The sequence below is a fragment of the Microtus pennsylvanicus genome, chromosome 5 (assembly GCF_037038515.1).
Source record: "Microtus pennsylvanicus isolate mMicPen1 chromosome 5, mMicPen1.hap1, whole genome shotgun sequence".
Taxonomy (NCBI): domain Eukaryota; kingdom Metazoa; phylum Chordata; class Mammalia; order Rodentia; family Cricetidae; genus Microtus; species Microtus pennsylvanicus.
In genome coordinates, this window is record NC_134583.1 from 69,937,861 (window position 1) to 70,009,949 (window position 72,089).

Consider the following 72,089-nt stretch of genomic DNA (forward strand, 5'->3'; position numbering starts at 1 on the left):
GAGGGAACCTCACCCGAGGAATTGCCTCCTTCAAATTGGCCTATGGCTGTGTGTGTGTGTGTGTGTGTGTGTGTGTGTGTGTGTGTGCGTGCGTGTGTGTGTGATTACACTTTGTTCTAATTCATCCCTCTTTTTAACTGCCCTTCTTTCTGATGCCCATCCTTCATACCCATACCCGCCTTACTGGTCTGCTTCCTCCTCCCTGGATCATCTCCCCACCTCCTGCCTGCTTTCAGGCCACATTTTAATCTCTGTTTTGTTTTATGCATTTGGATCCCTTTTATCATTTCAAGCTCCTGCAGCGATCCCTTTACTTCCTTAGACATCTCTTTTTTTAGTACTCTGCAGGCTTTGTCTTCATTACTTTCCTATTGCTGTGCTGAAACACCACAGTCAAGGCAACTTGTGAAGGAAAATATCTAATTCAGGGCTCACAGTTCCAGAGGGTTAGAGTCCACGACTATCACAGTAGGGAACATGGCGGGAGGAAGGCATGATGCTGGAGCAGTAGATGAGACCTTACATCCCGAGACACAATCATCTCTCTCTCTCTCTCTCTCTCTCTCTCTCTCTCTCTCTCTCTCTCTCACACACACACACACACACACACACACACACACAGACTGAGACTCTTAGGTGAGTCTTTTGAAACCTCACTGCCTGCCCCCCAATGACGCATCTTCTCCAACGAGGCCACACCTCCAAATAGTCCCACGATGTGGGGACCAAGAATTCAAACATCTGGGCCTATAGAGGCTATTCTCGTTCTACTTCTCACAGGCTTCAAACAACAACGACGACGACAACAACAACAACAACAACAACAACAACACAGCAGCAACAGCCGCAGCAGCAACGAAACAAACACTGGAGCTGTTTCCGCAAGTCCAGTCCTGCGGGAGAACCTTTGAGCGGGGATGTGGCGTAGTGACGGGAACCCTCAGGGTTGCCGCTCGACATTCATGCCTCTCATTTCCTTCCTGGAAGGCCGAGCTGACTCTGGGGTTCACTCTAAATTCCCAGGGTAGAAGATTTTGTGGTCAGATTGGTGATGAGGAGTGGGAGGAGTGGGGTCATTCTGCTTAAACAAGGCTGTTGCCCCTGGAAGTCTTAGGTTGGCCGGGAGGAGTGAGTCTTCAGGAATGGTACCAGGCTGAAGCCAATTAGGCATTGGATTTAATCATATGAAATTACAGACTGGATGTAATAGATAGAGGCTGGGATTTTTTCCCCTCTTGGCTGATGTTTGAAGGAAAAACCATATTTTTTTTCTGGCTTCTTAAAAGTCCTTGAATTAGTCAGTGTTCTCTAGAGAAACAGAATTAATAGAATAAATCTATTTCTATCTATCTATCTATCTATCTATCTATCTATCTATCTATCTATCTATCTATCTATCTATCGATCGATCTATCATCTATCTATCTATCTATCTATCTATCTATCTATCTATCTATCTATCTATCATATAACTATCCTATCTATCTATCATCTATCTATCTATCTATCTATCTATCTATCTATCTATCTATCTATCATCTGTCTGTCTGTCTGTAAACGGAATTTATTCGAGTCTTTAACAGGTTATGGTCTGATTCCTCCAACAATGGCTGTCATCCCCCAGTGGAAGGTCTAACTTTGGTAGTTGTTCACCCACAGGCTGGATGTCCCAGCTGCTCTTTAGTATAAACCAGAGGAAGCAGACAGTGGAGGAATGAACTTGACAGCCAGAGCTAGGGCAGCAGGCAAAGAGCAGGGCTTCCTTCTTCTACGCCCTTTATACAGGCTGCCACAAGCTGTGGCCCAGATTAAAGGAGGATCTTCCTACCTCAGAAGATCTGGATTTAGGACGGATCTTACCATATCAAATAATTTAATCAAGAAAAATCCCATACAGCTGTACCTAGCCTCTTGGGTTTTAGTTAATTCTAGATGTAGTCAAGTTGATAACCAAGAAGAGCGATCTCAGCCTTGTTATGATGATCTTCTCATTTTCTTTTTATGAGTCTCCTTCCTCTTTTTAAATTAAATTTTCTAGTTTTTGAGAATTTTGTAATGAGTATTGTACTTACCTCATTTCCACCCCTCCTTATCCAGCTCTTTCTGGGCCTCCACCTCACTCCCTTATTATCAACACCTTCTTCTTGGATTATCATTATTATAGGTATACTTGTACACAAGCATATAACCCGCTAACTCCATTTAGTGTTGCTCGTACGTGTGTTTAGGGCTTATTACCGCTTTGGAGTCTCCTTGCTGTTGACCCTCCTGATAACAGCATTTCACAGTCCTCTCCTCTGGTTATTTCTCTACCTCGCACTTAGAAGCACACGCAAATGTGGGTGTGTTTTGCAGGCTGTTGGACTCGGCGTTCTGACATATCTGAGCATTACAACGACGGAAGGGCAGAGAGTTACCTACTGGGAGAAGAGGAGGAGAGAAATGTTTGCATTGACACAGAGAGAAGGCCTGGGTTGAGGAGGAAAGCATGGCTCTAGCCTTTCCTTTTCCCTTGTGTTCAGATGGAAGGGTGTGGGGTTAATCTCACAGAGCAATCTGTAGGGACTTTGGAGGTTTTGGGTAGAGTTTGCAGTGCCCACCCTGTAGCTCTACCGTGGCTGGGGATGGAATGCTATGGCCTGTTGTGAAGGGCTGGGTGCTCAGTCTGTGGCTGGGTCCTGTGATCGCAGGCTTACCAGTCTCGTAGGGAGCAGGGGACAGGTGCCGAGAGGACACTGCAGAGTTCTCAGGCTTCATGGCAATGAGTGGTAAATAGATGTCTCTAGACATAAGGAATGGCATGTCCCCCATCATGCCACCATTCTCTCTTTCCCTCTCCCCTAATAATAAAATGATTTTCAAAAATTGCCAATTAGTGATTAGCCTGGTGGGTTTTATTTGGTGCACGTATTGAACAACTTGCTATGGCGTGGGACTGTGAGGTGCCTTCCGCAGGCTCAAATCTCTGCAGAGTTGGTGCTGGGGGTTCTGATTTGGAAAATTGTGGAATCTTTTGGGTATAGGGAGTAGCTGGAAGCTGTAAGGTCACAGGGGTGTGTCTTATGGACTATAGGATGTCTCATTTCTGGCTCGCTCCTTCCTTATCTACCAAGATCTGTGCAAGCAGCCTTATTCTCCCAGCACTGTGGATGGAGTCCTTCTACGCATGCCCTCCCCACTATGATGGTATACTGTCTGTGACTGGGTCATGTGACCCATGAGCCAAAGTAAAACTTTAGTAAGTTGCTTATGTCAGGACTAGAGTTACAGCAACGAGAAAAGAAGGGGATCACCATTCTATTCTAGCCTTGTTCCAAGTATCATGGCCTGTCTTTCTCAAAAGACCGCCACATAGATTTCTTGCTGTATTTAAGTCTCTTAAGTTTTGGGGGTAACACCAGGAATTGCGGATATGATCCTTGGGGATAGTAGACAGTCTGTATCAATTTAAATCAGATTACCCAGATGTGCCACATGTCACCTGTGCGTGTGTGTGTGTGTGTGTACAAACATGGTATCAAACTGGGAAAACATAACTCTAGTTATAGGGATGCCCACTGTGTTCCAGAAAGAATTGAACACCCTCAATGACTAAAGAAACCGAAATCTAGGCGAATAAGGGTATGAAGAATTTGATGAAGTAAGGTGACTATACAAAGCACTCAGAAATGGCCCTCAAAGCTTGTCTATGAGCTTCTTATCTTCAAACCACAGACATAAACAAGATATAAAAAGATCAAGCATAAACTAGTGGCCCGAAAAAGCATAGCTTTTCTTGCTATAGGATTGCTGGCAAGTTTCTCTTGTGTGTCTCCAGTAGGAGGGCCAGTGTGGTGATGTGGGAGTGATTTCTTATTAATAAAGAAACTGCCTAGACCCATTTGATAGGCCAACCCTTAGGTAGGCGGAGTAAACAGAATGGAATGCTGGGAGAAAGAAGCTGAGTCAAGGAGTCGCCATGGTTCTCCCACTCCAGACAGACGCAGGTTAAGATCATTCCTGGTAAGCCAGCTTGTGGGCTACACAGATTAATAGAAATGGGTTAGATCAATATGTAAAAGCTAGCCAATAAGAAACTGAAACTAATGGGTCAGGCAGTGTTTAAAAGAATACAGTTTCCGTGTAATTATTTTGGGTAAAGCTAGCCGTTCAGGCGGCCGGGTGCAGGGACTCAGCCCGCTGCTCATACTACTACAGAGTGGCGCCCAACGTGGGGCTCGAACCCACGACCCTGAGATTAAGAGTCTCATGCTCTACTCAGCCCGCTGCTCATACTACTACAGTGTGGTGCAGAAAATAACATCCTCCAAGGCGTTCATGTAGAATATATAATAATATATGTAATAATGAGTTTCGCAAGGTTGTTTCTTACACTATTTTTCAATGTAGGTCAAGAGCATACTGAAAAACATTTAGTAAAAACTTATATTAGAAGCAAAAATGGTTTAAGGTTTCTCTTCAAGTGTCTGGCAGATTTTAAAATTTAAATTTAAGATTAAAGGGCAACTGGGTGGCAGATTCTCTGGGCAGTTTTCAATCAAAATTATTTCTTACAGATAAGAAAGAGTTGCTATTTATGGCTACAGGGTAGCTTTGAGTTTGATATCTGTCTTCAGACATGCAGTTCCATAGCATCAACCAGGACACTGCTGAAGGGCAGCCCCTAAGGCTGGAGGAGTGGACATCCTTTAAGAGATCAGGGAAATCTGGTTGAGACCCGTGCCTGTGGGATAGGGCTAGTCCTCCTATCGTAGAGGTAGCTCATGGCAAGACTTAACTTTTCCTTAGAAGGCAGCCCTGGATTTGTTCGGGAACACTGATAAAGGATCGAGCCACTAAGTTTAATACTCGTCGTACTTAGGAAGATGTTTAATCAGATTCTTTCACTGTGGGCTTTGCTGAGGTCCTGAACTGTACCAGGAGTCCCTGAAAGAGATGGAGTCCTTGCCTTCATGGAGTTAGGTCATTTCTAGTGAGTTGAAAAAGCTGGAAAAGACACAGATGATTGAATCAGTTAAAATACTGTAAGTTGTGCTAAAGGCTGGGAGATGAACAGGGTGGGTGAGGAGGGCATTGTGAACAGGGAGGCGGGCTGGCCATCTTTAACAGGAAGAGATAATGAGATCTGACCTACAAGGGATGATGACCTTGCAAAGGTCTTGCAAGCTCTATCCAGAGAGAGGCATAAGGCAGCTGGGGTGGAAAGAACTGGGAGAGAAAAGGGGGAGAATGTAAGATGAGGTGAGGAGACTTGGTTAGTCACAAAGTCAGCCTTGGTTGCTTTGAACTTCGAACATTGATATTCTTATAGAAATCTAGCTGTCAACTATCCCCTGAAGTAGTTCAGTGAGTAAGTTCACTGTCTAGGTGGGTTAGTGTTAAACTTACAATGAAAAGCTGGAGGCAATGTTGGGGTTTTTATGGTAAGTGAATTACAGCTCAAATTTAACACTGTTAAGGGAAAGGGTCACAGCTCAGTGATCAGTGTGGCTATCTACCCAGCTGTTGCATAAGAAATGATTTTGATAATTATAAAGAAAAGTTGGGTCAAGCATGGTGGTATGCCTGTAATCCGAGCCTACAATCTCATGTGTCAAGCTTTGACAGGATGTTTCATTGATATTTTGAAAGTCTTTTGTACTTCAAGCAGTTGAGAGGCAGATTACTCCCTGACCAAGATAGTTTCTTTGCAGGCCATGTTAAGGTTCAAAAGCAAGTTCTAGCATGTATTTTCCTTTTCTCTGTATAAAAAGTTGAACCTAAGTAGCATCTTCTATCACCTGTATTCCAAACAGAGAGTTACATAAGTGGCATATTCTATCACCTTTATTCTAAAGAGAGAATTGCATTCTAATTATATACAAGTGTACTGAATTTTGTCCCATGGAATTTTAATGGATACTGCAGTTTCACATATGATCTTGATTCTTTATCTTCCAAAAACCTTCTGATTTATGATAAGTTTATTTTATGGCTTTGTTCACATCTTTCCATTTCCATTTAGAAAACTCTACAGATTTTACCTCTTTACAAAATGAATTTAGTCAGAAAATATTTTTTGAACTTCATGGCAGAGAAGCAATAAAAACTGAATATAACAACTCTTTGAATTCATAATTTCTATATTACATTTGTCATATAAAGAAACAAGCTAAGATAATGTGTTTGTAAGTTGTTTGATGTGGGTATTTTGTTTTCAGTACAACTTACATTTTTTTATCTAAGACCCTTTCCACAATATTTCTAGTGTCACGAAGTCAGAGACTTAAGGAATGTTAAATTTAAGCAAGTGATGGATAAGATATGAATTACCAATCTTTTGTGTGGGAAAATATGGAGAATAAAACCCAGATGGATGGATGGATGGATGGAAGGATGTATGGATGGATCGATGGATGGATGGAGATAGATAGATAGATAGATAGATAGATAGATAGATAGATAGAGTATATACAGTTTTTATATTTTATTGTTTCCATTGAAGGCAGGACGGACTCCTTTTTCCCATATAGGTCCGAGAACTAGGTATGGGTGAAGAACTCACAATTTTTCTTCCAGCATCTCTAGCCCCTTGAATCTGCGCCTTTTATCCCAGAAATAGCCCTCACATTTAGGTCCAATCCAATTGTTTCTCAGTGGTCCTGCTTTTAATTAAGACTGATATGTGAGGTTAGGTGGAAGAAATACTGGCCATTCAGGCAGCCCTGACATTTTAGGCTGCCCAAAAGCTTTCTACAAAAATTCTCCCGGTTTTATGTAGGACACTAGAAAAGGAGCAAAGAACCCTGGATACATTAGATGATACAGAAAATTTTGACAAAGCAGGATGAATTCTATCATGGTGATACAGATTATTGTAATGAGGAGGTAAGAGTTTCTGGTTTAGATATATGTAACATGCTAGATAATCTGAAGATAAATATTAGACCATTTTTTCAGAGCTGAGGAACAAACCCAAGGTCTTGGGCTTGCTATGCAAGCACTCTAATAGTGAACTAAAGAACCAACCCCCATTTTTTATGGACATATTTTGAGAAAAGTAAGGAGGAAACAGAGGATTTAAGACTTATAGTAGTTCCTACCAATGTCTAATGCCATCTCATCGACATTCCTAGAATGTATTGGACTGATCTTGTTTGTGTTTTGGGCATATCATAGCATAGAAAGGGTTTTTAGTATTGAACTCACAAGCCCAAAGACACCCATTTAATGATTAGTTTGTAATCCTATCAGGAAAGAGGAGATGCAGCAAGTTGATGAGATGAAATGTAGAGGTACCTGCATTGAAAGGTTCAGATGAGGTGGTGCACTCCAGAACCTTAATCAAGAAAAGTCAGAATAAGGAAAATTAAATACAGGAGGAACCCTGACAATATGTGAGCAAAGCCTCTATTTGTTAATGCTTTAATGATTGTCATTACATGTCATCATGGGAGAACAGGAAGTAGTACAATGGGTATCCTTCTTTGAGAAATCAAGCCCACACTGTCTATAATATTTTTTAGAGGGTGGTAATATTTATTTTAGCACAATTTCAGAGGTTATAATCCGTAGTCATGCAGGAGAAGAGATGGGCAGTATATGGTTAATGACAACATATATCCATTCAAGTATGTTCCCTATGATGTTTCCTCCAACTAGATACATCACCTACTTTATTTTTAATTTTTTATTAAATTTATTTTTAGAACAATCTTTTCTTTTTTATAATAATATCCCAGTTCCCACTCCCTCACCTCTTCCTGCTCTCCCCACCTTCCTTTCACCCCAGCCCCATAAGCTCCTCAGAGATTTTAAGGCTTCCCAAGTGGAGACAAAAAGTCTGACACATCAGTTTGAGGCAGGACTGAGGCCCATCCCACTATATCTAGGCTGAGCAAGATATCCCTCCAAAATGAATGGTCTCCACAATGCCAGTTCAAGTACTAGGAATAATCACAATAATAATGTAAATCTCTCTGATAATCTGTAAGAGAGGAACTGAGGTAAACTCAAAATCATGTCCCAGATATCTGGCTGATCAGCTTTCAAGCAACAAATGAAATCATGGTTATCTGGAATATCTAGATGTAGATGTAGGTTCAGTTCAGTTCCAGTGGTCTTTTGTTACATTCAGTTTCTGGCTGTGTGTTTCAGAAATTATCATATAAGAAATTATCTCAAACCTTTTTAAGTATACAGAGCAACAGTCAGATTATGATATAGTACTGCCTTGATTATTTTAATTATAGCTCATAAACGTGGGAATATAATCAGTCAAATTAAGAACATTAATAGTTTCTTCAGATTTCTTGTCAACACTTATTTGTATTATAATGTAAAATTTGATTACCTCTGAAATGCTTGTAGCATATTAGAAAGCTTGAAATACTGCCCCTATGTCTACAGTATTTTGGTAATTATAATTTTTTCAAATGTTAAATGTACATATTAAATTGTGAGAATACAAAGCTACATACTTTTAAAAATGCTCTTTCAGAATTCACATTGGTAAAGGGTTAAAAGCCATGAACTCTGAAAGCATCCAAGGAAACCTTTTGTTCTAATATCAGTGGCCATGATGAAATTGAACACCGCATGCTCGCATTCAGGACATTTTGCTGAATAACACAGAGCTGATTTTAAAAATTTAGTACAAAATCTTTAAAGATTTATTTTGAATTTTTTTTCTCTTTGGCCACTTAATATTTTTCTTTAAAAATAAATTAGAGCACAAATACACAAACATCACGGATGGAATAAATTTTGGTTTTTGGATGGAGAAGAAAGCGAAAGGGAAAACACAGGATATTATTTAAGACACTGTTTATGACCTAAAAAATTCCCTTTTGTAGATGTTAATAATGTAATCCATTTTAAGTACTATATTAAAATGTGACATTTTAGGAAATTGTACATGGATAATGAACATAAGCCATTGATGTTCTTTGAGAATGCTGGTATTTTGATATGAATTTTGCATTACAATACTTTGACAAAAAAAAAGAAATAAAACAGTACAGGACTACTGTATCATGAACTCCATAGTCAAGGCAGTCAATAAGGCATGGAAGAGAAAACTGCTCATACCCCTCCTCCCCCCGCACTACTGAGAAACTGGTGGCAGATGATGACTTTTGGAGGAGGAAGGGTGAGTTTAATTTTAGGTGCTAATGCCAGGTCATTTGAGCAAACTTAGTGATGGCTCTTACACACGAGCATATGGGCAGGGAGTGTTACCCTAGGTAGGTTATTTAAAACAAAAACAAGGATGGGGTTAGGAATGTTGGAATTAAGAGAGTGCATCAGGAACCACTGAAAAGGAATAAAGGCAAATATGAACAACGTCACTGTGTGCGTGGATTAAATTCTCAAAGAATTTCAAAACTGTCTATGTAAAAGGTCACAGCTCAATAACATTAAAATCCGATGTAAAGTGTTATCTTTTGAAAGAAAAGTATGAGAAAGTCACTGTCGGTGCAATTTAGATTTTTGATATTGGACTAGAAGCATTTTTTTTTTTTTTTTTGCAGACCCAGATAAGGGGCCTGGCCCAGTTGATTCACTTGTGCTTTTAATTGTCTTCTTTTTTCCTTTGTTAGGAAGAATTACATAATGCCTCTATTCTTTTTTAGCATTACCACAAATGTTTTCATTATCTTCAGGGAAAGGTCATCTTAAGTGGCATTTCATTTTCTATCATCCGGTGAATAAATATTTGACTGTGAAAGTACCCTCGAACCTGACTGAAACACGAACAACTGGGAAGCCATGTGACTCTGTTACTTAATTTTATTTTGGTTTTTCGAGACAGGTTTTCTCTGTGTAGCTTTGGAGCCTATCCTGGAACTCACTCTGTAGAAGAGGCTGGCTTCAAATCGGTTACTGTAATTACATTAGATACCTTCTGTACTAGGTTTTTTTTTTTATTGCTGTGAAGACACACCATAACCATAGCAACTCTAATGAAGGAAAACCTTTAATAGGGCGTGGCTTACAAGTTCAGAGGTTTATAGTTCATTATTATCACTATAATGCATGCAGGTAGACATGGTTCTCTAGAAGGCTCTGAAAATGGAGAAGGAGCTACATCTTGATCCCACAGGGAAGAAAATGTGCTCTGAAACACTAGGCATGGCTTGAGTATATGACACCTCAAAGCTCTCCCACATCATGACATACATCCCCCAACAAGGACACCCTTGCTCCAACAAGGGCATACCCCTAGTAATATAAGATCCATATGAGCTTATAGGGCCAATTGTATCCAATTAACACACCTCCAAGATACCCTTAGAAGAGAGATGAGCAGCTTTATAGTGTCTCTAATAGAAGAGGTTTGTGAAGAGGAAAGCACTTTTTTTTTTTTTTACAGAAAAGCATAATCATTTGACTGACAAGAGTTTTAGAAGAAACATAGTGAATGCAGAGGCAAAAACTACTTTTCCTTCTACACATCTTAGGTCCCTGTTGGGGACTCCACAACATAACAGAACTTAAGAAGAGAACAGCATGAAGACTTACCTAGCACAAGCTTTCACAACTCCAGAGCCTTTCTGAGCAAGGGAAGCCTTCAACAGTGCTTAGACCTGAGATTTTCTACCAGAGTTGATGGAAAGTGGAACATTATAGAGCATGGGACAAAATAAAACCAGTATGAGTCAAGCAGTTGGATGCAAATAGAGAGGGCTTTTGGCTCATGTCCTCTCTGTGTGCCTTCACCAGTCTTCAGATATGAAGGTGCTCTTTCCTCCATGGAGGGACGGACATGTGGTGCTTCTGACCTACTTCAGAAAATTGTCGGAAAGCCCTTACTTTTTAAAATTATATTTTCTTTTCCTTTCTGTTCTTTATTTTAAAAGAAAACAATCATTTTTCATTTTACATACCAATCCCAGTTCCCATTCCTACACCTTCTCCATTCTATCTACCTTACCCATTCTAGCCCACCGCCCATCCACTCCTCAGAGAGAGTAAGGCACATTATTTTGGGGAAGGACCAAGGCCCTCCCTACTATATCTAGGCTGAGCAAACTATTTATCCAAAGAGAATATCCATCCAAAGAGAAAAAGTTCCAAAAAAAGACAGTAGAAGCAGTAGGGACAAATCATGGTGCCACTGCCAGTGGCCCTGCAGTCTTCCCCAGCCATGAAATTGTTAAACACATTCAGAGGCAAAAGGTTGGACCTATGCTAGTTCCTTCCCTGTCCTGCCGGCATTGTTCAGCTCTAATTAGCTCATGTAAACTGTTTCTGTGGGTGTCCCCATCATGGTCTTGACCTCTTTGCTCATATTCTCATTCCTCCCATTCTTCAACTGGACTTTGGGAGCTCAGTCCAGTGCTCCAATGTGGGTCTTTGCCTCCATATCCATCAGTTGCTGATGAAGGCTCATTCTATGGTGATATTTAAATATTCTCGGTCTGACTGCAGGGCAAGGCTAGTTCGGGCCCCTTCTCCTCTATTGCTTAAGGTCTTAACTGGGGTCATCCTTTTGGATTCCTGAAAATTTCTAGAGCCAGTTTTCTTGCTAGCCCAATAATGGCTCCCTCAATCAAAGTATCTCTTTCCTTGCTCTCATCTCTGTTCTTCCTCCATCTCAATATCCCGTTCCCTCAAGTTTTCTTTCTCCCTCTGCTTCTCCATTCCTCTCCTCCTCTAAACCTTCCACCCTCCCTGCTTCCCCCACACCCATGCTGCAAATTTTGTCAGGTAATCTTGTCTTTTTCCCCTTTCCAGGTGGATCTTTTATTTCTTAGGGTTCACCTTGATACTTAGCTTCTCTAGGATCATGGACTGTAGGCACAATATCCTCTGCTTTACAACTAGTATCCACTTATGAGTGACTAATATCATGTTCAACTTTCTGAGTCTAGGTTGTTTCACTCAGGATGGTTTTCTCTAGTTCCATTCATTTGCTTGCAAATGTCACGATGTCATTGTTTTTTACAACTGAGCACTACTCTAATGTGTAAATGTGGCACATTTTCTTTATCCATTCTTCAGTTGAGGGACATTCAGATTGTTTCCAGGCTCTGGCTTTTATTCTGCTATGAACATAGCTGAACAAATATCCTTGTAGTATGATTGAGTTGAAGAGCCAATACATATATGACAAGTTAAAGAGGCTTTTGATTATACTACAGATGTCTTAATTGTCTAGCATGACCAGAAACAAGAAAAATATTATGAAACAATCAAAATAAAGAGAGACAAAGCATGTATAAGGAATGTAGAAAGTGCTTTAAAAGATGTACATGCCTCATTAGGAATATGAGATTTAATCCCAAAGAGAAGGCATACAAATGCAAAGATTGTGGCAAGTCATTTACCCATCATCCAAATCTTAAAGCTCTCCAGAGAATCCATATTGGTAGAAACCTTACAGATGTCAAGAATGTGGCAAGACCTTTACCCAGTTCTCTAATATTCAAAGACATCACAGAATCCATACTGGTGAGAAACCTTAAAATGTCGATAATGTTGCAAATTCTTTTCTATCACAAAAATCTTCAACAGCTCTTCAATCAAAAATTCTTACACCTAGGGAGAGCTTTAATTAAGAGCACGAGTCATTTGAAGCGAATGTCTGAATAATCAGTCACTTCCTAGGTGCTTGAGGCTCTGCCATTTCAGTATTAGAGAAACTTCAGGTTCCCAGCAGCACCGTGCTCAAAGAGTCCACACAGAAGTGTCTCTGTGAGAAACAGAACCTCCTCCTGGCCAGAACTAATTCTTGAGGGTACTGAACAGACTGCCTAATAGTCCTGAACACAATCAAACAGAATATAAAATATATTTCTCTTCTGCCTAGTAGGATAGAAAACCTTATCCAAACTTAGGTTAATCTACAGGAATCCCTGGGATATTTATGGAAATGAAGTATTACTTCCCTGTAACTCTGAGAATCTGAATTGGGAAATGAAATCCATATCATAGCATATATGAAAATAAAAGGATTAGCTACCTTATGTTTATAGTACTGAAATTCTTTCCTATGAATATAGCTTCTCCTCCTGGTGTGGGAAGTCCTTCTGTCTGTGTGATGCTTTTATTGGTTAATGAATAAAGAAGCCGTTTTGGCCTGTGATAAGACAGAATAAAGGTAGGCAGGCAGAACTAAACTGAATGCTGGTGGAAAGAAGGCTGAGTCAGGAAGAAGCCATGTAGTCCAACTGGAGACAGACACCAGACAGGACCATACTGGTAAGCCACCATCACGTGGCCATATACAGATTAATGGAGATGGGTTAATTTAAGATATAATAATAAGCCTGGCCAAACAGTATTACAAATAATATAGTTTCTGAGTGATTATTTTATAGTCTGGGCAGCCAGGACTGAACAAGCAGCCCCAACAACATCCTCCATCTATTAAAAACACATGGAAAGTCATGTCATGCATAATGATTCATGCCTTAAATTCCAGAACTCGGTAGGTATAGACATGTAGATCTCTGAGAGTTCAAAGTCAACCTAGTCAACATAGTGAAATTTAGGATAGTTTGGCTATCAAGTGAGATTCTGTCTCATTGACAAAAAAAAAAAAACAATAAAATGAAGTTCCCAAAAAGGTGGAGCGTGAATGGTGATTCACACTTGTAATCCCAACATGAGAATGCAGAAGCATTTGGACATTTTTAGGCCAGCACAGTCTACATGGTGAGTTCCAGGACAGCCAGGAATACATGTGGAGAGCCTGTCTTACACATCATCAAGAGCAAACATGTTACCAGAAAATGCATAACACATGGACCTACACATTAGAATAGTACATGAGTGTGTCAGGAAGGTTATAATATCCAGGTCAATTAAAAACTCTCTTCACTTTCATTTTACGTGTGTGGGTGTTGGTGTTTTGCCTGAATGTATGTCTCTGCTGCACATGTTTGCACTGCCCAAAGAGGTCACAAGAGGGCATAATATCTTCTGCAACTGGAGTCACAGATGGCTGTGAGCCCCCATTTGCCTGAGTGTACTGCAACCTGGGTACTCTCCAAGAGCAATCGTACAGTAAAAATTTTACTAAAATATCTGAGTAATGTGTCCCAGTGATGCATCATTTGTACTTTGAATTATGCCTTGCAGAATATTCCATGGTCAGTGGTTGCTCTGTACTGTCAGCAGAGGTTATCATTTCTAATGGGAGCAGCATTCATTAACCACCTGATAAATGAACATTTATACTTTTGTACACGCACTCCAAGTATTTCTGGTTCCTAACTATGTGGAAAGATGCTCATGTATATGTACATGTTACATCATTTATACAAGGTTCACATTTTTATTTGAAATATTGTAGTAATTTAGTTTTTTTCTTACTTAATTTTTATTCATGATCATAAACTTAACTCTGCAATCCAGCTAGACTTGAAGGGGAATGAGGAGAATATGGAACCCAAAGAACTTCAGTGAGAGCAGAGATTACAGGGTACTGCGAGCAGATGGGGCTGAGGTGCTCTCCTGAGCTACAGAAGGAATGGTCTGGTGGGTAAGAAGCCCGCAAGTCAAAAGAATTAGAGTTGTCCACAGTCGGAAATGGTGATCTTCTTGCTGGTCTTGTCATTCCTGGACCCAAAACGCTCCATGGCTTCCACAATGTTCATGCCTTCTTTCACATTCCCAAAGACCACATGTTTGCCATCCAGCCACTCAGTCTTTCTGGTGCAGATAAAAAACTGGGAACCGTTTGTGTTTGGTCCAGCATTTGCCATGGACAAGATGCCAGGACCTGTATGCTTCAGGATGAAGTTCTCATCCTCAAATTTTTCTCCATAGATGGATCTGCCGCCAGTGCCATTATGGCGTGTGAAGTCACCACCCTGGCACATGAATCCTGGAATAATCCTGTGAAAGGAAGAACCCTTATATCCAAATCCTTTCTCTCCAGTGCTCAGAGCATGAAAGTTTTCTGCTGTCTTTGGAACTTTGTCTGCAAACAGCTCGAAGGACATGCAGCCTAAGGCTCGCCATCGGCCGCGATGTCGAAGAACAAGGTGGGGTACCGACCATGGCTGCAGCAAGCGGTGAGAGGGGACAGCGGCGTCTGCAAAGCCAGTAATTTAGTTTTATATGCATAGTTTTGTTTTAAATTCTTCTCTGAGATAATTGTATTCCTGGAAGTATGTCTTAAGTTCAGCCCAAGTTGAGGGCTGCAAGCATCAAGAATGAAGCATTTGCAGACTTAATGGTAAATATGCATATAACCCTTAAGGACCCTTTTGACTGATAGAGGAGTGGGCAGGTCATTCTGTTAGTGAGATCTCTGAAAGCTTTTTAGAAAATAGAGGTGCAGGAAACATAAAGACTTGTTGTTTTTAGGGTGCATCCCTCAATAATTTTAAAGTAAAGTGAATGGATGATGATTGCTGTATTAGTCAATTCTTGATGATTTAGCCAAACTCTCAATGGTGTGTACTATGGGAAAAAAGGAAGCTTTAAGCAATAGAAGACACAAGTTGCATTTACTAAGGAATGCAGAATTAGAACAAGACTCTGGTGGAACCAGAGATAGCAGAAGTTATGTTTTGGGAACATGAGTTTGCCTTAATAGGCAAATGTCCATGCAGAGATAATACGTGAACTTATCTCACAATATTATGGGCCTTATGAGACCATGGAAAGGAAGAAAGCTTGGCTCCTTCCAGCCAGATTTGTGTGTCCTGGGATGATATCAGAGAAGATAACATGCTTAGTCTGGGGAACACATTCTGGCCCTGCAAGGTGCTAGAGTGAACAATAGATAACCTCGGCATCTCCAACCATATGAGTGTTTGTGAACTCCGTCAATTTTCTTTTGAGTTCTTGAGGTGAGACTTGAGGGTTATGAAGCCAAGCTGTACCATGTGCCGCTGTGAATAGGCTTGAGGAGGCTGTCCCCTCGATTTCTGAAGAATGTAAAGGGAAGAAGAAAAACTAGCTGACAGCAAGACTCCCTTTCCTGTAGAGGGATGGTTTAGGGTTATCATCCAGAGATTGAGAATCTCAAGGCTGCATTTTGAGTATCAGGTAGGCAAAGTCTTATCTCTCAGTTCATTTCATGAGCACCTTCCAGATTCCATGGATGGGTCAAGAGAAAACATTGTGGGTCATTTGTGCGGTCACCTGTCAACTGAATCTCAGGTCATTTGGAAGAGAGTGAAGACTATTTGTGTGGGAGACTGGTGAGATTAGAGGCAGGCACATGCAGAATGGTTTTGTGCATATTTGGCTGGGGTGGATAAGTATATCGCCTGAGTTGGAGAAGTGTGTTCATGGAAGTGTGATATCTCACAATTAATTATTGAAAAGGCGAAGGTGTGTGGCGTAATAACCAGGCTAGCTTAATATGAAATAGTAAACTTTAATGAGGGAATAGCTTACAACACTAGGGATCCAGTGATGAACAGGAAGTACAAAAAGGGACCGGCGGGGCTCACACCCGCCAGATTTATACCTAAACATTAGCCCAAGGCTAACACACCCCCTTGGGCTGGGTTTCCCCTACACAGGCCTCTTTCTTAGTTGCTGGAATTTGCTGGTAATCCATTATACCTTGTTTTCTAGATCTTGTCACATCTCAGATTGATTTGCAAACCATATTCTCTCTCTCTCTCTCTCTCTCTCTCTCTCTCTTTCTCTCTCTCTCTCTCTCTCTCTCTCTGTATCTCACTTCTCACTTCTGCTTCTTTACCGCAGCACCACTCTGTATGTTCATAAAACTTTTCATACCAGTTTTGCCAGATGTTTGGTTCTCAACTTGTTGGTCTCTACAAGACCCTATTTAGAAAAAAAGTTGCTAATCACATTCACCAGCTTAGGGCTTCCATATCTGAAATGGCACAGATCACCTGACAGACCTCATCAGCCCTAAGTTCTAAGGAACATGCTTCTGTTGAGAAAGTCCAGAGATCTGGAGAAAATGAATTTCAGCCTAACGATGGGCTGGATCCTCTTTACAAGAACTGTCAGAAATAGAAAATTGAAGTTAGGCTATAACCAAACTCTTTGATTTAATAACCCCAAGCCTCTCCAAATGCCTGTCCTTCTCATGATCTCCTAATGGGTATTGTACCCAAAGCCATTAACAAGCACATATATCATAACACCTGGCTCTAGGCCAAGGAATTTGGCTTTTGTTTGCTGATAGAAGGACCATAGCAGTGATGTACATCATATTCTCTCCCATGATTGTGTGCCTCTTCTATCTGTATGCGTGTGCATGTGTTTCCAACTTAGGGTGCCTCTACACAGCCCCGACAGACCTCTGACTTGTCACTGCTCATGCCTCAGTATATTGATTCAAGGTTTGGACCATAATATTGCTTCTAGGACTGTTTTTTCTAAATATCTGAGGGATCATCTGGCCTCATGTGGCTCCAACCAGACACGTCAAGAGTGAATCACATCTTCACTCACAACCTTTATAACCTGAGTGAGCTCTGCTGATTCTCCAGGGGAAATTTTTTATTACTACCTGTATAAAAGCTTCCTTTTCCCTTTTTGACCCCAGAGAGGCTCCTGATATGGCTGCTTGGTTTAAGGTCATTTTGGAGTGAGGAAATAAGTCAGAGGTAATGGCTGTACCATGGACAGCAGCAGACCCCTCCCTGGACATTCTATTGTATCCTGGAGACCCCTGATTCCCTGTGATGTCATCAGTGTTGTGGCAACACCAACTGCCTGTGGGGCATCTGTTCATTGCCTACGGGTTTTGGACGCAGCCATGTTGGCAAGACTGAGCAGGCTCCTTGGGAGACAGAAAGGAGAGCATACCGAGACTAGAGGGAGGCAGAAGGAAGCTGGCCTTCAACCTCAGTGTCGCACATCAAGACATAAATGGTTCTGGGGAAAACGCAGTGAGTCCTGGGGAGGGAGTGGGGAGTTTCTTGATGGTGGAAGGCTTCAGCTTGGTTTTTCATAGTGAGTCACAGGATCTCAGAGCTTCGTGGAGGTAATGAATCTATCCTGCTTCTCTCTGTTACTAAAGAGTAGACCTGGAGTTTAGGGTTTCTGATGCTTAGATTGGCAGAGAGCCAGTAATGGTCAACCCTGCAGCTGCTGTGCTAGGGCCCTCTGCTTTGACTCTGAGTGGGAAGGAAGGAGAGAGGGATGAATGAGGTTTCAGTTACAGCACTGAGCTTCACCCACACTGGATTTCTTTTGGTTGTGGGTCACTAATAACAGGGAGAGTAAAATCCTCTGGCCAAAGCTGGAGGATCTCAAATTTTACCTCACATCCACTTGCAGGGTAGGAACCATTGGGTATTGCTGCATGTCAGTGACCCGTAAGGTTTCTGAGTTCCTGAATCTCAATAGCCAGTCATCTTTAACTTGACTTTAACTTTAACTTGAGTGCAGGAATGAGCCATCACTCTCCCTGCAAGCGTCTCTTCTTGGTGAGTGAGGGCTCACCTGTGGATGCCCTTAGGTGTCTCCAGCCTGTCCTGTCACTAGGTGATCTCACCTTTGCTAACATCACGATGGATGGAATGTATTCTGCTGAAGTTTGGGGGAAATTTTCATTATTACCCATGTGACTCATCTTTGATCTGACGGGTTACCCGCAAGCCCCATCACCCCTACACATTGTAACAGCCCTGTGGATATTTCCTGAGGTACTCAATCACTTCATGAAACTGAACTTCATTCCACATCAGCATGAGCTAATTTCTTAGTATCCTTCACTTCCCATCTTTTTGATTAGGAGGTGAAGAGCCGTTCCTTGGGAATGTTTAGAAAATGAGTCTTGACCTCCATAAATGATGAAGTATTAAATTATAATTAATTAGAGTCTAACTATCAGAGAGGTGCTGACGAGCTTCCCCTGTGTCTCAGGGAAGGCACCTGAAAAAGCCAGCTTGGCTTTTGGTGAACTGGGGAAGAGACGGTTATGAGATAAGTGATGGCAGTTGGCAGTGACCCTAACGGTCCGTTCTCTGCACATTCTGCTGTATCCTAAAGAGTCGTTTGCATCTTTTTTTGAAACCAACAGTGTTGTATTCTTGGGGCACTCATTATGTGTTGAAATAGGAGCGGCGGGACTGCGTCCTTCGCACCCGGCCACCGGCACGGATAGCTTTACCCAAAATAATTACGTGGAAACTGTATTCTTTTAAACACTGCCTGGCCCTTTAGTTTCAGTTTCTTATTGGCTAGCACTTACATATCGATCTAACCCATTTCTATTAATCTCTGTAGCCAACGAGCTGGCTTACCAGGAATGATCTTAACCTGCATCTGCCTGGAGTGGGAGAATCATGGCGACTCCTGATTCAGCTTCTTTCTCCCAGCATTCTGTTCTGTTTTCTCCGCCTACCTAAGGGTTGGCCTATCAGATGGGTCTAGGCAGTTTCTTTATTAATAAGAAATCACTCCCACATCAATTATGTGCATATAGGGTTCACCAGAAGACACAATGGCAAGATTGAGCACACTGGTTGGCAGAGAGATCTGACTTTCGAAGGAGGATGTTGGGGGTTGAGTTGGACCTTACAGAAATGGGGTTTAGTAGCTGGGATCTTGGAAGAGATGGTTCTATGTTGCTTCTCTGGGTTACTAAAGTGCAGACCCATAGTCAAGGATTGCTGCTAGTTAGTTTGACAGAGATCCAGGAGTTGTCAAGGTTACAGCTGCTGTTCTGTGAGTTCCTTAATTTTATTTTGAGTGGCAAAGACCAGCAGGAGGCACAGACTAATGGGGTGTGAGAGTAGGTTGTTGCTACAACTCATCATCAGTGATTTCTTTAGGTTCTGTGAGTATCTCATGGGAAATTCCCCATCTATGCACCACGGTCTTAGACATTCAGTTACTTCTATTCCAGGCCACACTAAGAGACTGAGAGTCTCTAAGCACTGGAGACTCCAGGAATTTTCTGTATCATATCAGAAATGAGTTGAATTTCCAAAGTAGCATGGCTGGGTGACATATGCCTTTCAGGGCCAGTGGGGCAGCAGTAGGGGCTGATACACATAGCTAGCCACAGTGAGTGGAGACAGATGCATGGCTTATGGGCTCCCAGTTTGAGGACTTGTCCTGATCCTTCACTGTGTTCCATGCATTCACTCTTCATTGGCCTCTTCTTCGAACTCAACATGATCTCTCCTGGTCCTGTGCCATACTACTGCATAAATTCACTAATATTTATCTACCTGCAGGGAGTGCTGGACAAACATCAACCCCAAACTCTGTTACTGGGCAGGAGCAGCGGCTGAACACGGTGGCTACACTGACCCTGCAGCTTCAGATGATGACCCAAGAAAGGGATGAACTTCGTGGAATTCTCGCTAATTATACCAACAAGGATTTGAACAACAGGTAGCCATTTTGTCTAGTTCCTGCGTAACTGTCTTGACCCTACTGAGTCAACCCCAGCATTCCTCAGGTCACTGGAGGCTGCACCTCCAGAGTGTTCTGCCTAAACTAAATATCCTGAGGGCATCTGAGAGGCATAGCTGGAATCTGGGAAGGAGTGATATCAGGACACAGGCTGTGTGATTCCTCCAAATAAAAACCAGAGCCTGTGGCCTGGATCAGTCTGGGGATGGGGCAATAGTTTGTGAGCTCTCAGCATACATTTCATGAGGCCTTGGCAGGTGTTGGCTTGTGGACGATGCTAGGTGCTGTGAGTTTATGGTGAGTCTTTGTGCTTAACCAGCAGGTGCTTGAGTACTGGCTGCTCCTGGGAGCAGCTGGAGGGCCCTAATCGTCTTGGTGCATCTCAGTGTGTGACTTGAGGTCTGAACTTCATCACTGCTCCTCTCTAGTCTGGTTTCTTATATTCTGAGACAATTCTGCCTGCCTACATTTATTTGGCATCCTCCGTGTATGTGTGTGTGTGTGTATGTGTGTCCTAGCAGTTGTGGGTCTGTGGCATGTGGTTCTTTCTGTGCCACAGTTTCCAGGTGATCCCACTAAGTTCCCTTAGGGTCAGGGAACTCCACTATGACCAGTGATGGTGCTCCTGGCCCGTGTGCTCACCTTGGCAGCCCATTGGAATCCACTGGAGACTTATATATCTATCCTTAAGTCAGTTCTGCTCGCTGGAAACACTGATTTTGTGCTTTAGACATCCATGTAGCAATAGGAACCTGGGATCAAAAATCCCCGTTCTGAAGACGGGAACAACATTATCATAGATTTCTGGTGGGATCAGACTTGTGACACAGGCTCCCCAAGACTTAACTATTCTATTCCTCCAGGCCCATTAACGGAACTCATGCAGCTCTGGATCACTCCCTTTGCTCCCCTGATTGCTGGTCTGGGGCCACGTCAGCAAGTTTAAACAGCACCAGGTTGTCCTCGTTCATAGCTATCAGAATGTGACATTGAGTGTGCTGGGGTGTTTAGGGCACAGCCTGAAATCATAGGATCATTAAGGCCAGAATTCACGGGGTTCTTTGCTCTGGGGCTATGCCCTAATACAGGCTAAATTTTGAGTTGGAGATGGTGAATATGGAGCATAAGAAAGTGATGTTGGATCTACAGAAATTCCCCATGGAGATGAGAGAGGCCTTGAACAAGTGCAAGGAGCTGACTGAGGAAACTGTCTCTTACAGGTGAGTGACTGACTTCACTGGGACTCTATTCCTTGGCAGTGACTGCTTTTGCCATGTTTTTGTCTTTGAACCAAAGTGAGGACTTTCCTTTTGGCCTGTCTCCCTATAAAAAGCAGTCTGTCTTATGCTCTTGACTTGGACCTACTGGACTAGTTTTGCTAAGACTGAAGTATCTGTGAGCCCATCACAACATTGTCCTGCCAGCCTCAGGAGCCTCTAGATAGAAAATCTATTTGTACCATGATAAAGGTGTCAGGCATTTGTGGGTCTTGGGGGCTCTGGTAGGGGTTTACAGAGGTGATCCCATTCCACCCATAGATAGAATATATTTCAATTGGGTCTGCTGTCCTCCCTCACAGAATGTTTGTCTTCTACCTCTCAACCTGCTGATGCTTTCCCAGTACCATGGACAGTTAAGTACATGTGGTAGGAGGCAAACCCTGCTCTCAGAAGTACATGCATTTCTTTCATTGTAACAGTTTTCAAAAGCAGTCTGAGTCTTTCTGTAATTTGGTCATTCTCTGACATTTGACAGCCACTAGGGTATCCTAGCATGGTTACTGTGGGCTCTGGTCTAGGGCTGTCTGGTGACATGGGAGTTTGCATGGGTGATGTGGGAGATGGAGGCTAGGTAGGTCTCATGGTGTTTTTGTGATGGTTCAGCATCCTCCACAACCAGCTCCTGAGTGAGCGAACTCAGTTGAAGAAAAAAGTGAGCATGTTGAGAGAGGAGAACCAAAAGCTATGGAGGGAGCAGATTTCACTGCAAGTGGCCTGTGAGAAGGTGAAGAATCTCTATGAAAAGACCGATGAGATGTTCTGTGAGCTATGTGACGAGGGGGATAAGGTAGGCTGCAGCAATGTGGGCAGGCTGTCCACCATCTGTAGTAATACACACACACACACACACACACACACACACACACACACACACACACACGTGATCATCCACCCACTTTTCCAGCAGCTCACTAACATCCTGTCCAAGTGTTGATTTCTGTGATTATTCCAAGACTTTCTAAGGATTTAGCATCTTGTGAGATCAATGGCTGGAAATAGCTTTGAAGGAGGAAATCCCCGTGTAAATGTCAAATGGGAGGTTCTTGTCTACATGTTTCATCTTCTCTCATGTGTCATCAGTTCCACCTCCTTCCCTCCTCCCAGTCCTCACCCCCTGTTCCCGGACCCCGGGTCCACTCCTCCTTAATTTCCCTTCAGAAAATAGCAGTTCTCCCATGGTTATTTGATCTAATTATTAAAATAACATTAAACCTGGGCTTTGCTCATGTTTGTTACACATTCTAACAATGAGATATATCACCAAATCCTTTTAAAGTCTTGAGATATGATCACACTACATTCCAAAGATTAGCTTTGAACTCACAGTAGAGTTCAGTCCAGACTTTAATGTTCATTCCTTCTGTCTCAGTCTCTGAGTAGCTAGGATTAAGGGTTTGCATCACAAGCTCAAACTTAGTCTAAATACTTAAATTAAAATTGATGCTTAAACCAAATGTCCAAGGTCAGTAGATTATATGTTTGTGCTTTTTTTTTTTTTTTGGTTTTTTTCGAGACAGGGTTTCTCTGTGGAGCCTGTCCTGGAACTAGCTCTTGTAGATTAGGCTGGTCTCGAACTCACAGAGATCCGCGTGCATCTGCCTCCCGAGTGCTGGGATTAATGGCGTGCGCCACCACTGCCCGGCTTACACTTGTGTTTTTAAGACATAGGTGCTAAATTATAGTCATCTCAAAAGCATCGGTGAAAATATAATTTAAGATGCTTTATCATTAGTAGACAGGTAGCTTTAAAACGAATAACATAAAGGTAGCTTTCATTCATTTAACCATTCAAGAGTCTATGTTGGGAGTCCCATAAATGCCAGGAAGTAAGCTATACCTGCAGCAAACAGATAAGATGTCTGTCCTGAAGGAACTGATGAAGTTATTACCTTTAATTCATCTCTTACATCATAGCTGGTGTCTGCTCGGTGCAACCCTCCAGCTCTCATTGCGTTTGAGACCTCCAGGAGCAGAGGATTTTCCTGCAGGAGGCAGAATCTAAGCCTTACTAAGGATCTGTCCATAAATTTTACTCTTCACAGAAAAGGCAATTTTACCTCCTTCCCACTAGCCATGGCCTATGAATCCCAGCTATAAGTGAAAAATATTATATGCCATCGAATCATAGGGATTCCTGCTCCTTGTTAATATTTTAGAGGAAGAAAATTTTAAGCTCTCCTTTTGGGTAGAGATTACACAGTTAATAACTCTGTTTTAAAGTGTTGTAACTCTTCAACGATTCACTTTTTTTTATTGAGTGAACATTTCCTTTTATTGACAATAAATTATTCTCACATGCCATAGTTTTCTCTACCGCCACTTCTCTCCACTCCTATAAACCTCTCTTTTTCCAGATCTGCTACCCTTTGTTTTCTTTCCAGAAAAGAACAGGCAAGCATGACAAAACAAGAAAAAGGCCTTCATACAGAGGCTGGACAAAGTTTTCCAATAGGAGGAAAGGCATCCCAAGAGCAGACAAAAGAGTCAGAGACACACCACACCCACTATTAAGAGTCCCACCAAAACACCAACATATATGCAGAGAACATGGTGCAGACCCATGCAGGCCCCATACAGAACTCTGTGAGCCTATGTGAGCCCTGTTTACTTGATTCAGTGGGCCATGTTCTCCTAGTGCCCTCCAGCCCATCATTCCCGCTTACTCCTAAAATCCATACCCCTCTCCCCATTTCTTCTTAAAGTTTTCCTGAGCTCCAATGGGTAGGACTGATAGAAAGTTCGAATTTAGATACTCACTTTCACACAACTACTGCTAGAGAAAAGCTCTCTGATGAAGACCAGCAAGGCACCAATCTATGAGTATAGCAGAACATTGATAGGAATATTAGTAATCAGTTCATTGATTTTTTTTTAGTTATGTTTGCTTCTGTGCTATGTCTCTGGGCTATTTGGTCTGCAGATTTTAGCCATCCAGTGATTATAGGGAATGGACTGCCTCACCTTGCATGAGCCTCAAGTTAAGCCAGACATTGTATGGCCACTCTGTTGAGTTCTGCACCAACAGTGCCCCAGCATAACTTGCAGGGAGGACAGACTGTAAGTCAAGGTTTTTGTGGCTGAGTTGATGTCATGTTTCTCTTTCTGTAACCTGCAGAGTATCATCCCATGCCAAAGAGACTAGAGCATATGGGTGAAGGCTCCATGCAGGCAACAGCTTGCTCTCTCTAGGTTCAATGATGTGTAGATGTTGTCCACAACAATGGGAGCTCACTGTTAGTTTTCAGAGAGCAGCAGTCTGTCCTAGCATGAGCCGGAGCTGTATAGGGATCTCCACAGAATCCCCTCCAGCCAAATATTCAACTGAATGCAATCCAGTCTCAGCCCTGGAAGCCTTTCTTGTCTACAGAAGATGGTCAGTTCAGACTCTGTATGTTCCACTACTAGGATTCCTCACTAGGATCCCCCATATAGATTCCAGGAAGTTTTTTTTATTTCTTTTTTTTTTTATTGAGAAAATGAGAAAAAATAGTTTCCACCTCCTTCCAGCCTCCCATTTCCCTCCCCCTCCTCCCACCCTTCTGCCCTCCTCCCACCCTTCTCCCCCCTCCCCCCACTCCTTTCCCTCTCCCTCTCCAGTCCAAAGAGCAGTCAGGGTTCCCTCCCCTGTGGTAAGTCCTAGGTCCTCTTCCTCCGTCCATATCCTGGAAGGTGAACATCCAAACTGGCTAGGCTCCCACAAACCCAGCACATTACGTAGGATCTAAACCCCTTGCCATTGTCCTTGGCGTCTCATCAGCTCTCATTGTTCGCCATGTTCAGAGAGTCCAGTTTTATCCCATGATTTTTCAGTCACAGTCTAGCTGGCCTTGGTGAGCTCCCAATAGATCAGCTCCACTGTCTCAGTGGGTGGGTGCACCCCTCGTGGTCCCGACTTCTTTGCTCTTGTACTCCCTCCTTCTGCTCCTCATTGGGACCTTGGGAGCTCAGTCCAGTACTCCAGTGTGGGTCTCTGTCTCTATCTCCATCCATCACCAGATGAAGGTTCTATGATGATATGCAAGATATTCGTCAGTATTGCTATGGGATAGGGTCATTTCAGGTTCTCTATCCCCAGCTGCCCAAGGAATTAACTGGGGACCTCGGCTTGGGCACCTGGGAGCCACTCTAGGTTCAAATCTCTTGCCAACCCTAAGGTGGCTCCCTTAACTAAGAGTTGTGCTTCCGTGCTCCCCTATCCAACCTTCCTTTATCCCAATCCTCCTTTTTCTCCAAGTTCCCCCTTCCTCCTCTTCTCCCTTTTCTCTCCCCATCTCCCCTTACCCCCATCCCACCCCACCCCCAAGATCTCAATTTTCTCCCCAGCAACTTTGTCTACTTCCCATAGCCAAGAGGATAACTATATGTTTTTCCTTTGGTTCACCTTCTTACTTAGCTTCTTTAGGATCACCAATTGTAGTCTCCGTGTCCCGTATTTATGGCTACAAACCAATTATGAGTGAGTACATCCCATATTCATCTTTTTGGGTCTGGGTTACCTCACTCAGGATAGTGTTTTCTATTTCCATCCATTTGCATGCAAACTACAGAAACAAGCATAACCAGCAGAATACAAGAGATAGAAGAAAGACTCTCAGATTCTGAAGATACCATAGAGAAAATAAACACAATGATCAAAGAAAACAGCAATTCCAGGAAGTTTTATCTGTACTAGCTTTCCATAGCAGCCTCTGGGAGCCCCCCAACTCCAACACTCTCTCTCCACACTCTCTGCCTCCATCCCTCCCCCCTACAGGATCCCTTTCAATTCCCTCCCCACCCAACCAAAGTTTACTGGCAAAATCTAATCTATTTTCTTTTCTCAGGGAAATTCTTCTGTTTCCTCTAGTGACCTTCTCTTTACCTAACTTTTCTGGGGTGCAGAAAGTGGCTTGATTATGAATTATTTAACAACTGATGCCCACTTATAAGTAAATATATATATAATATGTGTTTTTCAGGATCTCAGATATCTCTGTCAGCATGATTTTTTCTAGCTCCACCCATTTGCTTATAATAGCAATTGGATATCACTTTTCAAACAGCCAAGTAATATTCTCTTCTGTAAATGTACTGCCCGTTCTTTATCCATTCTTCCATTGAGGGACATCAAGGTTGTTTCCAGTTTCTGGTTATTATGAATAAAGCCAGAGTGAAGATATTTGAGCAAGTGTTCTTGTGATAGGACAGAGCATCCTTTAGATATATGTCCAAGAACGGTGTACCTAGATTTTGAGGTAAATCAGTTCCCAATTTTCTGAGAAATCGCCATGTTGATGCCATAGAGGCTGGACAACTCTGGACTCCCACTAGAAATGGAGGAGTGTTTCCTTTGCTACAAATCCACACCACCATAAGCTGTCGTTCCTGCCATTGACCTTAGCCATTCTGACAGGTGTAAGGTAGAATCTCAAAGGAGTTTTTGGTTCAAATTCCCCTGAAGGGTAAGAATGTTGATCATTTCTTTAAATGTCTCTCAGCTATTTGTGATTCTTCTTTTTTTTCTGTTTCTATCTGTACCACGTTTCATAATTGAACGATTTGGATGGTTGATGTCTAGTCCATTGAATGCTTTGTATATTTTGGATATTAGCCCTCTGTCTGATGCGAGTTGATGCAAATCATTTCCCATTCTTTAAACCTCTATTTTCTCCTACTCATGGTGTTCCTGAGGTCCTTTATTAATTGTTGATCTTAATGCCAGTGTCTCTTCAGAAATCATCTCCTTTGCTGGCATGTTCCAGCTATTCCTTATATTCTCTCCTGTCTGTTTTTGTGTTGAGGTCTTTCTTAATGAAAGGGTCAAAGATTTTTGTGGTATCTAGTAAGATGATCACCGTATGTTTTTTTCTTCATTTTATATGGTAGATTACATTGACTAATTTTCATATGCTGAACTATCCCTACATCTCTAGGTTAACGACTGCTTGATCATAATAGATGATCTTTTTGAAATATTCTTGGATTTATTTGCAAGTATTTTATTGAGTACTTTTTCATCTATGTCCATTAGGGAAATTGGTCTGTAAGTATCTTTGTTGAATCTTTCTGTGGTTTGGGTATCAAGGTAACTGCGACCTCATAAAATGATTTGGGCACTGTTTCTTCTGTTTTTATTTTGCAAACTAATTTGAGGAGTATTGCCATTAACTATTCCTTTAAAGTATGGTAGAATTCTGTGCGATAGCCATTTGACCCTGGCTTTTTTTTGTGGGGTGGAGGGAGGCTTTTAACAATGGCTTCTATTTCACTGGGGAATGTAGGTATATTTACTTATCTGATTTTAATTTAACTTTGATAAATGATTCCTATTGAGAAAATTATTCATTTCTTATAGATAATCCAGTTTGATGAAGTACATGATTTAAAGTATGTCCTTGTGATTCTCTGGATTTCCTCGGTATCCGTTGTTATGTCCCCATACGGTTTCTGATTTTATTAATTGGGATATTCTTTGCCTGTCTTTATTTAGCTTGGATGAGGGTTTATCTATCTTGTTGATTTTCTCAAAGAACCAATTCTTTCTTTCACTTATTTTTGTACAATTATCTTTATTTCTATTTTATTGGTTTAGCTGTCAGTTTGATTATTTCTTCTGGTCTAATCCTCTTGGACATATTTCCTTTTGTTCAATAGCTTTGAGGTGTTACTATTAAGTATGATATCTTCCCATTTTTCATGTAGGCACTTGGTGCTCTTAGCACTACTTTCATTGTGTCCCATAAGTTAGCGTAGGTTATGTATTCGTTTTCATTGAATTCTAGAAAGTCTTTAATTTCTTTCTTTCTTTATTTTTTGGTCCACTTTTCATTCAATATAGAGATCTTCAATTTCCATGAACTTATATATGCTTTCCTTTCTTTAGTTGTTGATATACAGTTGTATTCTCTAATTGTCTGATAAATATCTGTTAAGTTTATTTGGTTTAAAACTTCAGTTAATCCAGAGTTTATGAATTTTTGTCTGCATGACCTGCACACTGATGACATGCACATTGCTGAGACTGAGATTATTATTGGTAATAATTTCCATATTAGCATGTGGAAATCAATATGTGTTTTAAGCTATAGTAATGTTTATCTTAAAAATTTACTTAAGGCATAGATGTTAAGAATTGAAATGATGGCCAGGTGGTGGTGGTGCAGACATTTAAACCCAGCTCTTGAAAAACAGAGGGAAGCAGATCTCCTTGTGCTCAAGGCCAGCCTAGTCTACAAGAGCTAGTTACAGGACAAGCTCCAAAGCTATGGAAAAACCCTGTCTCGAAAAATTTAACAAAAAAAATTAAAATGTTATCTTTGTGGTGTGTCCTTCCCCATGTCTTTTGATTAATTTTGGTTTGAGGTCGATCTTATTAGGTATTAAAATAGCTACACCAGCTTGTCTTTTAGGTACATTTGCTTGGAAGATTTTTTTTCCAATTCTTTACCCAGAGGTAATGTCTATAATTGATGTTGAAGTTTCTTTCTTGTATGCAGCAGAAAAATGGATCCTGTTTCTGCATCCATTCTGTCATCTGTGTATTTTTATTATGGAAATGAGACCATTGATACAGAGAAATATCAAATGATTAATTCTTGTTATTTTGCCGAATGTGTATGTTCTTGTACATGTATATCCAGAAGTGTGCGTTGAGGAGTGTGTGTGCATGTGTGTGTGTTTGAGTGTTCAACCCTCCACTAAGAACATAATCTTCTAATGAACAGAAACAGGATATATTGGTGGAAAGACAACAATCCCTGCTGAAGCTGAGGGATCTGGTCACCAAATATACAGAAATGGCAGAAAAGCTGCAGAATCCCCTCGCTGTCTCCCAGATGAGGTAGGATCCCAGGCCACGAAGAGGGAGTTATATCATGTAGTTCCCCAGTACCTGAATCTCTGTCCTATTTGGGTTCCTGGACATTTGCATGACTTTTCAGTCAAAGCCAGGGAAAGAACATCTGAGAGTATTGGGCTGGCTCAGTCAACAGAAATGTCTGCACAGGAAGCAATATGTGTTATCCTTAATCTTTCTCAATTGTGTGCACTTCTTCAATTCTGAGTGCTCTCGTGTGTTCTGAGTGCATTGATCCTTCCTATGGTCGTCCCAGACCTAATAGAGGCAGTGTTAATTGTGGAAGACGGTGTCTCCTCCTGCCACTTTATTTTCCTCCAGGAGTATCAGCTTTAGAGATAAAATCCTACACTTGGGCAGATTAGCATACAGCACCTTCTTATTGATTATGGGTTCTCTGCAGTTTGCATCTGCTTCCTGTAAGAAGGTTTCTCTGGAATTAAAATCACATTTAGAGTTTGACATGTTGAATCCAAGGAAGTTTCTGTGCTGAAGGAATAAGCCCAGCCTTCACTGCAGTGTTGTGTTTGCTCCTCTTCAGGGCCTCATACAGTTAACTTCCCAGGTTGCTCACAGTTTCCTGGCATCTGTTCAAGGCCTGTGACCCAGACATTGCTATACTGCTGGTTTTTTCAAAAGAATGTATCTAAACTATTGGAGTAATGGGCTGTTTTTCTAGTTCACCACAGTGTGTATTCTCAGCTCACTTTCTAGCAGTTTTAAAGGTGGAGAAAAAAAGAAACTCAGGTGCTGTCTTATCCTTGAAGAAGCAAGGAGTGAATGAGCCCAGCTCAATTATAATGCTGGATTTCCCAGTTGAGTAGAGCTGGTGAGAGCTCAAAAGCTGATAGGGCAGGTCCTTAACAGACCTGTGTCCCAGCTGTTTTCCTCCCCTAATATGAAAACCTCCAGCATGATCTGGCCACAGTCCAGGATGAGAGCCTCCTGCAGACAGACCTGCTGCAGCAGGAGCCGTGTGTGTGCCAGGCCAATGAGCCACCATTGACTCCTGTCCCGTTCAACCTTGGCATTCATGGGGTGGGTTTTCTTCCTTGATGCTTGTTTCCCATGTGTGGACAGTCCCTGATTTTGTCTAGGCTGTGGACCAATGAGGCTTCCTATGCATCTGATTGCCTTTCCTTCTCTGACAGCTCCGCTTTGGAGAACTGAGGAGGCTGAAGGAAGCTTCACACATTCTCCACTTGAGCAGCAACACCTACGGAGAAGCAGACCCCTTTTTGTAGCTGTGAACAAAGGAGTAAGAAAAATCTCCACCTACTGCAGGGGATCCATCACCAATCTGATTCATGTTATGTTGGCCCACTATTCCTGGAGAAAGGAAATCAAGAGAAAGAAGCCTGACATTCAGAGGACCCACCAAGAATGACTCCAAATCCCGACATTGGTCAGCAGGTGGACCCTGAGTGGCCCACAGCAGCATGGGGAGGATGTGCTGCTGAGCAAGGCTTCCTCTGTCAGTTTCCTCTCCATGTCTTTAGTAAGCCGGCTGTGCTCTCCATATGTGGTGAGGACTCTCACGAGAAAGACTGTACTGATGCCGTGCTGTAGTCTGTACACACCACAGGGAAAAGAACAGGATTCCCTCTCCTGTGAGTGCCGAGGGAGACTCCATGTCACAGGAAAGTGTTGGTGAAGACAACGCAGTACAGAGACTACAGCATCCCTCAGCTGTGTTAGTCATTGATCATCCATAAAGAAAATGTCAGGGGATTCTCCAGTTTCACATCCTATACTGGCATGTCAGTCCTGAGAAAGGGTCTATAGAGGAAGTTTGGTCACCTTTGGTGTCTTTAGGGAGCCAGATGCTCTCAATTGATTTTTTTGGATCTCGAGCTAGAGACTATTTTTAGCTTAATTGGAGCCAGGGTTCTGGTTTGGGTTTGGTTTTCATTTGTTTGGATATTTTTTTCTTTGTTTGGTTTAAATTTTGTTGTTGGTTTTTAAATAATTTATTCTTGTTGTTTTAATAGTTGGCTAAGGCTCTACCCTGTATATACTGACTACCCTTTCTAAAGTTCCTATTGAATATAATGAGTATTTTTATGAATAAAATCAATTTTCGACTCCTCAGTTTACAGCCTTTCTTGAGTCAGATGTGGGGTTGCTCTCCTGTGACTACAGAACTCATGGGCAGAGATGGATTTCTGCACATTCCAGGAGTCTTGGTTACACAGCCGGTTCGCATCCAGGCAGGTCTATCAGGAGGGTAGTAGCTTGGATGTGGATGGCCTGACCTATTCCTGTCTTTACTAGCAAGACTTTATGTTACAGTCAGATTTAAGAGAATGTCATGAAGAAGGGATCTGGAAAGAAAGGAACTCCTCATCCTGCACTACATTAGTTCTATCCTGGTGTCCAATCACGATTGCACATTGTGATCCCGGGATAGCAATCCACTGAAAGTTGCCTTTGAAATGCATGAGCAAAGGGTGCCCACAGCAGAGGGGAACTGCTGAGCTGCAAGTTTGTATTCTGGAGATGCCTTCCAACCTCTCACTCCCAAACCATGTATGTCACATGGGAAAGCTGTAGAGTAAGGGCCTGCTCCAACACTGTCATCTACTTACAGTAGGAATATTGGGAACAGAGTCAGAAGGATTCATTCAAAGCTCTGAAATGGTCCCGCCCATTGGTTTATGTCACAAAACAGTTGATAAAATTCCATAAGGCTGTTTCATATAGGTTACTCAAAACATCATTTCATCTGCTAAATTTAAGAAGTGTGAGTTTAGGGTTTAGAGAGATTGTTCGGTAGTTAAGGACACTTGGGTTTGGTTCCCAGCTTCATAAGGGGACTCACTTTCTTTTGAATCTAAAATTCTAGGGGACCCAATACTTTCTGACCTCAGCACCAAGCATGCATGTAGAGCATATCCATGCAACGAAAACATTCACACACAGGCATACATGTAAAAATAAATGTGAATGTTATGAACTAACTTAATGCTACAATGCAGATGAGAAACCTCATCTACTTTTACTATTAAATAATATCTCCAGCTTTTTCTCAGGCTATCTCAGAATTTAGCATACTACATTTGCATCAAAACCAAGGTTGCTGATTTCATTTTTTCTAATAAGACCCTAGAGTAAAAGCTTGATTATAAATATACAACAGTATAAAAAGTATTAAAAAGTACAAGAAAAGGGAGGGGAATGGAGAAAAATGTATAGCTCAATAAAAACAATAAAAAAGAAAAAAGGTACAGTTATCGTAAATGCTTCCTCTTTTTTTAACGTTAATTTGTAGACTTGTTTCAATGCTGATTTTCATTGCGAATTACGATAAAGAGCAGGACAGATCTGAGTCATCAGAACTTCGGTAATGCTGTACATTTCAAAATATTTAGCTATCCCTAGGGGAAGATCATGCTACTGAATTATGACAAATTGTCATGAGAAGTAATAGTGTACCCAGACATTTTAAAATGCGTAACCACTGCCTCTCCACAGAAAGACTAGACATGTGCTTTATCATACAACAGTCCCAACTCTGTCCCCGGAAATCCTCCTAATTTCATTTATTTGGTGGTGTTAAACAATTAAAAAGACTCTTTACAGCACTGTCCAGCTCTCGTATGAAATACTCAGCATCCTAAATATTCTGTACACTTTTTTCTTGCAGTAAACTAAGCACTGGCTTAGAGTTTGGTGGGTGGGCGGATGGGTATCCAATTTAAAACCACATTAGAAACTGTCTTTTGGCAGGATGGTAGGTATCCAAGTTAAAAATAGAAAGGTCAGTGTGTTATTTTGTAGTCTTTTCAAAGTTTAAATTGTTCTTTGTCCCCTTCTACATGATGCTCAGTCACCACTCCTGAGTGGAGATGGGAGAGGCTTCTCATGAGCTGCTTTCTCCTGCTGCAGCAAGACTTGAAGACATATGTATCATTGAGGACTTCCCCAATTTGGCCCTTACACAGAATCCCACAACACATTTTCTGTCTTTTCCAGTAGGTAATATACAAAATGTAAAACCTTGAGTATTATTAGAGCTAGAAGTCATCTCTGTATCTGAAATGTCATCTCACTGGTTACTGTAGCAGGGAAACTGAATTGCAGAGCACTTGAACTGTGTTGGGATTTTGATGGGGATTGCATTGAATCTCTAGATGGCATTTGGTAGGATTGCCATTTTTATTATGCTGATCGTAACTATCCAAGAGCATGGGAATTCTTCTCATTTTCTGCTATCTTCTTCAATTTCTTCAAAGACTTTCTCAAATATGTCTTTCACTTCTTTGTTTAGGGATACCCCCAAGATATTTTATGTTATTTCTGGCTATTATGAAGTGTGATGTTTCTCTGGTTTCTTTCTCAGCTTCTTTATCATTTGTATATAGGAGGGCTACTGATTTTTCTGAGTTGATCTTGGATCCCCCCACATTACTGAAGGTATTTATCAGCTGTAGAAGTCAAGTCCCCTAGTAAAGTTTTTGGGGTCACTTATGTAAACTATCATATCACCTGCAAATAACAAAAGTTTGACTTCTTTCTTTCCAATTTGAATCCCCTTGTTCTTTTTGTTGTTGTTGTTGATGAATTATTGCTCTAGCCAGAACTTCAAGAACTATGTTGAATAGTTACGAAGAGAGTGGACAGCCTTGTCTTGTTTCTGATTTTAGTTGGATCGCTTTGAGTTTCTCTCCATTAATTTGATGTTGACTATCTGCTTGTTGTCTATTGCTTTTATTGTGTTTAGATATGTTTCAAATCATTTTATTTTGCTTCTTCTGGGGTAGGTTGATCTTAGTCTTCCTGATGTATGGTTACTGGGTTCTGGTGTTACCATGTTGATTTCTAGGCTGTTGGATGAATTCTTGCATTGGCATCTACCCATCCTTCAATTGATGCCGTTATTGACTTTACATATTGGTCTAATTCTTACCGTGGCTGTTTGTGTCTTGGAAACTGTTCTTTGTCTGTTCTGTACTGTCACTGTCTGTGTTGCAGGGGTATCTGTGCAGCCTACCTGGAGAAAACTGTCCTGCTGGCTGGCAAGAGAAACTGAGGTAGGTGGCAGAGGCTTCCAGGGATTTGCCCTGGTTTTGAGAGCCTAAATAGTTTGGTGTTCTTCTGGGTGGCTGTCATTCACCTGATTGCTTCTGTATAGTAGCAGGCTGTGTTTCACCTTTCCACTGAGGTTGCATGGGGGATATGGCAGTTTGGGGGCAGGGTGGGCTTTGTAGCTTACAGGGTCTGATGATCGGGGTGGGGATAATGGAGAAGCCTACTTGCAGGAACCTCTCCTGTCTACTGGCTAATGAAGCAGAGGCAGGTGTGGGTGGGAGGGGCCCAGGGTTTTGCCCCAGTATGGAGGGCCTGGAGAGGGGATGTCCTGCCAGCTGGCTGGTCACTCACTTCTTGGTCCTCTCTCTGTAGCAGCAGGCTGGGCTTCATTATGTTCTGATATTTATCTTCTTCTATCTATATGCTTTTTTCTCAGGCTACTTCGTCTATAGTTCTCCATGTTTCTGTTTCTTCTGAAGCTTCTTTGTGCCTAAATTTCATATTATAATCTTAAAATATATTTCAGCATTCCCTGGATCTTGACGTACCATTGCTCTGTCTGCTGTTTCTTCTATTCTAGTAAATAGGAGCTGGTAAAATGTACTGAAATAATGACATAGGGGAGATGTACCCGCGCAAAATAAATGCAATGCAGATATCAAAGAATATTTACCACTTTAATGATAAACTTACAGAACCAAAGTTCCAGCGTAGTACAGGTAGGGAGGAAAAAAAGAGAGCGAGCGGCCTCCCCGCTCTTTTCTGAAGGGAAATGGAGGAAGAGTGGATCTGGGGGAGAGGAGGTGAGGACTGGGCAGAGTGGAGGGAGGGGAAATTGTGGTCAAAATGTCCTGTATGAGAGAATGATAATAATTAAAATTCCTGATGAAATCACTGAGAAAATGGCACTGAGAAAATGAACGCAATAGAGTCCCTTAAACAACAGGTAAAAAATGCCCTTATAGAAATGGATGAGAAGTATAACAAAAAGTTTGAAGAAATGAGTAAATATGTACATGATACCCTGGGAAACCAAGATAAAACGATCAAACAGGTAATGGAAACAGTTCAAGAATTGAAAACTGAAATGAAGGCAAGGAAGAAAATACAAACTGAGGACCAGCTGGATATGGAAAATCTAGGTCAATGTGCAGAGTCTACAGAAACAAGCATAATCAATAGAATACAAGAGATAGAAGAAAGAATCGCAGATGCTGAGGACACCATAGAGAAAATAAACGAACAGATCAAAGAAAACAGCAAAGCCAACAAATTCTCAACACAAAACATTCAGGAAATATGGGACACAATAAAAAAATGAAACTTAAGAATAATAGGAATAGAAGAAGGAGAAGAGTCACAGCTCAAAGGCCCAGAAAATATATTCAACAAAATTATGGAAGAAAACTTTCCCAACTTAAAGAAAGATATTCATTTAAATATTCAAGAAGCATACAGAACACCAAACAGACTGGATCAAAGAAAAACATCTCCTCGCCATATAATAATCAAAACACAAAATATACAGGTTAAAGAAAGAATATTAAGAGCTGCAAAGGAAAAAGGGCAAGTAACTTATAAAGGTAAACCGATCAGACTTACACCTGAGTTCTCTATGGAAACTATGAAAGCCAGAAGGTCCTGGATAGATGTACTGCAGAAGCTAAGAGACCATGGATGCAAACCCAAACTACTATACCCAGCCAAGCTATCGTTCATTATCAATGGAGAAAACAAGACATTCCAGGATAAGAATAAATTTAAACAATACGTAGCCACAAATCCAGCCCTACGGAAAGTAATAGAAGGAAAATCGCAATCCAAGGAATCCAACACTGCCAACACTGCCTACAATAACCCAGGCATCTAGTGACCCTTCACCAGCACATCTCAAAGAAGGGAGACACACAATAGCTACTACCAAAAGCAATAAGAATAACCGGAGTAAACAACCACTGGTCATTAATATCACTTAATATTAATGGGCTCAATTCACCTATAAAAAGGCACAGGCTAAAAGATTGGATACGAAAACAGGACCCAACATTCTGCTGTTTGCAAGAAACACATCTCAACCACAAAGACAGGCACCTACTCAGAGTAAAGGGTTGGGAAAAGGTGTTTCAATCAAATGGTCCTAAGAAAAAAGCAGGTGTGGCCATATTAATTTCTAACAAAACTGACTTCAAACTAAAATCAATCAGAAGAGACCGAGATGGTCACTTTATACTCATAACAGGAACAATTCATCAGGATGACGTCTCAATTCTGAATATCTATGCCCCCAATATAAAAGCACCTACTTATGTAAAAGAAATATTACTAGAACTCAAGGCAGACATCAAACCACACACACTAGTAGTAGGAGACTTCAACACACCTCTCTCTCCAAGGGACAGGTCAATCAGACAGAAACCTAATAGAGAATTAAGAGAATTATTGGAGGTAATGAAGCAAATGGACTTAACAGACATCTATAGAACATTCCACCCAAATAGGAAAGAATATACCTTCTTCTCTGCAGCTCATGGAACCTTCTCAAAAATTGACCACATACTTGGAAACAAAGGAAACCTCCACAGATACAAAAAAATATCAGTGTCCTCCTGTGTCCTATCTGATCACGACGGATTAAAGTTAGAAGGCGACAACAATGCGACCCAAAGAAAGCCGACAAACTCATGGAAACTGAACAGTCAACTACTGAACCACACCTGGGTCAAGGAAAAAAATAAGAAAGAAATTAAAGTCTTCCTTGAATTTAATGAAAATAAAGAGACAACATACTCAAACCTATGGGACACAATGAAAGCAGTGCTAAGAGGAAAGTTCATAGCACTAAGTGCCCACTTAAAGAAAAAGGAAAATGCATACATTGGGGACTTAACAATACACCTGAAAGCTCTAGAAAAAAAAGAAGCAGACGCGCCCAGGAGAAGTAGAAGACTGGAAATAATAAAACTGAGGGCCGAAATCAACAAAATAGAAACACAGAAAACAGTCCAAAGAATCAATGAAACAAAAAGCTGGTTCCTGGAGAAAGTCAACAAGATCGACAAACCCCTATCCAAACTAATTAAACGACAGAGAGAGAATACACAAATAAATAAGATCAGAAATGAGAAGGGGGACATAACCACAGACACAGAGGAAATTCAGAGAATCATTAGATCTTACTACAAATGCCTGTATAACACAAAATTGGAAAATATAAAAGAAATGGACACTTTTTTAGATAAATACCATATACCAAAGTTAAACTAGGAACAGGTGAACAATCTAAACAGACCTGTTAGTCACGAAGAATTAGAAGAGGTTATCAAAAACCTCCCTACCAAAAAAAGCCCAGGACCAGATGGTTTCAATGCGAAATTCTACCAGAACTTCCAAAAAGAGCTAATTCCTATACTCCTTAATGTATTCCATAATATAGAAACAGAAGGGTCATTACCAAACTCCTTCTATGAAGCTACAGTTACTTTGATACCAAAACCACACAAAGACTCAACCAGGAAAGAGAATTACAGGCCAATCTCACTCATGAACATCGACGCAAAAATCCTCAACAAAATACTGGCAAACCGAATCCAAGAACACATCCGAAAAATTATCCATTATGATCAAGTAGGCTTCATCCCAGAGATGCAGGGCTGGTTCAACATACGAAAATCTATCAATGTAATCCACCATATAAATAAACTGAAAGAAAAAAATCATATGATCATTTCATTAGATGCTGAAAAAGCATTCTACAAAATTCAACACCCCTTTATGATAAAGGTCTTGGAGAGAATAGGGATCCAAGGGTCATACCTAAATATAATAAAAGCTATTTACAGCAAGCCAACAGCTAACATTAAATTGAATGGAGAAAAACTCAAAGCCATCTCACTAAAATCAGGAACACGACAAGGCTGTCCACTCTCTCCATACCTCTTCAATATAGTGCTAGAAGTTCTAGCAATAGCAATAAGACAACATAGGGAGATCAAGGGGATTTGTATTGGAAAGGAAGAAGTTAAGCTTTCGTTATTTGCAGATGATATGATAGTTTACATAAGTGACCCCAAAAATTCTACCAAAGAACTCCTACAGCTGATAAACACCTTTAGTAATGTGGCAGGATACAAGATCAACTCCAAAAAATCAGTTGCCTTCCTTTACACTAAGGATAAGGAAGCAGAGAGGGAAATCAGAGAAGCATCACCTTTCACGATAGCCACAAATAGCATAAAATATCTAGGGGTAACCCTGACCAAGGAAGTGAAAGACCTATTCGACAAGAACTATAAGTCTTTGAAGAAAGAAATTGAAGAAGACACCAGAAAATGGAAGGACCTCCCTTGCGCTTGGATTGGGAGGATCAACATAGTAAAAATGGCAATTCTACCAAAAGCTATCTATAGATTCAATGCAATCCCCACCAAAATCCCATCAAAATTCTTCACAGATCTGGAGAAGACAATAATCAACTTTATATGGAAAAACAAAAAACCCAGGATAGCCAGAACAATCTTATACAATAAAGGATTGTCTGGAGGCATTACCATCCCTGACTTCAAACTCTATTATAGAGCTACAGTATTGAAAACAACCTGGTATTGGCATAAAAACAGAGAAGTAGACCAATGGAATCAAATAGAAGACCCTGACATTAACCCACAAACCTTTGAGCACCTGATTTTCGATAAAGGAGCTAAAAGTATACAATGGAAAAAAGACAGCATTTTCAACAAATTGTGCTGGCAAAACTGGATGTCAATCTGTAGAAGAATGAAAATAGATCCATATCTATCACCATGCACAAAACTCAAGTCCAAATGGATTAAAGACCTCAATATCAGTCCGAACACACTGAACCTGATAGAAGAGAAAGCGGGAAGTACTCTACAGCACATGGGCACAGGAGACCACTTCCTACGTATAACCCCAGCAGCACAGACACTAAGGGCATCGTGGAATAAATGGGACCTCCTGAGACTGAGAAGCTTCTGTAAAGCAAAGGACACTGTCACTAAGACAAAAAGGCAACCCACTTACTGGGAGAAGATTTTCACCAACCCCGCAACTGACAAAGGTCTGATCTCCAAAATATATAAAGAAATCAAGAAACTAGACCGTAAAAGACTAATCAATCCAATTATAAAGTGGGGCAGTGAGCTGAACAGAGAATTCTCAACAGAAGAACTTCAAATGGCCAAAAGACACTTAAGGTCATGCTCAACTTCCCTAGCGATCAGGGAAATGCAAATCAAGACAACTTTAAGATACCATCTTACACCTGTCAGAATGGCTAAAATAAAAAACACCAGTAATAGCCTTTGCTGGAGAGGTTGTGGAGAAAGGGGGACACTCACCCATTGCTGGTGGGAATGCAAACTTGTGCAACCACTCTGGAAAGCAGTGTTTCGGTTTCTCAGGAAATTCAGGATCAACCTACCCCTGGATCCAGCAATACCACTCTTGGGAATATACCCAAGAGAGGCCTAATCATACAACAAAAGTATATGCTCAACTATGTTCATAGCAGCATTGTTTGTAATAGCCAGAACCTGGAAACAACCTAGATGCCCTTCAATGGAAGAATGGATGAAGAAAGTATGGAATATATACATATTAGAGTATTACTCAGCAGTAAAAAACAAGGACTTCTTGAATTTTGCATACAAATGGATGGAAATAGAAAACACTATCCTGAGTGAGGTAAGCCAGACCCAAAAAGAGGAACATGGGATGTACTCACTCATATTTGGTTTCTAGCCATAAATAAAGGACATTGGGCTTATAATGCATGTTCCTAGAGAAGCTAAGTAAGAAGGTGAACCCAAAGACAAACACATAGGCATCCTCATGAATATTAACCTTCATCAGGCGATGAAAGGAGACAGAGACAGAGGAGCATGGGACAGAAATCTCAAGGTCCAAATCAGGAGCAGAAGGAGACGGAGCACGAGCAAGGAACTCAGGACCGCGAGGGGCGCACCCACACACTGAGACAATGGGGATGTTCTATCGGGAACTCACCAAGGCCAGCTGGCCTGGGTCTGAAAAAGCATGGGATAAATCCGGACTCGCTGAACATAGAGGACAATGAGGAATACTGAGAACTCAAGAACAATGGCAGTGGGTTTTTGATCCTACTGCACGTACTGGCTTTGGGGGAGCCTAGGCAGTTTGGATGCTCACCTTAGGAGACCTGGATAGAGGTGGGCGGTCCTTGGGCTTCCCACAGGTCAGGGAACCCTGATTGCTCTTTGAGCAGATGAGGGAGTGACTTGATCGGAGGAGGGGATGGGAAATGGGAGGCGGTTGCGGCGAGGAGGCAGAAATCCTTAATAAATAAATAAATTAAAAAAATTGCCATTTAGCAAAAAAAAATAAAATAAAATAAAATAAATAAAAACACATGGAAAGTCATGTCATGCATAATGATTCATGCCTTAAATTCCAGAACTCAGTAGGTATAGACATGTAGATCTCTGAGAGTTCAAAGTCAACCGAGTCAACATAGTGAAATTTAGGATAGTTTGGCTATCAAGTGAGATTTTGTCTCATTGACAAAACAAAAACAATAAAATGAATTTACCCAAAAAGGTGGAGCGTGAATGGTGATTCACACTTGTAATCCCAACATGAGAATGCAGAAGCATTTGGATATTTTTAGGCCAGCACAGTCTACATGGTGAGTTCCAGGACAGCCAGGAATACATATGGAGAGCCTGTCTTACACATCATCAAGAGCAAACATGTTACCAGAAAATGCATAACACATGGACCTACACATTAGAATAGTACACGAGTGTGTCAGGAAGGTTATAATATCCAGGTCAATTAAAAACTCTGTTCACTTTCGTTTTACGTGTGTGGGTGTTGGTGTTTTGCCTGAATGTATGTCTCTGCTGCACATGTTTGCACTGCCCAGAGAGGTCACAAGAGGGCATAATATCTTCTGCAACTGGAGTCACAGATGGCTGTGAGCCCCCATTTGCCTGAGTGTTCTGCAACCTGGGTACTCTCCAAGAGCAATCATACAGTAAAAATTTTACTAAAATATCTGAGTAATGTGTCCCAGTGATGCATCATTTGTACTTTGAATTATGCCTTGCAGAATATTCCATGGTCAGTGGTTGCTCTGTACTGTCAGCAGAGGTTATCATTTCTAATGGGAGCAGCATTCATTAACCACCTGATAAATGAACATTTATACTTTTGTACACGCACTCCAAGTATTTCTGGTTCCTAACTATGTGGAAAGATGCTCATGTATATGCACATGTTACATCATTTATACAAGGTTCCCATTTTTTATTTGAAATATTGTAGTAATTTAGTTTTATATGCATAGTTTTGTTTTAAATTCTTCTCTGAGATAATTGTATTCCTGGAAGTATGTCTTAAGTTCAGCCCAAGTTGAGGGCTGCAAGCATCAAGAATGAAGCATTTGCAGACTTAATGGTAAATATGCATATAACCCTTAAGGACCCTTTTGACTGATAGAGGAGTGGGCAGGTCATTCTGTTAGTGAGATCTCTGAAAGCTTTTTAGAAAATAGAGGTGCAGGAAACATAAAGACTTGTTGTTTTTAGGGTGCATCCCTCAATAATTTTAAAGTAAAGTGAATGGATGATGAATGCTGTATTAGTCAATTCTTGATGATTTAGCCAAACTCTCAATGGTGTGTACTATGGGAAAAAAGGAAGCTTTAAGCAATAGAAGACACAAGTTGCATTTACTAAGGAATGCATAATTAGAACAAGACTCTGGTGGAACCGGAGATAGCAGAAGTTATGTTTTGGGTACATGAGTTTTCCTTGATAGGCAAATGTCCATGCAGAGATAATACATGAACTTACCTCACAATATTATGGGCCTTATGAGACCGTGGAAAGGAAGAAAGCTTGGCTCCTTCCAGCCAGATTTGTGTGTCCTGGGATGATATCAGAGAAGATAACATGCTTAGTCTGGGGAACACATTCTGGCCCTGCAAGGTGCTAGAGTGAACAATAGATAACCTCGGCATCTCCAACCATATGAGTGTTTGTGAACTCCGTCAATTTTCTTTTGAGTTCTTGAGGTGAGACTTGAGGGTTATGAAGCCAAGCTGTACCATGTGCCGCTGTGAATAGGCTTGAGGAGGCTGTCCCCTCAATTTCTGAAGAATGTAAAGGGAAGAAGAAAAACCAGCTGACAGCAAGACTCCCTTTCCTGTAGAGGGATGGTTTAGGGTTATCATCCAGAGATTGAGAATCTCAAGGCTGCATTTTGAGTATCAGGTAGGCAAAGTCTTATCTCTCAGTTCATTTCATGAGCACCTTCCAGATTCCATGGGTGGGTCGAGAGAAAACATTGTGGGTCATAGGTGTAGTCACCTGTCAACTGAATCTCAGGTCATTTGGAAGAGAGTGAAGCCTATTTGTGTGGGAGACTGGTGAGATTGGAGGCAGGCACATGCAGAATGGTTTTGTGCATATTTGGCTGGGGTGGATAAGTATATCTCCTGAGTTGGAGAAGTATTTTCAATTAATTATTGAAAAGGCCAAGCTGTGTGGCATAATAAACAGGCTAGCTTAATATGAAATAGTAAACTTTAATGAGGGAATAGCTTACAACACTAGGGATCCAGTGATGAACAGGAAGTACAAAAAGGGACCGGCGGGGCTCACACCCGCCAGATTTATACCTAAACATTAGCCCAAGGCTAACACACCCCCTTGGGCTGGGTTTCCCCTACAGAGGGCTTTTTTTTAGTTGCTGGAATTTGCTGGTAATCCATTATACCTTTTTTTCTAGATCTTGTCACATCTCAGATTGATTTGCAAACCATATTCTCTCTCTCTCTCTCTCTCTCTCTCTCTCTCTCTCTCTCTCTCTCTCTCTCTCTATCTCACTTCTCACTTCTGCTTCTTTACCACAGCACCACTCTGTATGTTCATAAAACTTTTTCATACCAGTTTTGCCAGATGTTTGGTTCTCAACCTGTTGGTCTCTACAAGACCCTATTTAGAAAAAAAGTTGCTAATCACATTCACCTGCTTAGGGCTTCCATATCTGAAATGGCACAGATCACCTGACAGACCTCATCAGCCCTAAGTTCTAAGGAACATGCTTCTGTTGAGAAAGTCCAGAGATCTGGAGAAAATGAATTTCAGCCTAACTATGGGCTGGATCCTCTTTACAAGAACTGTCAGAAATAGAAAATTGAGGTTAGGCTATAACCAAACTCTTTGATTTAATAACCCCAAGCCTCTCCAAATGCCTGTCCTTCTCATGATCTCCTAATGGGTATTGTACCCAAAGCCATTAACAAGCACATATATCATAACACCTGGCTCTAGGCCAAGGAATTTGGCTTTTGTTTGCTGATAGAAGCACCATAGCAGTGATGTACATCATATTCTATCCCATGATTGTGTGCCTCTTCTATCTGTATTCCTGTGCATGTGTTTCCAACTTAGGGTGCCTCTACACAGCCCCGGCAGACCTCTGACTTGTCACTGCTCTTGCCTCAGTATATTGATTCAAGGTTTGGACCATCATATTGCTTCTAGGACTGTTTTTTCTAAATATCTGAGGGATCATCTGGCGTCATGTGACTCCAACCAGACACGTCAAGAGTGAATCACATCTTCACTCACAATCTTATAGCCTGTGTGAGCTCTGCTGATTCTCCAGGGGAAATTTTTTATTACTACCTGTATAAAAGCTTCCTTTTCCCTTTTTGACCCCAGAGAGGCTCCTGATATGGCTGCTTGGTTTAAGGTCATTTTGGAGTGAGGAAATAAGTCAGAGGTAATGGCTGTACCATGGACAGCAGCAGACCCCTCCCTGGACATTCTATTGTATCCTGGAGACCCCTGATTCCCTGTGATGTCATCAGTGTTGTGGCAACACCAACTGCCTGTGGGGCATCTGTTCATTGCCTACGGGTTTTGGACGCAGCCATGTTGGCAAGACTGAGCAGGCTCCTTGGGAGACAGAAAGGAGAGCATACCGAGACTAGAGGGAGGCAGAAGGAAGCTGGCCTTCAACCTCAGTGTCGCACATCAAGACATAAATGGTTCTGGGGAAAACGCAGTGAGTCCTGGGGAGGGAGTGGGGAGTTTCTTGATGGTGGAAGGCTTCAGCTTGGTTTTTCCTAGTGAGTCACAGGATCTCAGAGCTTCGTGGAGGTAATGAATCTATCCTGCTTCTCTCTGTTACTAAAGAGTAGACCTGGAGTTTAGGGTTTCTGATGCTTAGATTGGCAGAGAGCCAGTAATGGTCAACCCTGCAGCTGCTGTGCTAGGGCCCTCTGCTTTGACTCTGAGTGGGAAGGAAGGAGAGAGGGATGAATGAGGTTTCAGTTACAACACTGAGCTTCACCCACACTGGATTTCTTTTGGTTGTGGGTCACTAATAACAGGGAGAGTAAAATCATCTGGCCAAAGCTGGAGGATCTCAAATTTTACCTCACATCCACTTGCAGGGTAGGAACCATTGGGTATTGCTGCATGTCAGTGACCCCTAAGGTTTCTGAGTTCCTGAATCTCAATAGCCAGTCATCTTTAACTTGACTTTAACTTTAACTTGAGTACAGGAATGAGCCATCACTCTCCCTGCAAGCGTCTGTTCTTGGTGAGTGAGGGCTCACCTGTGGATGCCCTTAGGTGTCTCCAGCGTGTCCTGTCACTAGGTGATCTCACCTTTGCTAACATTATGATGGATGAAATGTATTCTGCTGAAGTTTGGGGGAAATTCTCATTATTACCCATGTGACTCATCTTTGGTCTGACGGGTTACCCGCAATCCCCATCACCCCCACACATTGTAACAGCCCTGTGGATATTTCCTGAGGTACTCAATAACTTCATGAAACTGAACTTCATTCCACATCAGCATGAGCTAATTTCTTAGTATCCTTCACTTCCCATCTTTTTGATTAGGAGGTGAAGAGCCGTTCCTTGGGAATGTTTAGAAAATGAGTCTTGACCTCCATAAATGATGAAGTATTAAATTATAATTAATTAGAGTCTAACTATCAGAGAGGTGCTGACGAGCTTCCCCTGTGTCTCAGGGAAGGCACCTGAAAAAGCCAGCTTGGCTTTTGTGAACTGGGGAAGAGACGGTTATGAGATAAGTGATGGCAGTTGGCAGTGACCCTAACAGTCCGTTCTCTGGACATTCTGCTGTATCCTAAAGAGTCGTTGGCATCTTTTTTTGAAACCAACAGTGTTGTATTCTTGGGGCACTCATTATGTGTTGAAATAGGAGTGGCGGGACTGCGTCCTTCGCACCCGGCCGCCCGCACGGCTAGCTTTACCCAAAATAATTACGTGGAAACTGTATTCTTTTAAACACTGCCTGACCCTTTAGTTTCAGTTTCTTATTGGCTAGCTCTTACATATTGATCTAACCCATTTCTATTAATCTGTGTAGCCCACGAGCTGGCTTACCAGGAATGATCTTAACCTGCGTCTGCCTGGAGTGGGAGAATCATGGCGACTCCTGATTCAGCTTCTTTCTCCCAGCATTCTGTTCTGTTTTCTCTGCCTACCTAAGGTTTGGCCTATCAAATGGGTCTAGGCAGTTTCTTTATTAATAAGAAATCACTCCCACATCCATTATGTGCATATAGGGTTCACCCGAAGACACAATGGCAAGATTGAGCACACTGGTTGGCAGAGAGATCTGACTTTCGAAGGAAGAGGTTGGGGGTTGAGTTGGACCTTACAGAAATGGGGTTTAGTAGCTGGGATCTTGGAAGAGATGGTTCTATGTTGCTTCTCTGGGTTACTAAAGTGCAGACCCATAGTCAAGGATTGCTGCTAGTTAGTTTGGCAGAGATACAGGAGTCGTCAAGGTTACAGCTGCTGTTCTGTGAGTTTCTTAATTTTATTTTGAGTGGCAAAGACCAGCAGGAGGCACAGACTAATGGGGTGTGAGAGTAGGTTGTTGCTACACTCATCATCAGTGATTTCCATAGGTTCTGTTAGTATCTCATGGGAAATTCCCCATCTATGCACCAGGGTCTCAGACATTTAGTTACTTCTATTCCAGGCCACACTAAGAGACTGAGAGTGTCTAAGCACTGGAAACTCCAGGAATTTTTTGTATCATATCAGAAATGAGTTGATATTTCCAAAGCAGCATGGCTGGGGTGACATATGCCTTTCAGGGCCAGTGGGGCAGCAGTAGGGGCTGATACACATAGCTAGCCACAGTGAGTGGAGACAGAATCATGGCTTATGGGCTCCCAGTTTGAGGACTGTTGTCCTGATCCTTCACTATGTTCCATGCATTCACTCTTCCTTGGCCTCTTCTTCGAACTCAACATGATCTCTCCTGGTCCTGTGCCATACTACTGCATAAATTCACTAATATTTATCTACCTGCAGGGAGTGCTGGAAAAACATCAACTCCAAACTCTGTTACTGGGCAGGAGCAGCGGCTGAACAAGGTGGCTACACTGACCCTGCAGCTTCAGATGATGACCCAAGAAAGGGATGAACTTCGTGGAATTCTCGCTAATTATACCAACAAGGATTTGAACAACAGGTAGCCATTTTGTCTAGTTCCTGCATAACTGTCTTGACCCTACCGAGTCAACCCCAGCATTCCTCAGGTCACTGGAGGCTGCACCTCCAGAGTGTTCTGCCTAAACTAAATATCCTGAGGGCATCTGAGAGGCATAGCTGAAATCTGGGAAGGAGTGATATCAGGACACAGGCTGTGTGATTCCTCCAAATAAAAAGCAGAGCCTGTGGCCTGGATCAGTCTGGGGATGGGGCAATAGTTTGTGAGCCCTCAACATACATTTCATGAGGCCTTGGCAGGTGTTGGCTTGTGGACGATGCTAGGTGCTGTGAGTTTATGGTGAGTCTTTGTGCTTAACCAGCAGGTGCTTGAGTACTGGCTGCTCCTGGGAGCAGCTGGAGGGCCCTAGTCGTCTTGGTGCATCTCAGTGTGTGACTTGAGGTCTGAACTTCATCATTGCTCCTCTCTAGTCTAGTTTCTGATATTCTGAGACAATTCTGCCTGCCTACATTTATTTGGCATCCTCCATGTATGTGTGTGTGTGTCCTAGCAGTTGGGGGTCTGTGGCATGTGGTTCTTTCTGTGCCACAGTTTCCAGGTGATCCCACTAAGTTCCCTTAGGGTCAGGGAACTCCACTATGACCAGTGATGGTGCTCCTGGCCCGTGTGCTCACCTTGGCAGCCCATTGGAATCCACTGGAGACTTAAATATCTATCCTTAAGTCAGGTCTGCTCGCTGGAAACACTGATTTTGTGCTTTAGACATCCATGTAGCAATAGGAACCTGGGATCAAAAATCCCCGTTCTGAAGACAGGAACAACATTATCATAGATTTCTGGTGGGATCAGACTTGTGACACAGGCTCCCCAGGACTTAACTATTCTATTCCTCCAGGCCCATTAATGGAACTCATGCAGCTCTAGATCACTCCCTTTGCACCCCTGATTGCTGGTCTGGGGCCACGTCAGCAAGTTTAAACAGCACCAGGTTGTCCTCGTTCATAGCTATCAGAATGTGACATTGACTGTGCTGGGGTGTTTAGGGCACAGCCTGAAATCATAGGATCATTAAGGCCAGAATTCACGGGGTTCTTTGCTCTGGGGCTATGCCCTAATACAGGCTAAATTTTGAGTTGGAGATGGTGAATATGGAGCATAAGAAAGTGATGTTGGATCTACAGAAATTCCCCATGGAGATGAGAGAGGCCTTGTACAAGTGCAAGGAGCTGACTGAGAAAACTGTCTCTTACAGGTGAGTGACTGACTTCACTGGGACTCTATTCCTTGGCAGTGACTGCTTTTGCCATGTTTTTGTCTTTGAACCAAAGTGAGGACTTTCCTTTTGGCCTGTCTCCCTATAAAAAGCAGTCTGTCTTATGCTCTTGACTTGGACCTACTGGACTAGTTTAGCTAAGACTGAAGTATCTGTGAGCCCATCACAACATTGTCCTGCCAGCCTCAGGAGCCTCTAGATAGAAAATCTATTTGTACCATGATAAAGGTGTCAGGCATTTGTGGGTCTTGGGGGCACTGGTAGGGGTTTACAGAGGTGATTCCATTCTACCCATAGATAGAATATATTTCAATTGGGTCTGCTGCCCTCCCTCACAGAATGTTTGTCTTCTACCTCTCAACCTGCTGATGCTTTCCCAGTACCATGGACAGTTAAGTACATGTGGTAGGAGGCAAACCCTGCTCTCAGACGTACATGCATTTCTTTCATTGTAACAGTTTTCAAAAGCAGACTGAATCTTTCTGTAATTTGGCCATTCTCTGACATTTGACAGCCACTAGGGTATCCTGGCATGGTGACTGTGGGCTCTGGTCTAGGGCTGTCTGGGGACATGGGAGTTTGCATGGGTGATGTGGGAGATGGAGGCTAGGTAGGTCTCATGGTGTTTTTGTGATGGTTCAGCATCCTCCACAACCAGCTCCTGAGTGAGCGAACTCAGTTGAAGAAAAAAGTGAGCATGTTGAGAGAGGAGAACCGAAAGCTATGGAGGGAGCAGATTTCACTGCAAGTGGCCTGTGAGAAGATGAAGAATCTCTATGAAAAGACCGATGAGAAGTTCTGTGAGCTATGTGATGAGGGGGATAAGGTAGGCTGCAGCAATGTGGGCAGGCTGTCCACCATCAGTAGTAATACACACACACACACACACACACACACACACACACACACACACACACACGTGATCATCCACCCACTTTTCCAGTAGCTCACTAACATCCTGTCCAAGTGTTGATTTCTGTGATTATTCCAAGACTTTCTAAGGATTTAGCATCTTGTGAGATCAATGGCTGGAAACAGCTTTGAAGGAAAAAATCCCCGTGTAAATGTCAAAGGGGAGGTTCTTGTCTACATGTTTTATCTTCTCTCATGTTTCATCAGTTCAACCTCCTTCCCTCCTCCCAGTCATTCACCCCCTGTTCCCGGACCCCGGGTCCACTCCTTCTTAATTTCCCTTCAGAAAATAGGAGTTCTCCCATGGTTATTTGATCTAATTATTAAAATAACATTAAACCTGGGCTTTGCTCATGTTTGTTACACATTCTAACAATGAGATATATCACCAAATCCTTTTAAAGTCTTGAGATATGATCACACTACATTCCAAAATTAGCTTTGAACTCACAGTGGAGTTCAGTCCGGACTCTAATGTTCAGTCCTTCTGTCTCAGTCTCTGAGTAGCTTGGATTAAGGGTTTGCATCACAAGTTCAAACTTAGTCTAAATACTTAAATTAAAATTGATGCTTAAACCAAATGTCCAAGGTCAGTAGATTATACGTTTGTGGTTTGTTTTTTTTTTTTTTTTGTTTTGTTTTTTTCGAGACAGGGTTTCTCTGTGGTTTTGGAGCCTGTCCTGGAACTAGCTCTTGTAGATTAGTCTCGTCTTGAACTCACAGAGATCCGACTGCCTCTGCCTCCTGAGTGCTGGGATTAATGGCATGCGCCACCACCGCCCGGCTTACATTTGTGTTTTTAAGACATAGGTGCTAAATTATAGTCATCTCAAAAGCATCGGTGAAAATATAATTTAAGATGCTTTATCATTAGTAGACAGTTAGCTTTAAGACGAATAACATAAAGGTAGCTTTCATTCATTTAACCATTCAAGAGTCTATGTTGGGAGTCCCATAAATGCCAGGAAGTAAGCTATACCTGCAGCAAACAGATAAGATGTCTGTCCTGAAGGAACTGATGAATATATTACCTTTAATTCATCTCTTACATCATAGCTGGTGTCTGCTCGGTGCAACCCTCCAGCTCTCATTGCGTTTGAGACCTCCAGGAGTAGAGGGTTTTCCTGCAGGAGGCAGAATCTAAGCCTTACTAAGGATCTGTCCATAAATTTTACTCTTCACAGAAAAGGCAATTTTACCTCCTTCCCACTAGCCATGGCTTATAAATCCCAGCTATAAGTGAAAAATATTATATACCATCGAATCACAGGAATTCCTGCTCCTTATTAATATTTTAGAGGAAGAAAATTTTAAGCTCTCCTTTTGGGTAGAGATTACACAGTTAATAACTCTGTTTTAAAGTGTTGTAACTCTTCAATGATTCATGTTTTTTTCATTGAGTGAACATTTCCTTTGATTGTCAATAAATTATTCTCACATACCATAGTTTTCTCTACCGCCACTTCTCTCAGCTCCTATAAACCTCTCTTTTTCCAGATCTGCTACCCTTTGTTTTCTTTCCAGAAAAGAACAGGCAAGCATGACAAAACAAGAAAAAGCCCTTCATACAGAGGCTGGACAAAGCTTTCCAATAGAAGGAAAGGCATTCCAAGAGCAGATAAAAGGGTCAGAGACACTCCACACCCACTATTAGAGTCCCACCAAAACACCAACATCTATGCAGAGAACATGGTGCAGACCCATGCAGGCCCCATACAGAACTCTGTGAGCCTATGTGAGAACTGTTTACTTGATTCAGTGGGCCATGCTCTCCTAGTGCCCTCCAGCCCATCATTCCCGCTTACTCCTAAAATCCGCACCCCCTCCCCATTTCTTCTTAAAGTTTTCCTGAGCTCCAATGGGTAGGACTGATAGAAAGTTCGAATTTAGATACTCACTTCCACACAACTGCTGCTAAAGAAAAGCTCTCTGATGAAGACCAGCAAGGCACCAATCTATGAGAATAGCAGAACATCGATAGGAATATTAGTAATCAGTTCATTGATTTTTTTTTAGTTATGTTTGCTTCTGTGCTATGTCTCTGGGCTATTTGGTCTGCAGATTTTAGCCATCTAGGGATTATAGGGCATGGACTGCCTCACCTTGCATGAGCCTCAAGTTAAGCCAGACACTGTATGGCCACTCTCTCGATTTCTGCACCAACAGTGCCCCAGCATAACTTGCAGGGAGGACAGACTGTAAGTCAAGGTTTTTGTGGCTGAGTTGATGTCATGTTTCTCTTTCTGTAACCTGCAGAGTATCATCCCATGCCAAAGAGACTAGATCATATGGGTGAAGGCTCCATGCAGGCAACAGCTTGCTCTCTCTAGGTTCAATGATGTGTAGATGTTGTCCACAACAATGGGAGCCCACTGTTAGTTTTCAGAGAGCAACACTCTGTCCTACCATGAGCCGTAGCTGTATAGGGATCAAATCTCCACCAGCCAAATATTCAACTGAATGCAATCCAGTCTCAGCACTGGAAGCCTTTCTTGTCTACAGAAGATGGTCAGTTCAGACTCTGTATGTTCCACTACTAGGATTCGTCACTAGGATCCCCCATATAGATTACAGGAAGTTTTATCTGTACTAGCTTTCCATAGCAGACTCTGGGAGCCCCCCAACTCCAACACTCTCTCTACACACTCTCTCCCTCCATCCCTCCCCCATACAGGATCCCTTTCAATTCCCACCCCACCCAACCAAAGTTTACTGGCCAAATCTAATCTATTTTCTTTTCCCAGGGAAATTCTTCTGTTTCCTCTAGTGACCTTCTCTTTACCTAACTTTTCTGGGTTGTAGAAAGTGGCTTGATTATCAATTACTTAACAACTGATGCCCACTTATAAGTAAATATATATAATATGTGTTTTTTCAGGATCTCAGATATCTCTGTCAGCTTGATTTTTTTCTAGCTCCACCCATTTGCTTATAATAGCAATTGGATATCACTTTTCAAACAGCCAAGTAATATTCTCTTCTGTAAATGTACTGCCCGTTCTTTATCCATTCTTCCATTGAGGGACATCAAGGTTGTTTCCAGTTTCTGGTTATTATGAATAAAGCCAGAGTGAAGATATTTGAGCAAGTGTTCTTGTGATAGGACAGAGCATCCTTTAGATATATGTCCAAGAATGGTGTACCTAGATTTTGAGGTAAATCAGTTCCCAATTTTCTGAGAAATCGCCATATTGATGCCATAGAGGCTGGACAACTCTGGACTCCCACTAGAAATGGAGGAGTGTTTCCTTTGCTACAAATCCACACCACCATAAGCTGTCGTTCCTGCCATTGACCTTAGCCATTCTGACAGGTGTAAGGTAGAATCTCAAAGGAGTTTTTGGTTCAAATTCCCCTGCAGGGTAAGAATGTTGATCATTTCTTTAAGTGTTTCTCAGCTATTTGTGATTCTTCTTTTTTTTCTGTTTTTATCTGTACCACGTTTCATAATTGAACGATTTGGATGGTTGATGTCTAGTCTATTGAATGCTTTGTATATTTTGGATATTAGCCCTCTGTCTGATGCGAGTTGATGCAAATCATTTCCCATTCTTTAAACCTCTATTTTCTCCTACTCATGGTGTTCCTTGCCTTTAAGTTCCCTGAGGTCCTTTATTAATTGTTGATCTTAGTGCCAGTGTCTCTTCAGAAATCATCTCCTTTGCTGGCATGTTCCAGCTATTCCTTATATTCGCTCCTGTCTGTTTTTGTGTTGAGGTCTTTCTTCATGAAAGGGTCAAAGATTTTTTTGGTATCTAGTAAGATGATCACCATATGTTTTTTTCTTCATTTTATATGGTAGATTACATTGACTAATTTTCATATGCTGAACTATCCCTACATCTCTAGGTTAAAGACTGCTTGATCATAATAGATGATCTTTTTGAAATATTCTTGGATTTATTTGCAAGTATTTTATTGAGTACTTTTTCATCTATGTCCATTAGCGAAATTGGTCTGTAAGTATCTTTGTTGAGTCTTTCTGTGGTTTGGGTATCAAGGTAACTGCGACCTCATAAAATGATTTGGGCACTGTTTCTTCTGTTTTTATTTTGCAAACTAATTTGAGGAGTATTGCCATTAACTATTCTTTTAAAGTATGGTAGAATTCTGTGCGATAGCCATTTGACCCTGGGTTTTTTTTTGTGGGGTGGAGGGAGGCTTTTAACAATGGCTTCTATTTCACTGGGGAATGTAGGTATATTTACTTATCTGATTTTAATTTAACTTTGATAAATGATTCCTATTGAGAAAATTATTCATTTCTTATAGATAATCCAGTTTGATGAAGTACATGATTTAAAGTATGTCCTTGTGATTCTCTGGATTTCCTCGGTATCCGTTGTTATGTCCCCATACGGTTTCTGATTTTATTAATTGGGATATTCTTTGCCTGTCTTTATTTAGCTTGGATGAGGGTTTATCTATCTTGTTGATTTTCTCAAAGAACCAATTCTTTCTTTCACTTATTTTTGTACAATTATCTTTATTTCTATTTTATTGGTTTAGCTGTCAGTTTGATTATTTCTTCTGGTCTAATCCTCTTGGACATATTTCCTTTTGTTCAATAGCTTTGAGGTGTTACTATTAAGTATGATATCTTCCCATTTTTCATGTAGGCACTTGGTGCTCTTAGCACTACTTTCATTGTGTCCCATAAGTTAGCGTAGGTTATGTATTCGTTTTCATTGAATTCTAGAAAGTCTTTAATTTCTTTCTTTCTTTATTTTTTGGTCCACTTTTCATTCAATATAGAGATCTTCAATTTCCATGAACTTATGTATGCTTTCCTTTCTTTAGTTGTTGATATACAGTTGTATTCTCTAATTGTCTGATAAATATCTGTTAAGTTTATTTGGTTTAAAACTTCAGTTAATCCAGAGTTTATTAATTTTTGTCTGCATGACCTGCACACTGATGACATGCACATTGGTGAGACTGAGATTATTATTGGTAATAATTTCCATATTAGCATGTGGAAATCAGTATGTGTTTTAAGCTATAGTAATGTTTATCTTAAAAATTTACTTAAGGCATAGATGTTAAGAATTGAAATGATGGCCAGGTGGTGGTGGTGCAGACTTTTAAACCCAGCTCTTGAAAAACAGAAGGAAGCAGATCTCCTTGTGCTCAAGGCCAGCCTAGTCTACAAGAGCTGGTTACAGGACAAGCTCCAAAGCTATGGAAAAACCCTGTCTCGAAAAATTAAAAAAAAAAATTAAAATGTTATCTTTGTGGTGTGTCCTTCCCTATGTCTTTTGATTAATTTTTGTTTGAGGTCTATTTTATTAGGTATTAAAATAGCTACACCAGCTTGTCTTTTAGGTACATTTGCTTGAAAGATTTTTGTTCCAATTCTTTACCCAGAGGTAATGTCTATAATTGATGTTGAAGTTTGTTTCTTATATGCAGCAGAAAAATGGATCCTGTTTCTGCATCCATTCTGTCATCTGTGTATTTTTATTAAGGAAATGAGACCATTGATACAGAGAAATATCAAATGATTAATTCTTGTTATTTTGCCGAATGTGTATGTTCTTGTACATGTATATCCAGAAGTGTGCGTTGAGGAGTGTGTGTGCATGTGTGTGTGTTTGAGTGTTCAACCCTCCACTAAGAACATAATCTTCTAATGAACAGAAACAGGATATATTGGTGGAAAGACAACAATCCCTGCTGAAGCTGAGGGATCTGGTCACCAAATATACAGAAATGGCAGAAAAGCTGCAGAATCCCTTCGCTGTCTCCCAGATGAGGTAGGATCCCAGGCCACGAAGAGGGAGTTATATCATGTAGTTCCCCAGTACCTGAATCTCTGTCCTATTTGGGTTCCTGGACATTTGCATGACTTTTCAGTCAAAGCCAGGGAAAGAACATCTGAGAGTATTGGGTTGGCTCAGTCAACAGAAATGTCTGCACAGGAAGCAATATGTGTTATCCTTAATCTTTCTCAATTGTGTGCACTTCTTCAATTCTGAGTGCTCTCGTGTGTTCTGAGTGCATTGATCCTTCCTATGGTCGTCCCAGACCTAATAGAGGCAGTGTTAATTGTGGAAGATGGTGTCTCCTCCTGCCACTTTATTTTCCTCCAGGAGTATCACCTTTAGAGATAAAATCCTACACTTGGGCAGATTAGCATACAGCACCTTCTTATTGATTATGGGTTCTCTGCAGTTTGCATCTGCTTCCTGTAAGAAGGTTTCTCTGGAATTAAAATCACATTTAGAGTTTGACATGTTGAATCCAAGGAAGTTTCTGTGCTGAAGGAATAAGCCCAGCCTTCACTGCAGTGTTGTGTTTGTTCCTCTTCAGGGCCTCATACAGTTAACTTCCCAGGTTGCTCACAGTTTCCTGGCATCTGTTCAAGGCCTGTGATCCAGACATTGCTATACTGCTGGTTTTTTCAAAAGAATGTATCTAAACTATTGGAGTAATGGGCTGTTTTTCTAGTTCACCACAGTGTGTATTCTCAGCTCACTTTCTAGCAGTTTTAATGGTGGAGAAAAAAAGAAACTCAGGTGCTGTCTTATCCTTGAAGAAGCAAGGAGTGAATGAGCCCAGCTCAATTATAATGCTGGATTTCCCAGTTGAGTAGAGCTGGTGAGAGCTCAAAAGCTGATAGGGCAGGTCCTTAACAGACCTGTGTCCCAGCTGTTTTCCTCCCCTAATATGAAAACCTCCAGCATGATCTGGCCACAGTCCAGGATGAGAGCCTCCTGCAGACAGACCTGCTGCAGCAGGAGCCGTGTGTGTGCCAGGCCAATGAGCCACCATTGACTCCTGTCCCGTGCAACCTTGGCATTCATGGTGTGGGTTTTCTTCCTTGATGCTTGTTTCCCATGTGTGGACAGTCCCTGGTTTTGTCTAGGCTGTGGTCGAATGAGGCTTCCTATGCATCTGATTGCCTTTCCTTCTCTGACAGCTCCGCTTTGGAGAACTGAGGAGGCTGAAGGAAGCTTCACACATTCTCCACTCGAGCAGCAACACCTACTGAGAAGCAGACCCCTCCTTGTAGCTGTGAACAAAGGAGTAAGAAAAATCTCCACCTACTGCAGGGGATCCATCACCAATCTGATTCATGTTCTGTTGGCCCACTATTCCTGGATAAAGGAAATCAAGAGAACGAAGCCTGACATTCAGAGGACCCACCAAGAATGACTCCAAATCCCGACATTGGTCAGCAGGTGGACCCTGAGTGGCGCACAGCAGCATGGGGAGGATGTGCTGCTGAGCAAGGCTTCCTCTGTCAGTTTCCTCTCCATGTCTTTAGTAAGCCGGCTGCGCCCTCCATATGTGGTGAGGACTCTCACGAGAAAGACTGTACTGATGCCGTGCTGTAGTCTGTACACACCACAGGGAAAAGAACAGGATTCCCTCTCCTGTGAGTGCTGAGGGAGACTCCATGTCACAGGAAAGTGTTGGTGAAGATAACGCAGTACAGAGACTACAGCATCCCTCACCTGTGTTAGTCATTGATCATCCATAAAGAAAATGTCAAAGGGGATTCTCCAGTTTCACATCCTATACTGGCATGTCAGTCCTGAGAAAGGGTCTATAGAGGAAGTTTGGTCACCTTTGGTGTCTTTAGGGAGCCAGATGCTCTCAATTGATTTTTTTGGATCTAGAGCTAGAGACTATTTTTAGCTTAATTGGAGCCAGGGTTCTGGTTTGGGTTTGGTTTTCATTTGTTTGGATATTTTTTTCTTTGCTTTGGTTTAAATTTTGTTGTTGGTTTTTAAATAATTTATTGTTGTTGTTTTAATAGTTGGCTAAGGCTCTACCCTGTATATACTGACTACCCTTTCTAAAGTTCCTATTGAATATAATGAGTATTTTTATGAATAAAATCAATTTTCGACTCCTCAGTTTACAGCCTTTCTTGAGTCAGATGTGGGGTTGCTCTCCTGTGACTATAGAACTCATGGGCAGAGATGGATTTCTGCACATTCCAGGAGTCTTGGTTACACAGCCGTTTCGCATCCAGGCAGGTCTACACAGGAGGGTAGTACCTTGGATGTGGATGGCCTGACCTATTCCTGTCTTTACTACCAAGACTTTCTGTTACAGTCAGATTTAAGAGAATGTCATGAAGAAGGGATCTGGAAAGAAAGGAACTCCTCGTTCTGCGCTACATTAGTTCTATCCTGGTGTCCAATCACGATTGCACATTGTGATCCCGGGATAGCAGTCCACTGAAAGTTGCCTTTGAAATGCATGAGCAAAGGGTGCCCACAGCAGAGGGGAACTGCTGAGCTGCAAGTTTGTATTCTGGAGATGCCTTCCAACCTCTCACTCCCAAACCATGTATGTCACATGGGAAAGCTGTAGAGTAAGGGCCTGCTCCAACACTGTCATCTACTTACAGTAGGAATATTGGGAACAGAGTCAGAAGGATTCATTCAAAGCTCTGAAATGGTCCCCCCCCCATTGGTTTATGTTACAAAACAGTTAATAAAATTCCATAAGGCTGTTTCATATAGGTTACTCAAAACATCATTTCATCTGCTAAATTTAAGAAGTGTGAGTTTAGGGTTTAGAGAGATTGTTCGGTAGTTAAGGACACTTGGGTTTGGTTCCCAGCTTCATAAGGGGACTCACTTTCTTTTGAATCTAAAATTCTAGGGGACCCAATACCTTCTGACCTCAGCACCAAGCATGCATGTAGAGCATATACATGCAACGAAAACATTCACAAACAGGCATACATGTAAAAATAAATGTGAATGTTATGAACTAACTTAATGCTACAATGCAGATGAGAAACCTCATCTACTTTTACTATTAAATAATATCTCCAGCTTTTTCTCAGGCTATCTCAGAATTTAGCATACTACATTTGCATCAAAACCAAGGTTGCTGATTTCATTTTTTCTAATAAGACCCTAGAGTAAAAGCTTGATTATAAATATACAACAGTATAAAAATCTCTACTGGGTACCTGCTTGTGAGAGAACCTAGAGATGGATTAACTGCAGTTGACAAGAACAAGTTCTAGAGCGGCACAGATGGCTCAGTGTTTAAGAGCACTGGCTGCTCTTGTTGAGGACCTGGGTTCAGGTCCCAGCACTCCCATGGCAGTTCACACCCATCTGTAACCCTAGTGGCAGGGGATCTGAGATCCTCTTCTGACCTCTAATTGCACCAAGAACACAGTTCACAGATGCATGTAGGCAAAAGCTCTTTGGTATAAAAAAAATTAAGAGAAAACCAACTCTACAAATAAAGATAAATTTCTGTGGCATAAATTTCAATGAATTTATAAATGAATGGATGAATGAAATGGAGGAAACTTCCTAAGCACTCAGATTGGATGCTCAGACTGTCATTGATGTGTTTTTAATTCCATCGAATGTTTTCTAAAATGTAACAGAGGGTGAGAATAAAGGGACAAGGATTGCACCATGAATTACCCATGCTGGACCGGAGCGTGGGAACTGGGGTGGAGAGGCTGCTGCGCGCTTTGCAGGCAACTATTTCAGGCTCCATTCGGGTACCATAGCCTCTAATCCTGAAGTCGTCCGCTTCTGGAAGGGTCGCACGGTTTGGAGCTCGCGGGAAACTCGTCTAGCTGGCTGGCGCACCGGTGGGACTCCAGCTGCCATGAGCCTCTGGGTGGAGAAATACCGGCCTTGCTCCGTCGCCTGGCTGGACTATCACAAGGAACAGGCTGAGCAACCTGGTGAGCAGACCGGGACGGCGGAGGCCGGCACGTTCCGCCGCTTCCTGAAAAGCCCGAGGATAAGGGAGTGAGAAGGCGGGCGCTGCAGGGCTAGCGGGGACCCAAAGTGACAAGTTCCCCGGAGTGCTGCTTCTGCTGCCCGGGGTCCCGTGAGCTTGGGGTGCGGACCTGGCGGAGGCTGCAAACCCCGTTTGTAGGAAGGGCTGGGGCCCATAGGCTCTCCTGCTGCAGGTAGCTAGATGGCGGGCTGATGGAGGGGACAGTGCCCTGCACCCTGTTCGTAGTTACTAGCATCTTCGGATCACAGCTAAGTCCTTTCTGAAAACGAGGACTTATTTTACCTAGTGCCTCTCTATCCTCCATATGAGAGTTTTTGGAAGAATCGGGAGGGAAGTGGAAGATATGTTTTAGTTGTCTTTTTTGTTGTTGTTCTTATAATGCGTGCAATAATATAAAAATCGAGCATTATACTTCATGTGTATGCACACCGGTTTTTACAGTAGCTTCAACGTTAAGTTTCCTAGCCATAGGATGGACACATTTTATTGATTCCTGTGGCTACTTGTTTATATTCTTAGGACAGGGGTTAGTATACTATTCCTACGCCTTAATGAATTTACTTTTAAAGTCTACATCTTCTCATCGGATCAAGCCCCCATGCCCATAGTGCCCTTTAGTTTGATGTCGTTCTCTTATTGCTGTTTGATAACACACTCTTTCCCATAGCATCCCTTATGTGCAGCCTTCCTGTACCCCCCAAATGAACTTGCAAGGGAATCAGTGTACTCCCTTCTTAGCAAGAAAATCATTTTGGGAACCCAGGCAAGACAAGCATCTGTCTCAGTTACAGAGATCAGTTCCACATTCCCATCAGCCCTCATTTTTGAAAGTGCCCTTCAGAGAGCTTGCTGAGGGAGTTCCTGCCTTTAAGCATTTAGTGTTGTGCCTTGCTTGTTCTGTGTTGCTCGTGCAAGTTAGATTAAATTAGTGCCTAGAGAAAGCAAACATGAAAGTTTGATGAATTTTTTATTGGAGTCGGATCGTAAACAAAATACCTTAGTGCTTTAGAAGTAGTTTAACCTGGAGCACCTGGGTTCGATGGAGTAAAATGCCTTGTTCTTTCTTCACTAGGTGCAGTTTGGTGACTTTCCTCACCTCTTAGTATATGGGCCATCAGGTGCTGGAGAAAATACAAGAATTATGTGTATCCTACAAGAACTTTATGGTGTCGGGGTGAAAAAATTGAGATTTGAGCTCAACCTATCACAGTAAGCATCTCTTGTCAGGGCTCGGCAGAAGTTTCTGGCAAGGATCTTCTTTTCTTTTTTTTTAAATACTTTTTTATTTTATCGAGCTATACAGTTTTCTCTGCTCCTCTCCAAGCTTGTTCCTTCCCCTTCAACCCTCTCCTATGGTCCCCATGCTTCCAATTTATTCAGGAGATCTTGTCTTTTTCTACTTCCCATGTAGATTAGATCCATCTGTGTCTCTCTTAGGGTCCACATTGTTGTCTAGATTCTCTAGGACTGTGAATTGTAGTCTGTGTTTCCTTGCTGTATATCTAAAAGTCATTTATGAGTGAGTACATATATTTGTCTTCCTTCCTGGGCCAGGGTTACCTCAATCAATATGATATTTTCTCGATCGATCCATTTGCCTGCAAATTTCAAGATGTCATTCTGTTTTTCTGCTGGTAGTACTCCATTGTGTCAATGAACCACATTTTTCTCATCCATTCTTCAGTCAAGGGGCATTTAGGTTATTCCCAGGTTCTGGCTATGACAAACTATGCTGCTATAAACATAGTTGAGCATATGTCCTTGTGGCATGATTGAGCATCCTTTGGATATATACCCAAAAGTGGTATTACTGGGTCTTGAGAAAGGTTGTTTCCTAATTTTCTGAGAAATTGCCACACTGACATCCAAAGGGGTATTCCAGCTTGCATTCCCACCAGCAATGCAGGAGAGTTCCCTTTTCTCCACAACCTTTCCAGCATAAGTTGTCATTAGTGTTTTTGATCTTGGCCATTCTTACAGGTATAAGATGGAATCTCAGAGTTGTTTTGATTTGCATTTCTCTGATGACTAAGGATGTCGACATTTTCTTTCTTTTTTTTTAAATTTATTTATTTATTAAGGATTTCTGCCTCCTCCCCGCCACCGCCTCCCATTTCCCTCCCCCTCCTCCGATCAAGTCACCCTCCATCATCTGCTCAAAGAGCAATCAGGGTTCCCTGACCTGTGGGAAGCCCAAGGACCGCCCACCTCTATCCAGGTCTCCTAAGGTGAGCATCCAAACTGCATAGGCCCCCCCAAAGCCAGTACGTGTAGTAGGATCAAAAACCCACTGCTATTGTTCTTGAGTTCTCAGTATTCCTCATTGTCCGCTATGTTCAGCTAGTCCAAATTTATCCCATGCTTTTACACACCCAGGCCAGCTGGCTTTGGTGAGTTCCCGATAGAACATCCCCATTGTCTCAGTGTGTGGGTGCAACCCTTGTGGTCCTGAGTTCCTTGCTCATGCTTCGTCTCCTTCTGCTCCTGATTTGGACCTTGAGATTTCAGTCCGGTGCTCCAATGTGGGTCTCTGTCTCTGTCTCCTTTCATCGCCTGATGAAGGTTAATATTCAGGAGGATGCCTATGTGTTTGTCTTTGGATTCACCTTCTTATTTAGCTACTCTAGGAACATGAATTATAAGCTCAATGTCCTTGATTTATGGCTAGAAACCAAATATGAGTGGGTCCATCCCGTGTTCCTCTTTTTGGGTCTGGCTTACCTCACTCAGGATAGTGTTTTCTATTTCCATCCATTTGTATGCAAAATTCAAGAAGTCCTTGTTTTTTACTGCTGAGTAATACTCTAATATGTATATATTCCATACTTTCTTCATCCCTTCTTCCATTGAAGGGCATCTAGGTTGTTTACAGGTTCTGGCTATTACAAACAATGCTGCTATGAACATCGTAGAGCATATACTTTTGTTGTATGATAAGGCCTCTCTTGGGTATATTCCCAAGAGTGGTATTGCTGGGTCCAGGGGTAAGTTAATCCCGAATTTCCTGAGAAACCGCCATACTGCTTTCCAAAGTGGTTGCACAAGTTTGCATTCCCACCAGCAATGGATGAGTGTACCCCTTTCTCCACAACCTCTCCAACAAAGGCTATCATTGGTGTTTTTTATTTTAGCCATTCTGACAGGTGTAAGATGGTATCTTAAAGTTGTCTTGATTTGCATTTCCCTGATTGCTAAGGAAGTTGAGCATGACCTTAAGTGTCTTTTGGCCATTTGAAGTTCTTCTGTTGAGAATTCTTTGTTCAGCTCAGTGCCCCATTTTATAATTGGGTTGATTAGCCTTTTATGGTCTAGTTTCTTGATTTCTTTATATATTTTGGAGATCAGACCTTTGTCAGTTGCGGGGTTGGTGAAGATCTTCTCCCAGTTAGTGGGTTGCCTTTGTGTCTTAGGGACAGTGTCCTTTGCTTTACAGAAGCTTCTCAGTCTCAGGAGGTCCCATTTATTCAATGACGTCCTTAATGTCTGTGCTGCTGGGGTTATACGTAAGAAGTGGTCTCCTGTGCCCATGTGTTGTAGAGTACTTCCCACTTTCTCTTCTATCAGGTTCAGTGTGTTCAGACAGATATTGAGGTCTTTAATCCATTTGGACTTGAGTTTTGTGCATGGTGATAGATATGGATCTATTTTCATTCTTCTACAGGTTGACATCCAGTTTTGCCAGCACAATTTGTTGAAGATGCTCTCTTTTTTCCGTTGTATACTTTTAGCTCCTTTATCGAAAATCAGGTGTTCATAGGTTTGTGGGTTAATGTCAGGGTCTTCTATTAGATTCCATTGGTCGACTTCTCTGTTTTTTATGCCAATACCAAGCTGTTTTCAATACTGTAGGTCTGTAGTAGTTTGAAGTCAGGGATGGTAATGCCTCCAGACGCTCCTTTGTTGTATAAGACTGTTTTGGCTATCCTGGGTTTTTTGTTTTTCCATATAAAGTTGATCATTGTCTTCTCCAGATCTGTGAAGAATTTTGATGGGATTTTGATGGGGATTGCATTGAATCTATAGATTGCTTTTGGTAGAATAGCCATTTTAATTATGTTGATCCTCCCAATCCAGGAGCAAGGAAGATCTTTCCATTTCCTGGTGTACTCTTCAATTTCTTTCTTCAAAGACTTAAAGTTCTTGTCAAATAGATCTTTCACATCTTTGGTCAGAGTTACCCCAAGATATTTTATGCTATTTGTGGCTATCGTGAAAGGTGATGCTTCACTAATTTCCCTCTCTGTTTCCTTATCCTTAGTGTATAGGAAGACCACTGATTTTTTGGAGTTGATCTTGTATCCTGTCACATTACTAAAGGTGCTTATCAGCCGTAGGAGTTCTTTGGTAGACTTTTTGGCGTCGCTTATGTACACTATCATATCATCTGCAAATAACGAGAGCTTAACTTCTTTTCCGATACGAATCCCCTTGATCCCTTTATGTTGTCTTATTGCTATTGCTAGAACTTCAAGCACTATATTGAAGAGGTATGGAGAGAGTGGACAGCCTTGTCGTGTTCATGATTTTAGTGGGATGGCTTTGAGTTTTTCTCTGTTTAATTTAATGTTTGCTGACGGCTTGTTGTAAATAGCTTTTATTATATTTATGTATGACCCTTGTATCCCTAATCTCTCCAAGACTTTTATCATAAAGGGGTGTTGAATTTTGTCAAATGCTTTTTAGCATCTAATGAAATGATCATATGGTTTTTTTCTTTCAGTTTATTTATATGGTGGATTACATTGATAGATTTGCGTATGTTGAACCAGCCCTGCATCTCTGGGATGAAGCCTACTTGATCATAATGGATAATTTTTCTAATGTGTTCTTGGATTCTGTTTGCCAGTATTTTGTTGAGAATTTTTGCGTCGATATTCATGAGTGAGATAGGCCTGTAATTTTCTTTCTTGGTTGGGTCTTTGTGTGGTTTTGGTATCAGGGTAACTGTAGCTTCATAAAAGGAATTTGGCAATGACTCTTCTGTTTCTATATTGTGAAATACATTAAGGAGTATAGGTATTAGGTCTTCTAGGAAGTTCTGGTAGAATTCCGCATTGAAACCATCTGGTCCTGGGCTTTTTTTGGTAGGGAGGTTTTTGATAACAGCTTCTAATTCTTAGCGAGTAACAGGTCTATTTAGATTGTTCACCTGTTCCTGGTTTAACTTTGGTATACGGTATTTATCTAAAAACGTGTCCATTTCTTTGACATTTTCCAGTTTTGTGGCATACAGGCTTTTGTAGTAAGATCTAATGATTCTTTGAGTTTCCTCTGTGTCTGTGGTTATGTCCCCCTTTTCATTTCTGATCTTATTAATTTGCATATTCTCTCCCTGCCGTTGATTAGTTTGGATAGGGGTTTGTCAATCTTGTTGATTTTCTCCAGGAACCAGCTTTTTGTTTCATTGATTCTTTGGATTGTTTTCTGTGTTTCTATTTTGTTGATTTCGGCCCTCAGTTTGATTATTTCCAGTCTTCTACTCCTCCTAGGTGAGTCTGCTTCTTTTTTTTCTAGAGCTTTCAGGTGGGCTGTTAAGTCTCCAATGTGTGCTTTCTCTGTTTTCTTTAGGTGGGCACTTAGTGCTGTGAAGTTTCCTCTTAGGACAGATTTCATAGTGTCCCATAAGTTTGAGTAGGTTGTTTCTTTATTTTCATTGAATTCAAGGAAGAGTTTAATTTCTTTATTTCTTCCTTGATCCAGGTGTGGTTCAGTAGTTGACTGTTCAGTTTCCATGAGTTTGTAGGCTTTCTGGGGGTAGCATTGTTGTTGAATTCTAACCTTAATCCATGGTGATCTGATAAGACGCAGGAGGTTACGAATATTTTTTTTGTAACTGTGGAAGTTTGTTTTGTTACTGAGTATGTGGTCAGTTTTCGAGAAGGTTTCATGAGCTGCAGAGAAGAAGGTATATTCTTTCCTATTTGAGCGGAATTTTCTATAGATGTCTGTTAAGACCATTTGATTCATTACCTCCATTAATTTTCTTATTTCTCTGTTAGGTTTCTGTCTGATTGACCTGTCCATTGGTGAGAGAGGAGTGTTGAAGTCTCCTACTATTAGTGTGTGCGGTTTGATGGCAGCCTTGAGTTTTAGTAATGTTTCTTTTACTTACGTGGGTGCTTTTATAATAGGGGCATAGATATTCAGGATTGAGGCTTCATCCTGATGAATTGTTCCTGTTATGAGTATAAAATGTCCCTCTCCATCTTTTCTGATTGATTTAAGTTTGAAGTCAACTTTGTTAGAAATTATTATGGCCACACCTGCTTGTTTCTTGGGTCCATTTGCTTGATAAGCCTTTTCCTAGCCCTTTACTCTGAGTAGGTACCTGCCTTTGTGGTTGAGGTGTGTTTCTTTTTTTTTTTTATTTTTTTATTTTATTTTTTTTATTTTTTATTTATTTATTTATTTATTTATTTATTTATTTATTTATTTATTAAGGATTTCTGCCTCCTCCCCGCAACCGCCTCCCATTTCCCTCCCCCTCTCCCGATCAAGTCACCCTCCCTCATCTGCTCGAAGAGCAATCAGGGTTCCCTGACCTGTGGGAAGCCCAAGGACTAAAAAGAGGAACATGGGATGTACTCACTCATATGAGGTGTGTTTCTTGTAAACAGCAGAATGTTGGATCCTGTTTTCTTATCCAATCTCAGCCTGTGCTTTTATACGTGAGTTGAATCCATTGACATTAAGTGATATTAATGACCAGTGGTTGTTAACTCCAGTCACTTTTTTAGTCATAGAGTTTGTGTGTTTCCCTTCTTTGAGTTGTGCTGGTGAATAGTCTCTAGATGTTTGAGTTATTGTGGTCATTGTTGGACTTCTTGGTTTGTGATTTTCCTTCTATTACTTCCTGTAAGGCTGGATTTGTGGCTACGTATTGTTTAAATTTGTTTTTATCCTGGAAAATTTTGTTTTCTCCATTTATAGTTAACGAAAGCTTGGCTGAGTATAGTAGTCGGGGCTTGCATCCATGTTCTCTTAGTTTCTGCAGTACATCTATCCAGGACCTTCTGGCTTTCATTGTTTCCATAGAGAAGTCAGGTGTAAGTCTGATAGGTTTGCCTTTATATGTAACTTGACCTTTTTCCTTTGCATTTCTTAATATTCTTTCTTTATTCTGTATGTTTTGTGTTGTGATCATTATATGGCGAGGAGATGTTTTTTGTTTTTTTTGTTTTTTGGTCCAGTCTATTCGGTGTTCTGTATGCTTCTTGAACCTTCAAAGGATTATCTTTCTTTAGGTTGGGAAAGTTTTCTTCTATAATTTTATTAAATATATTTTCTGGACCATTGAGCTGTACTTCTTTTCCTTCTTCTATCCCAATTATTCTTAGGTTTGGTGTTTTTATTGTGTCCCATATTTCCTGAATGTTTTGTGATGAGAATTTGTTGGTTTTGCTGTTTTCTTTGATCAGTGTGTTTATTTTCTCCATGGTATCTCAGTGTTTGACATTCTTTCTTCTATCTCTTGTAATCTGTTGGTAGTACTTGTCTCTGTAGTTCCTATTCGTTTACCCAGATTTTCCATCTCCATCCTTTCCTCGGTTTGTGTTTTCTTCATTACTTCCATTTCATTCTTCAAGTCTTGAACCGCTTCCCTTACCTGTTTGATTGCTTTTTCTTGTTTCTCTTGGTTTTCTTGGGTATCTTTGAGCGATTTATTCATTTCCTCTACCTTTTTGTTTGTAATCTTTCATGTTCATGGCAGTTTTTCACCTCCTGTTTAAGGTCTTCTATTATTTTCATATAGTTCACTTTTGAGTCGATTTCTTCTAATTCTTCTGGAGTAGGGTGTACAATTCTTATTTCGGGATCCCTGGATTCTGGTGATGTCATGTTGCCTTTCAGGTTGTTGGAGGAATTCTTGCATTGGCGCCTTCCCATCTCTTCCTTGAAATGGAGCCAGGAGAGGCCTGGTGTCTTGGTCCGGTCTTTGCTGTGACTGACTCTCTGGGTGTATCTCTTCAGTGTAGAAGCAGGAACAGTTCCCTTCCAGATGGAACTCCTCAGCACCAAAACAAGGACGCCTGGTAGTCCAATGATCCGGGGACAAAAGGAAGCACAGAACGGGGCAAGCAGGGCTGTATCCAGAAGAGCACAGGCTGAAGGTGCGCGTGCTCCCTTTCTGGGGGTCCTTGAGGCCTGCCCCGTAGATAGGCGCTCACCGCTCTGGATGGGTAGCCTTAGTGTAAGAGCAGAAAACTGTTCCTGAGCAAAGGACCTTGCAGAAAACCCAGATTTGGGGAGGGGGGGTCGAGTGTAAGAAAGACAGCCCTGCAGAAGGAGCTTAAGGAGGGGTGTTGTGCTCTCTTCCAGGACAATCCGCCCCTGGATAACACACACTCACCCGTCCAGATGGGACTCCTCAGCACCTAAACAGGGCTGCCTGGTAGCCCAATGATCCGGGGACAAAAGGATGAACGGAGCAGGCAGGGCGGTATCCAGAAGAGCACAGGAGACCCTGGTGCAGAAGCTGTAGGTGCCCGGGCTCCCTTACAGGGGACCTTGAGGCCTGCCCAGTAGGCAGGCACTCACCACTCTGGGTGGGTAGCCTTAGTGTAGGAGCTTAAAACTGTTCTTGAGCACTGGTCCTAGCATACAGCAGGGCAGGGTTGGGGGGATACTGGGGAGCTGGGTCCTTCGTAAGCAAGACAGCCCTGCAGAAGGAGCTGGGGGAGGGGGATTTGTGCTCTCTTCCGGGACAATTTGCCCCTGGATAGCACACACTCACCCGTCCAGATGGAACTCCTCAGCACCTAAACAGGGCCACCTGGTAGCCCAATGATCTGGGGAATAAGGAAGCACAGAACGGGGCAGGCAGGGCGGTATCCAGAAGAGCACAGCACACCCTGCTGCACAAGCTGAAGGTGCGCCCGCTCCCTTTCCGGGGGTCCTTGAGGCTTGCCCCGTAGGTAGGCCATCACTGCTCTGGGTGGGTAGCCTTAGTGTAGGAGCAGAAAACTGTTCCTGAGCAAAGGACCTTGCAAAAAACCCAGACTTGGGGGGGGGGTCCTGTGTTAGCCCAACTCTTTGTTTTATTGATTTTTGAATTGTTTTCTTTGTTTTTATTTTGTTGATTTTTGTTCTTAATTTGATTATTTCTTGCCATCTAGTTCTCTTAGGTCAGTTTGCTTCTTTTTCTTCTAAAGTTTTCAAATGTTCTTTTAACTCAGTAGTGTGAGATTTTTTCCAGATTCTTTATGTAGGCATTTATGAACATTCCTTTTAACACTGCTTTCATTGTGTTGCATAAATTTGGGTATGTTGTGCCATCATTTTCAATAAATTTTAGGAAGTCTTTAATTTTTTTTATTTCTTCCTTGACCGAATGATGGTTGAGGTGAGCGTTGTTTAATTTCCTTGTTTGCTGGGCTTTCTGGAATTAGTATTGCTGTGGAATTCTAATTTTAAGCCATGGTGATCCAATAAGATATATGGGGTTATTCCAATTTTTTTTTATCTGTTGAGGTTTGTTTTGAAACCTAGTATGTGGTCAGTTTTTGAGAAGGTTCCACGAAGTGCTGAGAAGAAGGTATATTCTTTTATGTTTGGACTGAATGTTCTATAGATGTCTGTTAAGTCCATTTGAATCATAACATCTGTTAGTTCCCTTATTTCTTTGTAAATTTTTTGCCTGACAGACATGTCCAATGGTCAGAGTGGAGTGTTGAAATCTCCCACTATTAGTGTGTGGGGTTTAATGTATGATTTAAGATTTAGAAGATTTTACTTATAATAGTACTCTTGTATTCAGGGCATAGATGTTCAGTACTGAGATTTCCTCTTGATAGATTTTTTTTTGACCAATATGAAATATCCTTCTTGGTCTCTTTTGATTGATTTTATTTAGAATTCTATTTAGTTAGATATTAGGATAGCTATACCAGCTTGTTTCTTTAGTCCATTTGAATGAAAAAATTTTCCCAACCCTTTAGTTTGAGGTGATGTCTGTCTTAGAGGTTGGGGTGTGTTTCTTGTATGCACAGAAGGATGGATTATGTTTTTATTCAATCTGTTAACCTGTGTCTCTTTATAGGACTTTATAGGACTATATGGACTTTTTAGGTTAGTTGAGTCTGCTTATATTAAGGGATATTAACAACCAGTGATTGCTAACACCTGTTATTTTAGTTTTCTTTGGTGGAGATGTTATTTTGTATCTTTTTCCCTTCTTTGGGATTTGCTGCTGTGAGATCTTCTATTGTCTGTGTTTTTGTTGATGTAGCCAAATTCCTTGAATTGGAGTTTTCCTTCTCCTACTTTGAGTAGTGCTGGATTTGTGGTATTAATTCTGGTTCTGTCATGGAATATCTTGTTTTGTCCTTTTGTGGTGAATGAAAGAAAGTCTTCCTGGGTATAGTAGTCTGGGGTGGCAACTGTGGTCTCTTAATATCTTAATATCTATCTATCTATCTATCTATCTATCTATCTATCTATCTATCTATCTATCTATTATGTATACAATATTCTGTCTGTGTGTGTCTGCAGACCAGAAGAGGGCATCTTAATATCTGCATAACTCTTGACCAGGTCCTTCTGACTTTCATTGTCTCCATTGAGAAATCAGGTGTAATTCTGATAGATCTGCCTTATATGTTACTTGCCCTTTTTCCTTAGCAGTCTAAAAATTCCTTCTTTATTCTGTATGTTTAGTGTTTGATTATTTTGTGGCAAGGGGACTTTTTTTTATATCCAGTCAGTTCAGTGTTCTTTAAGCTTCTTGTATCTTCATAGGCATAACTTTCTTTAGGTTGGAAATGTTTTCTTCTATGATTTTGTTAAATATATTTTCTGTGCTTCTGCGTTGGACTTCTCCTTCTTCTGTACCTATCATTCTTAGGTTTGGTCTTTTCATGGTGTCCCTTATTTCCTGGATATTTGGTGTTAAGCTTTTGTTAGATTTAATGCTTTTTTTGAGTGGTGAGTCTGTTTCCTCTATTGTATCTTCAGTGCTTGAGATTCTCTTTTCCATCTCATATAATCTGATATTTATGCTTATTTGTGATTCCTGATATTTTTCTAATGATTTCTGTTTCTCTAATTCCTCAACTTGTGTTTTCTTTATTGTGTCTATTTCAGTTTTCAAGTCTTGAATAGTTTTTTCATATGTTTGATTACTTTTTCTTGGTTTTCTTTACAGGATTTGTTGATGTCTTCCAATTTTTTGTTTGTCTTTTCCTCCATTTCTTTGAGGGAATTTCTCATTTCCTCTTTAATGGCCTCAAACATTCTCCAGAAGTTATGTTTTAGGTCATTTTCTTCTGCTTCATCTATATTTGTTCAAGTCTTGCTGTTATAGGATCACTAGGTTTTACTGGCGTTGTGTTGCTCTTTGTGGTGTTGTGTGTTCTTACCTTGTCTACTCATCTTTTACTCTGATTGGTGTAGTTGGGACTGTCTGTGGCTCTGGTGATCAATCTTCCAGGTTCCAGTAGATCCAAGGCTCAGGTGGTTGTTCCTTGTGGTGCAGTCAGTGCCACAGGTTTTAGTCACCCCGTTAGTCACTCTGTGTTTCCTAGGTTGCTCAGTGCTCCCATGGTTTGCTCCACTACTATGGAGTCGCTGTCTCAGGCCTGCTCTTGCCTAGGCTCCCGGCTCAGATCTGTTTCTATAAATGTTCCTTGTTTGGATCTGATCCTGTGGAGGTCTCTGACGTGGGATTGGTTCTGCAGAGGTCCTGACTTAGGCCTACTCCCTCAGTGGTCCCAGACTCATGCCCGAACCTGCAGAGGTCTCTGGTTCCTGCCCACTCCATCGGAGGTCCCAGATTCATACCCCGACCCTCAGAGTTCCTGGCTCCGGACCAGTTTCTGGGAGGTCCCAGATTCACACCTGGATCTGCAGGGGTTCTGGTTCAGGTTTACTCCATCGAAGATACAGACTCACTCCCAGTCCTGCAGAGGTCACTGATTCCTGCCTATCTCTTCGTAGGTCCCAGACTCATTTCTTGAACCCGTAGAGGTCTCTGGCTCTGGCACACTCCCTCAGTGGTTGCTCTGGTTGCTCTGCTGTAGCTGCTCCTGTGGAGTTCACTGTCTCAGGTCTGCTCTGGCCTAGGTTGCTGGCACCGTCCTGCTCCTGTAGAGTTCGCCATCCCAGGTCCACTCCAGCCCAGGTTGCTAACTCAGTCCTGTGCTTATGAAGTTTGCTGTCTCAGGTCTCCCTGGCAAGGATTTTCAGTTCTGGTCAGATATGCACCCCTCCCCAACACTGGCTGCCTATGACTTAAGAAATAGAGTGTGTGTGTGAGTGTGTGTGAGTGTGTGTGTGTGTGTGTGTATGTGTGTGTGTGTGTGTAGTATGCATAGATCAGTTCATCAGATGAAACAGACATTCACAGTGTCCTCAAAGTTAAAATCCACAAAAGTAATTTGCTGCAGAACATGCATACTTTAAGTTGATACATGGCCGTCATCTCACACCAGTTGTCAAAAAGGGATTGCAGAGACACATTTTTAAGTGGGAGGAGTAAAACAGGTGTGCATGAGATTTCCTCTTTCTATGTTATTATTTGTGGTGGAACATGAATATATTTTTCCTTTATTTCTGTGTTAACATGGAAGACTGTTCAGGTAGTTAGTGGATTAATAGAATCCAAAAATAGGTGTTTCACATATGATCTTGATTCTTTATCTTCCATAATCCTTCTGATTTATGATAAGTTATTTTCTGGCTTTATTCACATCTTTCCATTTCCATTTACAAAACTCTACATATTTAACTCTTTACAAAATTTATTTAGTCAGAAAAAGTTTTTTGAACTTCATGGCAGAGAAGCAATAAAAACTGAATATAACAACTCTCTGAATTCATAATTTCTATATTACATTTGTCATATAAAGAAACAAGCTAAGATAATGTGTTTGTAAAGTTGTTTGATGTGGGTATTTTGTTTTCAGTACAACTTACATTTTTTTATCTAAGACCCTTCCCACAATATTTCTAGTGTCACGGAGTCAGAGACTTAAGGAATGTTAAATTTCAGCAAGTGATGGATAAGATATGAATTACCAATCTTTTGTGTGGGATAATATGGAGAATATAACCCAGATGGATGGATGGATGGATGGATGGAGATAGATAGATAGATAGATAGATAGATAGATAGAGTATATACAGTTTTTATATTTTATTGTTTCCATTGAAGGCAGGACAGACTCCTTTTTCCCGTATAGGTCATAGAACTAGGTATGGGTGAAGAACTCACAAT

The 72,089-nt window shown here is 41.5% G+C and overlaps 1 protein-coding gene and 1 pseudogene across 1 annotated transcript; one reads left to right on the plus strand and one right to left on the minus strand.

Annotated features, from left to right (window-relative positions):
* Nucleotides 1-14,313: 14,313 nt before the first annotated feature.
* On the minus strand, nucleotides 14,314-14,894 carry LOC142850971 (peptidyl-prolyl cis-trans isomerase A pseudogene; annotated as a pseudogene).
* A 66-nt stretch (nucleotides 14,895-14,960) lies between these two features.
* Nucleotides 14,961-34,441, plus strand: LOC142851337 (disks large homolog 5-like). Its single transcript, XM_075975200.1, has 6 exons — nucleotides 14,961-15,036; nucleotides 20,115-20,274; nucleotides 21,384-21,515; nucleotides 22,179-22,362; nucleotides 29,279-29,394; nucleotides 34,384-34,441. The coding sequence occupies exons 1-6, from the start codon at nucleotides 14,961-14,963 to the stop codon at nucleotides 34,439-34,441; spliced, it is 726 nt and encodes a 241-aa protein (XP_075831315.1).
* Nucleotides 34,442-72,089: the final 37,648 nt, after the last annotated feature.

What these genes read in the sequence shown, in the direction of transcription:
- LOC142851337 (XM_075975200.1), top strand. Translation starts at nt 14,961, where the DNA reads ATGTCGAAGAACAAGGTGGGGTACCGACCATGGCTGCAGCAAGCGGTG. An exon ending in CAGCGGCGTCTGCAAAGCCA is followed by an intron (nt 15,037 to 20,114) that starts GTAATTTAGTTT and finishes ATCTACCTGCAG; the next exon opens with GGAGTGCTGGACAAACATCA. An exon ending in AACAAGGATTTGAACAACAG is followed by an intron (nt 20,275 to 21,383) that starts GTAGCCATTTTG and finishes GCCCTAATACAG; the next exon opens with GCTAAATTTTGAGTTGGAGA.